Source organism: Macrobrachium nipponense, chromosome 12 (assembly GCF_015104395.2).
Source record: "Macrobrachium nipponense isolate FS-2020 chromosome 12, ASM1510439v2, whole genome shotgun sequence".
In the NCBI taxonomy this organism is placed as follows: Eukaryota; Metazoa; Arthropoda; class Malacostraca; order Decapoda; family Palaemonidae; genus Macrobrachium; species Macrobrachium nipponense.
The window spans coordinates 81,130,064-81,202,152 of record NC_087205.1 but is presented as its reverse complement, the minus strand read 5'-3'; positions in this window follow the sequence as shown (position 1 = coordinate 81,202,152).

The following is a 72,089-nucleotide window of genomic DNA, read 5'->3' as shown; positions in this document are numbered from 1 at the left end:
GGGAAGGCAATAGAGACTTGAAACATATCGAGATAGAAGCAGAAGCAGCCGTTGTAGTTGTAGTCGTAGTGGTGAAAAAAAAAACGACACTTCTTACAGAGTTTTCGAAATTACAGGAGAATAGCATCCTGCATTCCTTATGCAAACTGAAGATATAGCATGAGCTTACATTCCAATAAAAAGGCGACTGACTATATATAGTTAAGAGTCTATGAAAGAAAGTAACTGTGTTCATTCATTCTCTGAACGTTATCGATATAAAAGCTGGATAAAAGCAAGATAAAAAGATAGGGTAATAGACAAGAAAAAAATCGTCAAATTATTTGCCGGGCCGAAACAGGCCAATGAAAACGGAATCTCTTTGACCCAGCAGCTCCATCCAGATCCTAATTATTATTCAGTGATCTTAGGGATGATGCTCGCTAAATTCTCTCCCATTCTCCTGCTCATTCTCTTCATTATCATCGCCATCACCATCACAATCACCATCGCCCCTGCATAGTTTGGGCCCCGCACCAACCCCAAACGGAAACCGAATCCATTCTCGGCCGTATTATCTCCGACAAAGCTTTGTTGTTGTTAGAATACACGAGGGTATTAACTCCCGCCTCAATGGAATTAACAAATGTTCATCGATGAATTAAGAACGAATCATTGGGTTCCTCTGTCGGGGTCTTCCCGGGTCTTTGTCGCATCCGAGAGAGAGAGAGAGAGAGAGAGAGAGAGAGAGAGAGAATTTTCAAAACTGTTATGAGAACTAACTTCGTTCTCTTGGTTATTGCGGCCAAAGTGGAGGTACAGTGTATGGTTCAAACATAACGAGTTTAGCAGGAGTAGCGATATATATCTACAATAACAGTATCACAACAAATCAACCATGATTATTAACAATAATGCATTAAAGTAAAATAAACAATTAAAATATACAGCGTTTTGATAGCAGAAAAAATACGTATCAAATTTCCCAACAGCGAAGCCGGAGAAATCCCTCAACCAAAGTTGTTTGGACTTCAGAAGAGTTCCAACTCCTGCGCGGCTTAAGAGAAAGTACTGGTCTCCGTTAGTGGGGGTAAAAAAAAATCTTCAAAACCTCAAAATACTAAGTCGAATTTCTTCTTAAAAGCGGCGAGTACATGATTATTTTCCCCGTCCCTACTATATATTTATTCTATTACTACATTACGGATCATATATATATATATATATATATATATATATATATATATAATATATATTATATATATATATATGTGTGTGTGTGTGTGTGTGTGTACGTATATATATATATATATATATATATATATATATATATATATATATATATATATATATATATTACATATTTGTTTCTATCCTCTGAAAGCTGACCGCTTACCCAATATTACAACAAATGCCCTTTTCAATTTTACCAGCTCTCGTCAGATGAATGTGTTCATTTGCGTCTACAAAGCGTCAATACAGGACTCCTTTTATTTAAAAGAAAAAAAAACACCAATTAGAGACGTGCACTGATTTTCAGATGTATGGTTAAATGGGTTTATTCACCACATTCATTTACCTCTCCCTCTCCAATTTTACGACGGAACTTTTCCCGACGTCCTCACAGTCATTACGTTACCTACGATAATAATCTGCTTATTGATTCCCATTGAAAATACTCGGCACTCCGCGAGCTCCACCATCACGGCTTTACAATGAAGTTCGTCGCTTATTCGGTGATTTTTCCCGTCTCTTTTTCTCTAAGCGCCAAATCCCCCGTTATTCCGACTGCAGACGATAATTCATTCATATCTCGATCAACAAATAAATCTTGATTATTCATTTGCATGTTAATAACAAAGGGGCCACCGGCAGACTTTTTCCTGTCCTGCAGCCCGAGATTCAATCACCCTTGCAATTCCGCTCTTCCTTTTCGAGGATTCGTTCGTTTGACTCGGATGCAAGTGAAGAATATGCATATATTATGATGCACGACGGCAATAAATGGGCAACTAGGTAATGTCAGAATTGGATATGAGAAAAGGTTTACGAAAGGGATGGATACTCGGTCACAGCTCTTAGACGTCCAGTGAGACCGAGCTTGGTCTGTGTTTCCGCTGAAGCTATAAACACAGCTACAGACATATAAAATATAATCCCAAGATACAAAATGGGAATCAAAATGACAGAAGGATGACATATTTTACAGCTAACCCCTACTCAAGGAAAAGACTAATTGGTGAGCCTCTCTTACACACACACACACACACACACACACACACACACACACACACACACACACACACATATATATATATATATATATATATATATATATATATATATATATATATATATATATATATATATATTATGAATACATACTTGTTGTACATTTATTTCCAAGCACCATAAACCAGCTGAAACGTTACCTGCTTCCAAAAGTGATGAGGATTCAAACTCTACATAATCAAAATAATGAAGGTTTTATATTGCTCGACTATACACCTCTACAGGTGCCATGTAAATGTCCTCAAAACCTTTAGCCCCCTCTAATTACTCTGCAGGCAGGGCATTATGTAACTCTACTAAAAGCTACAAAAGAAACGATTGCCATCAAAGTCTTAGCTTTACAGTACCTAATATATTATAAGAATTGCTGGAAATTTCAAAATGATTTTAAAGGAACTACATAGTAGAGGAGGGATTGCAATTAGGAACACAATTATGGACGAAACAGTTGCCCAAAATCGAACGTTTTTTAACATGAAATACTCAAAACATTATTCGGAAAAAATGGAAAAGACTGGATACACAATGAATGTTACTGAAAGGGGAATGTTTTTGATCTCCCCATGTTTGCATTAATACTTCATCTATAGTAGAGAGATTTTCATATAAAACTCGAAATATGTTTTGAACTACAGAGCGGGATAACACACAGTATTATAATTCGAAAGAAGAAATATTTGTTCAATATTTTGAGGTATTGGTAATAGGTTGTATCACGAGCAATACCCTTCACTGAGAAATCAACAGACTATGCGAGAGATAATAGAGCAACACTGAATAAAAGATGACAAGGAATAAGATTAATAGAATAAATTCTTGTGAAACATCCTTGATAAATGCTCTTCATATCTTATTATATATATCTCTAGGTAGACATATAATCTAATAAGTTACTAACAGAGTAGTTTAATCTCATAAGTTGCACACGCCACACGAAACGACATAATATGACTTACAGCTGCCACTGAGGCAGGACGAATAAAAAACACTATGAAGTCATCCCATTTCTGAACCTGGGAAAACCGAAGTGGATGTCCACAGTGGAACTGAGGGGTGCCACTCGTACAAGAAAATGAATAATCTTAGTGCTCAATTCAACGTATCTTACAGCAATGGAACAAACGGGGTTGTAGATGTCACCACCCTTAATGAATGGATACCGATGCTAATAATTTTCTGATAAAGGACATTTACGCAGATTGTACATACAGAAAGTGGGGAGAATGCAAAATCCCCAAAAACCAATAAGGAAAAATAAAATATGGGTTGATACGAAGCTGTATATATATATAAATTGCCTATTCAGAACGCGGAATTTTTGTGAGCAAAAATAAACACCAATTAAAACAGACGCGTTGTTGGTGAGGGACTGATTGCCGATTTAGACCTTAATCGCAGGAGAAATGACATCAAACTAAAATACACCAGTAGTATGACCGATTTAAATTTGTTCTTCAAATTCCACGTCTTTCTTGAGAACTCATTCTTATTGAATAACTAATAAACTATATGACCATAAACAGACAGGAAAAGATAAACCACTCAATAAAAACTACTTAATTCCATATCAACATAGTAAGTTACATAAATATATCACCATAGTAAGTTACATAAATATACCTCTTTGTTAGTTTCCCAATGAACTAATTCATTAAGTATAACACTGTCAACATTTGTCCAAACAAAAAGCCCAATGAATGAGATTACCATCTGCAATTAAAATAGCCATAAAAATGACCTTGAATGCACAAATAGATCACAGGAAAACAAGTGAACACTCGCAAAAGAGCATTCGAGTGCAGTATTTCACGAACTCATTGAGAAACTATAACTTTAAAAAAGCAAATAACCGAAAATCTATGTTGAATAAAAATAAACTTTATGAAAATCAGATGAAAGCAGTATCTTTAACTCATATCGTCAAAACAATGACTAATTGCGCAAATCAGATTAAATCATCTACACAGCTGCCAAGTGGTTTCCACAATCATCAGAAGATAACGCCAATGTGTAACAGAAATATGTCATTAAAAGATACAACGTTCCATTATTTAAAATAGGAAAAACGTCTAACTCTCGGTGCTAAAGAGACTCCCCCCCCCACACCCCCCACGCATATTTGATATGCTTGACAATATACGCAACCGTCAAAACTTAACGAGACCCACTTCATCTCCAGCACTTCACTTCACACACCGAAACTTTCTCGTAGAGCATTCCCGAACGGAGTGTTGACCTCAAACTCCGGCGACTTTGTTTATTAAGAAAATGAGGTCGGAAGTTTACAATCATTTGTTGTCGTTCCACCTGGCATTAAGCGTAATTGGGTCATTCTTAAACTGTCAAAAGAATGGCCTGACTCTATTTTTGTCTTTGTTTACTTCTATAAATAGTTATATATAGTTTTATATATATTTAGCTTATAAAAGGAAATTCCTTTTCTCTGATCTGACGGTTTAATTCCTTCCCCCCTTCCCCACCAAAATAAATAAATAAATAAATAAATAAATAAATAATCTGGCGAACTATATCTCCTTCAAATATGAATCTTAGAATTCTGATTCACATCTTGCTTATGATTCTATCTGTGGGTATGGATGAACCTATCGCCTTCTCCGATCATTAATGTATGTCATTGCAAGTGCTACTTACGTCGTGCTAGTCCCTGTTCAACAAATGCTTGCAACAACAAACGGGTGAATGTACTATAAGCTCGAGCTAACGATGACAAGTACGCAAACACGTGCATTTACTTCTGACGTCCTTATGGTACCCTTTCTCCCAAAACTTCCCAGTTAATATCTACTATTAAAATACGACACACCCAGTTCAGTTACGTAGTTTTTATCCCTTCTATTATCGTACCAGTTTCGTTTTGCTTTATTCAAGTGCATTTATTTATTTTCAACATATACGTAGTAACTTTAACTATTCGCGTTTTAGCCCACGGACTATTACCCGTACTCGGACTACATAAGGCCATTAATTACTTATTTCATAAACCATTATATAGAAATTTGTTAGTTTACACGCGTAAACAAACAAATCTGGATATTAACTGCATATCATTATGTACTCGTGGGGAAGAAAAACTTATCACAAACCTTTATGTCTTAGTAAGTATTGCAACCTTTGATCAGTTTTACCAACTGGAAAAGCAGCCTGTTTAACACGATCAGTTAATTCTTTATTTCACATATTTTTCTTCCTAATTACTTACTTCACCCATCACTAATTCAGAAAATGTGGTTTTACAAAGGCATTTGCCTTGAATTTTCACAAGCAATTCGAAAGTTTATACAAGATCCTCAAACAAAGGAAAAAATAAACAATACACAGGGCCCAAATTTAAGTCTTTGAAGTGCGTTTTTCAAAAAGTAGTGTCTGTTCTTCTACCTGCTCCCAAAGTGAAGTAACAAGCACCAGACTTCATCCTTACTATGAATTTTGTATCAAGAGCACATTCTGTACTCGACAACCAGTCTCGTTAGTTACCTGGTCATTGACTTTTACTCCTCATCTGACGAGTGTCTTACTCTCTTATTCAGCAGAATGAGGAAAAACATGTGAAAGTATTTCTTGTTCAAGAATTTAATGAGTTTATTCGTCTATGATACTGGCGGTTGCTTTGCATTGTATCTGTTTAAGCGTTTAACAATTTCGAGAGAGTATGTTTTTTACACAAACACATACACACACATATATATACATTGGTTTCGAAATTACAAATTTTAATTAAAAAAACGAAGCATTGAAGCATCACCTCCAAGGCCAGGGAACAACATCCACGCATTGGATGAAATCATTATCCAGTGCTTTTATTGTCGAAAGCAGCGCCCCCATCGTCAGTGTTCCGGAAGAGGAAGGCGCGGCGGAGGATCAGTTCCCCATGAATTAGCCAGCCCCATTCGTATAAATAATCTCGGTTTCCCCCTTCCAGGCCATATTTACTCATAAATTACCTGTCATTTTTTCCCCGATAACTTCCCCCTTTTTCAGGTAATATGGCCGCAAATCTCTCCAAATAGTTCTTTCTTTACCACTTTATTTTTCTCTTATCCCCTCCCCTTTGTCGTGCCAACCCCTCTCCTCCTCCTCCTCCTCCTCCTCCTTACCGTCCTGTCCTCCTTCTCGATATTATCTTCCATCTCCCCCGCACACTTTCCTTCATCATATTTCACAATTTAACCCTTCGCATGCTCCCTTCTATCTCTTGCACTCATGCCTCTTTGACCACTCCCCTCGTCTCTCTCTCTCTCTCTCTCTCTCTCTCTCTCTCTATTTAGAGGGTTTCTCCCTCCCTTCCTTCCTTCAGCGACAGCACCAATGGGTTTAAAGATATTATTAATCACTGGATGTTACCCCTCCACTTCAGGATGCACACACCCACCTACTTGCAGTGCTATTTTGCATCTCTCTCTCTCTCTCTCTCTCTCCTCTCTCTCTCTCTCTCTCTCTCAACCCACCTCCTTGCTGGTGTTATTCATCTCTCTTTCTCTCTTTCTATCGCCACGCATCGTACCGCGCACCAGTTCATTTTTTTAACACTGTAAATTAATATTTGCCGTGCTACTGTCCTTAAATTGCCTCTATCCCCACTAACTTGCAATCATCTCTCTCTCTCTCTCTCTCTCTCTCTCTCTCTCTCTCTCTCTCTCTCTGATGCAAACTCAACTATAATGTTATTTTGGCCCCCGCCCCCTTTCTTCGTCCACTCTCTTTCTCTTTCTCTCCAGCAATTTTCCCAGTTACAGAATCTATTTGCTTTGCGTTTTTCCTGTCTTTACCCAGTCGCCTCATTATCTTCTTTGCTGTGCAGGAGAGCTACGGAGAGCTACCCTTGCGTGATTATTGCTTTTCATTCTGTATCGCCATTTAATTGTCTGCATTGTTTCCAGCGCAGTGGCAGGTAGCAGAGAGCCAATTTATGACGTGATAATGGACTTGGCATTCAATGCTCTCAGTGATGTATGTAAACTCGAATGAAGATGAAATCAATACACAGAATCCCACTGCGACAAAGGTTGGGGCGTCACTCCCATCACAGGAATTTAACATTCATTTTTGATAGCTCATATTTTTTCAACACTTCTGTTTAATCAACCGACAATTTTCTTTGGTATTTCTAGTATAAAACATTATTTTAGATATCCATTTATAACATTCAAGATATAATTTGATAGCCATTTCTTAATAAACTTTTTTCCCCCAAAATTGAATTAACAAAAATTCTATATCCATGTTTAACGTTATCAGCTTTGGCAGTCTTGAATGGTTAATAAGGATTAACAATTTCTCTGACTCCATTTTAATAATCAAATATTCTAATGAATATGATATTCGTTGTCCTCGTTCATTTACATGCACAAACTCGGATCGGTTAGTGCAATGATAGTCTTAATGACCTTCCTTCTTCAGATGGACTGATTTAGGACTCACAGAAACTCAACCACTCCAGTATTTTTTGAATAAGTAATTTGCTCCGTTTCCCTTGGCAAATGTGTCTTTAACTGTGCATGAGTGAGGACATAGGCATAGGAATTAATTCCAGGAATTTATAGGAATTTCGAGGATAAAAGGTTTATGATGACATAATATACATGTACACATGCATATATAGATACATGACTTAGTATATAATGAACATATTATGATACATGAGCAAATAGTTATCAAAGAGTAATAGTGACTGTAATAAATTTCCTTCAATTATAAGTCTATTCTATTTATTAGATAACCTTTCTTATTGATCTTTCGTTTTTTTCTTTTTATCAGGAACAGCTTTGCTGAAAAAAAAGCTGTAGGTTTCCCAATTATGTTAAAAAATTTACAATTTCAATGACGTAAAAGAAATTTTTCCTTTCTTACTGATAGTGGTATAAAATTATAGTTAATTAATTTTTCAAATAGCATTCGTAGAATTAATAAGTTAATGAGATATACCAAATGGCGAAAACTAAACATATATGATTTGAATACGTCATATAATGCACATCAATATGTCTGGGCATATGTTCCATTAAGTTCTATAACAATTTGCAGATATAAATATATCTACAAATAAAAAGCTTAAAACATATAGTACTGTTGTATATTTTATTATCATTTCAACATCTTTTTATATAAGAAAGAAATTTAAACATATCCTTAACACGAATTTAAATTATTTGCAAAGTAATAAAATGGTGCATTATAACGATGTAAGTGCATTCCACAAATTCTCATTCCAGCAACAACTGAACACTTACCGTTTTTAACGTTTATAACTAAATCCCCCCCACACCCCACACCCTACACATTACCGCGTTTAACGTACTAAATCCCACACCCCACCACCAACACTATATATAGTGTATATATGATTAATATATATATATATATATATATATTATATTATAAATATAGTAATATGAATAATATATTTAAATATATATAATTATACTAAGTATATAATAATATACATATATTATTTATTATATTAATATAATAATATTATATAAAAAACATAGCAATATATATATATTATATAATATATAGATATATATAAATATATATAATATATATAATAATATATATATATATATATATATATATATTACACACACATCACATACAGATATTTTTCCTCCATGTATGTGAAGAAACAACGAGACACACGGTCATAAATCTACCAAAAACTAAATGTTTTATCATCCCATATAAAAAACACATTGCATTAACAAAGCAGTCAATGAAAAATAAAAAGCGTGCAACACAAAAAGGATGAACAAGCCGATTACTCGAGTACTATATTGCCCTCGCTTAAGGATACTGCTAAGCTATTATACCACTTCCGCATACCCAGGAAGGTTTTACAGCTATTTCTGGTATAAAATAAATATAACCACTCGTATATTTTTCATTTATATTTTTTATCTGTTTCGCATGACTTCAAGAGAAAAGTAGAATAGTTCGTATCGTACCCAGGGTCATTCCCTATGAATTATTAGCACTGTTGATAATGTGAGTACATACACGTTGTGTTCATTTGGATGTAAGCAAAGGTTACATTACACGCGTTCCAAAGCACGAATGGACAGGTTGACTGCGTCTTTATATTCATTTAAATTTCAGTATACCTCACAAATATACGGTATTTGATAAAAACGTATACACGACATAGCTTCTAATATGCACCCTAATGGTGTTTTCGAAAATATGGAGTCAGACCGTGTCAATGCTGAGATAACTTTAACACGTGAACAAGCAAGAGTCTGAGCCAAAAAAGGTCAAATAAAGCAAGTAGATGAAAATTAAACTGCAGTACCTCTATTATAGTTCAACGGCAAAATGGGTGTGATTTTTCCAGCTTAAAAAAATGACCAGGGAATTTAAGAAAATCATAGAGATTATAATCCTCTGATATATTTCGGTCTCATCTCAAAGTAAATTTATGCTGGTACAAAAGTACAACTTTTGTAATAATCTGACCGCTTTCCAATTAGTGATTTTTCTTAAGAGACAGGAAGGTTAAATTGGGGCGACACAGGAAATTCTTGTGATATTCTGATCGTTTTCCAGTTCATGAAATGTATTTTAATTTAAATATGATATGATATAAAATTTCAAATCTTTGCCTGTTATCATTAATGACATTTTCTTGCAGGAGAACATGGGCCATTTATTCTACCAAGCTTTCATTGCCTAAGATGAATGTAATCCAAAGGGCTTATAAAAATACGTAATACCAATAAAAACTTCAAAAATGTAACAGCTTATAAATACTTACAAAAAATTATCAAAGAAGTATCATTGGTATGGTCATAAAAACCCTGAGAGAGAGAGAGAGAGAGAGAGAGAGAGAGAGAGAGAGAGAGAGAGAGAGAGAGAGAGAGAGAGAGAGAGAGAGAGAGCGTTGCAACTGAAACAAGCCGAGATGAAAAAATAAAACTTTCGTTATTAAGTGTTATGGTGGAATGCTCCTCTCTCTCTCTCTCTCTTCTCTCTCTCTCTCTCTCTCTCTCTCTCTCTCTCTCTCTCTCTCTCTCTCTCTCTCTCTCTCTCTCTCTCTCTCTCTCTCTCTCTCTCGTTGTGACCGTTATGTTATGGACGCCCCCTACTGATAATGGGAAAGTTCTGTTCGAAGCTTCAGGCGCCATAATGACAAAACTTCTACAGACCTATCAAAAGGAATGGCTCAACTTTATTTAGTTAGAAAGTAGTTTTAAATTCTAACCACTTTATGGCCTAAGATTATGACACGGAGTATTACCATAAGTTGCTGAAAGGGGGAAAAAATGTCCACTTATTTATGGTAACCCAATGACAAGAATTTCCCCTATTTCTTAACTCTACTTATTATTTATTGTTTCCTTTGCTGGTATAATTTATGAGGGCACATAAAGTCCCTCAATTTCACCAAGGTAACTTCGGCATCCTAACTAATGGTTTCCAAGAACCACAAGGTCATTTTTATATCAATATGAAACTTTGATGAAAATTATTAGAAGGGGGATAAATTATTTACATTCTCATATTCACACACAACAAGAAAGCCCTACTATACACTCACACATGTACGCACGCGAATAAATAATTACGATAAAACGTATAAATGAAGAGAGATGGGTAAGGAAATTTTCATAGCAGTGCATCAGCAAACGGGTCCCATGTGCCAGCAAATTCTCTAGGAATAAGCTCGCACCTCTCAGCCAATCAGCAATCACCTTGCAACCTCATCCAACCAATGGACGTCTTCGCCAACAATATTGATGGATCATCCGAATCCATCAACGCAGTCTACACTAAACCTCGGCATAAAACCATCTTGGGAAGCACCGCTTGCATGAGTGTAGCGGTATTTCAGGTTATGGAACCATCTCTCTTTCTCACAAAGAAAGTGTGGAAGTACACCCAAATAGGGCATATGAATAAAAAAAAAAACAGAACTTGTTGTGTATGTATAAATATTATATATGTATATGTGTATACATACATACATACATACATACACACACACATATTTATATATATATATATATATATATATATATATATATATATATATATATATATATATATATATATATATATATAGTATATATTAGGGGTTTGCTCGAGGAAGTGAAAGATAACAGCAAGAGTGACAGAATATCATGTAACTTTACAGAAAACAAGGGACACAAGTAGATTAAGTATTGCATGAAACTTTTGAGGAAGAAATATGTGAGAGAAGGGAAAAATCTGCGAGGGGTAAATTTGCTCCCAGAGAAGTCTTTTGACGAAACTAAAATTGATGCAATGAAAGCGATGCCATAGAGATATGTTGTGGCGGTCCAGTATATTAGGTGATTTGTGAAAATCAGATTAATTTTGATATGAAAATAAATAATGCATGTATGGCAATATGTTGAAGGTAGAGTAACTGCATTGATATCAAAGCTGGTCTGACACAAGGGTGAGTTATGCCTCTCTGGCGGTTAATAATTTTGTGTTTGTAAGACAAGGACTGTATCGTGAATGGAATAAACAATGGCAGATATTTGCAAACAATCTTAGTAGGTGATGGTAATAACAGCTCTAACGACCGGTAAAAATGATAGAAAATGTTGAGTTTGAGAGCAAAAGTCTGCAGGACGACTGTTAACTGGGTAAAGCAATAGTTGCTGATATGATTGATTGAGAAATGGAAGTACTTGATTTATACAGCAAATGTAAAGACAAAGGTAGAAGAGAAAGTAAGAGAAGCTAGGAGGCTACCTAAATCCCTGAAAAAGGATTACTATCCATGGAAGCGATGGATGGGATGCATGGAGATATTGTTAAGCCCCATTCTTTATGAAAGTGAAGAGCAATTGTCTAAGGCGAATGAGATCAGAACGCTAATTACTCAAGTGATGGATTGCTGACACGTAGAGTTTACTACGCAGTAGTTTTCACTTTCCGAGCAAAGTTTTCAACTTATTTCTAGACCAAAAAAGATAGCCACTTATATCATTGCCAGCAAATTGGATAAAAACTTTCATTACAAATAAAAGGCAGGGTTCCTTTGACAATACTTTCGAGTGCCGACACTCCCACCAGCCACGAGATTTACCCACCAAGAAAACGCAGGAAATGCAATCACAGTAAAGACGTCAGGGCAATCAATCTCTAAGAATCATGGCAAGAAGACAGATAAAAGATTGAGGAGGAACAGGAGGAGAAGCAAAGGGCGAGAGCGGCACTTAGGCAAATCAGATGCCATATGAAATACACGAAATATACAAAATAATCGATTAGATATTGTTTGGTGTTTTTTGGTTATTCAGAGTAGAGGAGAAATTTGACTCTCTCAATCCAGTCAACTTTAAATCTCCTCATATCTCCTCACAACTCATCGCGGTTACTTACAGTGCTTATAGTTCCAGCTTACCTTATGAAAAATTAGATAGAAAAAAATAGTTTATTGAGGCATGAGAGAAACAAGCCCATTTGAAGGAAAAGCAAGAGGAAAGAAACTAAGTATACGGAAGAATAGGTAATAAGGGAAGAACATGAATAACAACTGCCCTGAGAAAATGGACAGAAGAAAAGAATAAGCTAGGAGAGGGTAAAATAACAGCAAGAGAACACCAACGAAAAAAAGCAAAATCAGTGTTGTATTGTACAAGAAAAAAATTAGACTTTTTGTCACTTAATTTCAGAATCTTTGCATTTTCCAGATTATACTTCCTTTTAATTTAATGAAATAATAAAAGATGCAAACAAATAAGTACGCTTGTCTTATTAATATGGGATTCCTTCACAAATAAATATTTCTCTACTTATGTTCAAACCTGAAATTTATTTTTTATAACCCCCATTTCGCATTCTTAGACAATTATCAAATCTGGCGCTGCCATCACTGAAGCAAGATTCGGAAACAGAACAAAATCTCGGCAACTGTGAAGAATGGTAGCCAACAAATTATCTTGTTTTGTCGTCAGCGAAGCAACAGAGTCAGCCAGTAAAAAACCAACTTCTGCTTTCACGAACAATGATTCAACTATTACCGGTTCAAATCTAGCCCTGTCACCAATGATGCAATACTGGAAACCAATACCAAAGCGTGTCCTGCTCCTGCCATCAATGAAATAACACAAAGAACCTGAACTTAATCTCTTCCTGCTGTCAGTGAAGAAAACCTAAGATCCAGTTAGAAATCTGTTAAAATTGTGTGTGTATGAGAGAGAGAGAGAGAGAGAGAGAGAGAGAGAGAGAGAGAGAGAGAGAGAGAGAGAGAGAGAGAGAGAGAGAGACTTCAACAGCAATTAAACGAATACTCGAAAATAGTAAAATAAAATGTTTATTTACTTTTTGTTTTGTTTCTCTGTATTTAAATAAGTGCCTCGGCTCACACCATGTCATCAATCTGGATGTGTCAGTGGAGATAAAATGGACAAATGTCACGTCGTGAAATGATGTTCCGATTTTAGCGCGCCATAACGCTGTACATAAATATCGCCTTTTTCAATATCAAATGTATTTTTAGTTCAGAACCGACCTTGTACTCTATTGGGTTTACCAACAGGCGTGTTAAAAACAGCGAATACAATAATATCACTAATCTGCCATTCATGCACTTTCGCGCCCCTAGTGCTCATTAAACAAATTTGACGTGTGAGGCACAATAACTCTTCTATTATTCTTTACAAGAGAGAGAGAGAGAGAGAGAGAGAGAGAGAGAGAGAGAGAGAGAGAGAGAGAGAGAGAGAGACTCCATCTGACCTGTCACTTTTGTTCATTTTGATTCAAAGGTTTAAAGGGAGGTCATCATGGAGTGTCAATGGAAGCTTTAGTAGATTAATGGGTTTCGTGTTTTAAACCGCTTTTCGCATGCCTCAATGCGACACAAACAACCTCTTTTTGTTTTTTTTCTTTTTTTTTTGTGGGAGCCTGTGCTTTTATCTCCGGCTTGAATATTTCTAGTCGGCTTAGAGCAAACAAAAGCTAACGCTCTTTTTACGGGCATGGCTGAGTTCCTGATGCGATGATTCAATACAGGAGGCAGATCATTTTAAAAATGTAGGTGTGTGTGTGTGTGTGTATATATATATATATATATATATATATATATATATATATATATATATATATACATACATACATATAACAATCCTATTCTTAGCCACCTTACAAAAGTGAAAAGCGTAACTGCCCTTAACCTAGGAAGAGGATCGTTCGCTATCTCAGGAGCATTTCCTCCCACCAGAAATTCTTTCTAAGAAACCCCAGCGACAGTCACTTCTTAGGTAGCAGTGTCCAATAGTACCTTTACTCACATCGGTATATGGGAATTTTAAAATGACGTGTAGAGTTCCTGTAGTTGGAGATGTGTTTGGAAGTTGATGAAACAAGAAGACAAACAACCTACCCCAAGAACTAAGAAGATTAACAATAATCTATCCAATGATTTAAGAAGATTAGCAAGATGAATCTATTTCAAGACTATTAAGAATACTAACATCAATCTATCATCGAAACCTGATAAGATTAACCATGTTTACTTGGGATCCATTTCCGCAGAAGATAGACACTCCTAATCCAAAATATAATGAATCTCATATGCTCTGATTGCTAGTAACGCAGAAATTCCAGGTTACATATCTAATGGTTCAGTTCACTATTCAAACACGATAGTTTGAAAAGGGATAGAGATATTCCTCGGTATATCAAACTATTTAGTACTCCTTTTCATATATATATATATATATATATATATATATATATATATATATATTCATATATATATATATATATATATATATATATAGATATATATATATATGTATATATACTTTAGACCTAAATCCTACGCTTCACAGTGATACATTAACGTACATCTGAGATCAATATGTACACTGGCACGGTAACAGCGCTGAGCCTGCAATATTCAAATAACCCAGAACCAGAGAAAAGAAAAGTAATCGTTGACCTCACTCTGATAAATTCGCTACGTCTGCCCCTAACATCTGCTCAAATGGAAGTTCTCTCCCAAGCCGTATGCCATTCAATACCAAATCAATTCAGACTAGGTATATGCATATTGCATCTCTCGTCTACCTAAAAGAAAAGAATTTTTGGTGGGGGGTGTAGGGTCGGACATAAAGCTGCAACGAACACAAACCAATGAAAAGATAAGCATTTCTGTTACAAGGTCGTGTCTTTCTAGTTTAAGAACTGGGAAATGACCACAAAGAGAGAGAGAGAGAGAGAGAGAGAGAGAGAGAGAGAGAGAGAGACATAAAAAAAAAGGGAATGATCGACAGATGTGACATAATCTAATATTGAAATCCAACATAATTTCGATCTTTTTATTCAGCAGCAATTGCAATGACGAACAAAGGAAGTGCAATTCAATTCATCCTAAAAGAATTTCAAGTAATCGTTCCATTGAGAGCAAGTTATATGCAGAGAAATCATTTAGCCCTGAACTTCTCTAAAGGGAGATGAAAAATAAAACAAAGAAAAAGGAGAAAATGAAGAGGCGTTCTCTGCAGTGCACAGGAAATGTCTAAAAAGGAATGCAGGCCTGTCCAGATCCAAAGACCTAATTGCATAAAGAAGAGAAGTGGAAGCTAAAGACTACAAAGAGTAAGTAATAAAATGTTTCCCTTTCTCCATCTATATGTATGTGCGTATGTATGTATGTATGTATGGTTGTTTGTATGTAGCGCTATGTATATGTATGCACGTGAGGAGTGTACACACAAATATATATATATATATATATATATATATATATATATATATATATATATATATATATTATGTGTGCGTGTATTCGTTGTTTACATATTATAAATATATATCCATAATATACTCTATATATATAATATATATATAATATATATATATATATATACATACACATATACACACATTATTAACAAACGTCATTTTCTGCGACGAACAAACTCCCTCTCCTTCATTACCGCCAAACGGTATTCACCCATTTCAATTCGCTTTTTCATTAAGGCCTCCTTCAAATCTAATAAAATCATCTCATTGCTTTTTCATTACGTGAACCTGACGCTCAGTGTCACTGCATCGTTCATAATAATTTCGGCGCACAGCGTTTTCTTGTCTGGAACGGAATGCTAATAAATCCTATTTGTCCCTCTGAATGGGCATACTCCGTCTTTTGTCTAATTATTTCTGAGAGGTGGACTTTCAAATGGACGCCAGGTTTGTTCAGACTGGGTTTATTTTCAGATAACGCCTCGGTTGGTTGCACCGGTTGTGAGGTTCACATCAGGCTTTTTATTCCCTTAAACGCCATGTCATACTTGCAAGCCGTCTTTGAATAAATTCTGTGCTAGTCTATGCTGATTTTATCTGAGCCAACTACCAACCTGGCTCTTCCATCTTCTGATTTGTTGAACAGTAATTTTGTTCAGCACGGGTTTCCTCTGGATGAAAAATTTTGATTTTTTTGCCTATAACTAATGCTATTAAAATCTACTCTTTTCCCGTGTTCAGGTTACAGACAGGAAGTACTTGGGGATTATGTGTGTGTGTATATATATATATATATATATATATATATATATATATATATATATATATATATAATATATATGCATATTTATGTATATATATGCATGTATCCTTTATGTATGTATGTATATATATAATATATATTATAATTAATTATATATGATATATATATATATAGATATAATAATATATATATATATATATATATATTATATATATATAATAGTATAAATAATCCCATGCCAACTTTCATTTGTTTTGGAAAATAAAAAAATATATTCAAAACACTACAATTATTCCTAATAAGATATAAATGAACGATAATAATAATCATACGGAGAAATGGCGCATACTTAAAAGGGATTTCACCGACAGAGCCATCAAACATATGAAAAAAATCGAGAACTAAAAGACGAAAATATGTAGTATCAAACTACTAAAAGAAAGAATAAAGACACATTTAGAAGAACACTGAAGAACCAAATGTAACCCAGAAGCTATTATGGTAACGAAAAACATGCTTCAAGTCTACCTCCCCTAACCATCGCCGCACTCACGCAATCCCAGCACTTGCAAAAAAAAAAAAAAAAAAAAAAAAAAAAAAGTATACAAAGATCTTTCTTACAGAGGATGAAGCTGGCACCCGAGTTATCTCTCAGAACAGACGCGGCACTGGATACAGCTCTTAATAGCTTTGGGTTCAGATATTGGGAGCTTAATTCCATCTTTCCGACGGCACTCGACGAACTACGAATACCGCTACTATTACTATTACTATTAAACGAGATTACCGCTAAGTCAGGGTAGGTTTGCTTCGCGTTAAAGTATTTCCCACTTAGGGTTCTAAAAATACAACTACAGTAATATATTTATAACCATTTTCTCATTTATAGTTCTGAAAGTACAGCGTTTCCTAAATTCAAACATCTTAAACGTCATCCTTCCTTCAACCTATTTGCATATCCTCTTTCGACCTCACTTCATAGATTTATTTTAACTTGTTCCTCCGTGGAATAATTATTTTTGAACAGCTAGCTCTTTAATTTCTAATTCAATGTCCCTTAAGTTTTCAAATCTTTTTTGAGTTCTTCGAGCAACTGATACCCTTCGTACCGTGTATTCAATGGTCCTTTTGCCAGTTATTTATTATTTATTTTTTTTTTTTGCAACTTGACCTCATTAATCTATTGTATATTCTCGCACATGTATCTATTTCTGCAGGAGATCTTTTCGTATTCCGGTTTACGTTCTATATAGTAATGTAAGCGAAAAGACATATTTCGTAGTTTATCATTGAAGCATCACATCACCAGTGAATACCGATTGATATAGCAATTTAATGTTATGATTACATACGGCTTTTACAAACAGTTTACATGTTTGCACATTTTAAATATAAAATCATATGGATTAATCAGTATTAACCTAAAATCAGTGCACTTATTCTTGACTTAATAACACAAGTAAAGAGAGAGAGAGAGAGAGAGAGAGAGAGAGAGAGATTGAGAGAGACCAGAGAGAGAGAGAGAGAGAATTTAGGCTTTCGTATTCCAAGAGCTAATAAATCTTTGTGCTCCATTTGAACTTCTGACACTTATGGAGGGGAGGCGGTAGCGGCCATTGATATCCCAAAAAAGGTTGCTGATCGTAATCAAGAATAATACCACTTCCATCTTCAGACAAAAAATACGGAAAAGAAATGAGCATTGGGTTGTGATATCAAGGGTCAAGAGAGGTCATTACAAACCCAAACACACACACACATACTATATATATATAGATATATATATATATATATATATATATATATATATATTATATATTATATACATATATATATATATATATTTATATATATATATATATATATAATATATATATATATTATATATAATTTACTCATAAATTTTACCATCTATAAAATTGTAATAGCCACAATACAGTTTTCAATGCCTTATTCGTAGTTTTGGAAATTCTGAAGTATTTCTTAGTTAATATATGAAATAGAAGTGATTGAAAAGGAGAACAGTAAGGATACAGGAAGAAATGACAAAAAGGTAAGCGGGTAAAAATATGGATCACAATTCATTAGCATGATTATCTTTTTTTGAATAAATAATTTCTTAGTGTGGTGACCTCTTCTGGCATTTCCTTCAGAAAAATGGGTTGCATCTGGAACAGCTAAAAGTCCCCCTGAATAATCACCTCTTTGGAAAACAAGAATTCCATTGGAGTGGTTGTTAGTTCTTCTGTCATTACTAAGACTTCTTAGTAATGATGATGAAAGCTGAAGAACACCCCATATGGTGGGGCTGGGGACCTCTGACGTACCCAGAACTCTAGGATGTTATTTGCCCATCACTTTCAAAAGCAATTATAAAAAATCGTGGCTCTCACCAATATCAAACCTTGGTATCTCATTTGGCCCTTCTGCATGAAAGCTTCCTTTAAAGACTTTACGATTCATTCTTTCATTTTTTAAAAGTTGTACATTTGACGGTCTTGTGATCACTTTTCATATGACCACTAACACCTTTAGGGACCTCTGGAATGGCTGGTAATTTGAGCGCAGCTGCAACCATCTCACGGTTAAAACGCTTCTCTGCTACTTTACCGTCTGTTTACCAAGAAAGATTATACAGTTGTTACTGGTGTGTTGTCGAAAGGGGAGGACACATCTCAAGCTTTCAGTGAGTCCAGCACCCTACAGTCAGCCACTGGAGAGGCAGAAGAACCAACAAACTTTGCTGTTACAATGTCACTAACTTCTGGATTTGCCCCTCGTGCCCACCCCCCCCCTTTTTTTTTTAGTGAGGGGCGCGTTTAGCTGTAAGGTAGCCAGACGATTTTTTTTCAGTCAAAATTTTTTGTCCTGAGAGATCATCTACTTATAAGAGAAGCTATTTAAACCAAAAAGCCAGAATGTTGAGGATATACGGACTCTAACAACGCCACAAATAACTTGTGGTCAAGAACATCCTTCACGCAATACAGCAGTCCATTTCTGTAGAAGCAGGTGAGATGAGCCGAGCAGTGTGTAGTGATCTGATGTCCTCTAGATAAGTCTTCAGTGGGGGTATCTGAAGAGGCTGATACCCCGAAAATTTTTGCCCAGGGGTTCATAGTTTATTCTATTGTTGAAGGTAAGTAAATTTTATATATATATACACACACACACACACACACACACACACACACACATATATATATATATATATATATATATATATATATATATATATATATATATATATATATATATATATATATTATTAAACAAACAATAAAATTTTTCCGATAATCTCACTTGTGTTTCGAGCCACACCACACTATAAATAGCTTGCGAGTTAAGATTCCACCATGGAAGGAAGCTCCTCACCATTTATTTCTCTTTCAGATTCGTAGCTTGCAAAGTGTAAGCGTACCCAAAAGTCTCACGAAATCGAAAAGATAAGAGAACAATGTGGTGCTCCTCTCTCTCTCTCTCTCTCTCTCTCTCTCTCTCTCTCTACACACACACACACACACACACATATATATTATATATATAATTATGTTGAGAGAGAGAGAGAGAGAGAGAGAGAGAGAGAGAGAGAGAGAGAGAGAGAGAGAGAGAGAGAGAGAGAGAGTTTGTTTAGTGGCAACAGCGCAAAATTTAACTCACTTCTGTTTAGAGGAGCCACAATGCAGCGTATTAGGTCCGTTAATGGTCCTTCAGGCAGCCAATCAGGTCTTCGCAGACCCAATCATGCACTGTTTGCGGGGGAGTCTGAACTGCGTGACAGACAGACACAAAGGTACACAGAATTTAAGATTAGTTAGCGAGTAAACGATGGCAAGCTACAAAGCACGATATTGCATAAAAACTGAATTATCAAAATTAATACATATTTATTATAAAATAGGAGATCTGGAACGCGTAGCATTTAAATGTAATAATAAAATTACTGTGTGTGTGTGTGTCTGTGTGTGTGTGTGAGAGAGAGAGAAAGAGAAAGAGAGTTGGATGTAGGTAGAATTGCTAAAGAAATGCAAGTTCAACTGCGTTAAAAGAATTATGGAGAGAGAGAGAGAGAGAGAGAGAGAGAGAGAGAGAGAGAGAGAGAGAGAGAGAGAGAAATGCAAAGTTTAATTGCGTTAAAAGGAATATGGCGAGGAAGGAGAGAGGATGGAGTAGCGAGAGAGAGAGAGAAAGTTTGGACGGAGGTGAGCAAATTGCGTATAGAAATTGCACAAAGTTTTAATTGCGTTCAAAAGAATTATGAGGAGAGAGAGAGAGAGAGAGAGAGAGAGAGAGAGAGAGAGTTGGACGAAGGTAGAATTGCTATGGAAATGCATAGTTTAATTGCGTTAAAAGAATTATGAAGAGAGAGAGAGAGAGAGAGAGAGAGAGAGAGAGAGAGAGAGAGAGAGAGAGAGAGAGAGAGAGGTGAAGAGGACTGAAGGAGAATACGAGAGGGTTGTTGTACCTTAGGCCAGTAGAAGGCAAGTGCTATTGAGTGCCACCGGAGTAGGAAAGACGACCTAAAAAAGATGGGGTCACTGTGGTGAAACTCTTGCTTGTTGTTTTTCGTAATTTTTATAAGTTTTAGTGTTTTATGTTTGTTTTCCAAATTGGGAGATTATAATCACTATTATTTTTGTTTTCAACTTCCAATGTGCGTTGAAGTACAAAGCTCGAAGTAGCTGGCATTTACATATATTTAAAGGTATTATAACAATTAAGACTGGAATGCTTACACAATGGAATCGTGCACCCGTGTATAATAACTTTCTTTTTGTAGATTTTGTTCTACTTATTTTCCCCATAATTAGGAGCTTTGCCGACGCTATCTCTTCAGTTATTAGCACAGTAGAGAAACCTGTCCAGTCTCGTTATTTTTTTATTTATTTAGTTGTTTTTTTCTGCAGTAAAGTATTCTTATTAATAAATCGGGAATCTTCTATTTCTTGTATTATTCGCAGGGTTTGTTCTAAGAGAGTTTTATACCAACCTTTAACATCATTCATACACGTTGTATTTGTGCACTTGCGTGTACATAAACGTGCTCAGTATAGTTAAAAAAAGGCAAAGCAATGCCATTTGTTTATTTGTATTTATTCTCCTGAACGCATCAGTTACTTACATAAAATACTTATATGAAGTAAGTCCTTGCCACTATTACTACACATTTAGCCACTCAACCCTATCAAGCAAGCACTCATTCGCTTTCTAGATTATGGTTCTTGTGTTCAAACATGTTTGGTGCTCCATTGAAAACTTAATACAGAACTTGCTAAATCTCCCCGTGAAACGCCTATAAAAGGAAGATTGTCCGTCTTCAACTGCCATACCTTGCGTCTTGAACTGTTTCATAAGTAGGTATGCTGCCTTTTTGCTATTCTTGGCAGAGTTTAATCAAAAGATCCAGGGAGCCCATCCACGACCAATAAGGCTGTCTATCAAAGGTTACTGCTTGGCTCGTTACCGCGAGAGCTGTTGATCTCGGTGGAACTCACATAAAAGAAGCTCAGTCTCACATTCCCTGGGGTTACGCGTGTAGACCGCGTGTGTCTCTAACCCCCCTGCACGTCTACATTATGGGGTTTTCTGCAGCCTTGTGTCTCAGGAAACTCCAGTGCGGCTGAATTTTGAGAGTTGGGTCTCCTCAAGAGGAACGGCGGCGATGCCCACGCATATTTGCCCTCTCTCGAGGGAGAGAAAGAAAGAGAAAGAGGACGCTAAGATAAGATAAACTACTATTATGAGCGAAATTACCTTTTAACTCTGCCTTTCCTGCAAATTCTAACGGCTTCATACTTCATTCAAGCATACCTTTCTAACATCACAAACTTTCCTTTACCTGTCTTTATCTGGCTATTTTCTTCACTCTACCTACTATAACATTAATACATATCACCTATAACCTACGTTATAGGTGATATGTATTAATGTTATAGTAGGTGATATGCATTTAGGCAAATATTACAATGCACATACAATAGAGTACAAGCATGTACACTCGCATAAACGCACACATACACTATTACATAGTTACTATTTCATTCTGAAGAATACTAATTTTTACCATACACATTCTGCAGTTAAACTCCTGACACACTGATTACCCCACATCCCTTGTATCATCCTATTCCTCTCAAAGGCCCCTTACCCTTTACAGCAATTACCATTTTATATCATAATATTTGTTCTGTGCCGTCAGTTGGCTCTTTATTTTTAGTAATTCCTCATGAATTCAGATGACATGAGAGACAAGGGCATGGGTAGGAGTCATGAAATATTTGTTCATAAAGCAACTAACAGAATTTATTGTTAACTGTTGTATAACCAACTAAGGTTTCATATCAATGAATGTCTCGAATTTATTATTGTGAAAAATCCATCTTTAAATTTTTTGAGTCATTAAATTCAGAGCCAGAAATGCTTTGCATTCCATATTATAAAAATAGTGTTAAAGGTGCCAATAAACCTTTACGAATATTCATATTTTTCCCCGTTTTATTATATATGATTTAATTAATTTAATGCGCTTTCTTCCATTGGCATTAATAACGTGTTGTGTTTTGCTTATGCGTCAGTTTTATATATTTTCTACGTACCCTCAAAAGTTCAGGGATGAGCAAGTAATCTTCAAGACAGGAAAAGTTTCACCCACGACCGCGTGAGCTTAAACGCAGTCTTTTCCATAAGATGCATCACAACAAAGCGCCATTGCTGAGAAATTCAGGGTCAGATCAGGATTCAGACTCAGAAGTAGTGGGTGGTATATCATATGCAAAGAGGCCTTATTTAAATTTTGCTCAAAGGCATCAGAGTTTTCAAAACATGTTTATTATTTTTTTTGTTCGGTATATCATTCTACGTAATTCTCTCTCTCTCTCTCTCTCTCTCTCTCTCTCTCTCTCTCTCTCTCTCTCTCTCTCTCTTTCAGAGCATATTCTTGATCTTTTTTAACGTGACCTAATTCATAACTTTGTCTAGACAAGTATTCCACGGTATGTTTCTAAATTGAGAAATATCATTCACTTTTATTGCAAATTTTATTATATTTGGCAGTCTTTTTCGCTCGGACTTAGTACTTATCTTTATTTTAGCTTTCGAACTAATTTCTATTTAATGAAAAGCAATGTATATCTACGGGTAGGTAATAAACTTTGCGTTTTGACCCTCAGGCCAACAATCTGGAACCAGCACCTCTCATTGCTCGGCCTTATTAAAATATGCAGTCAGAAGGATACCTTGACCTGAGCCTCGGGGCGGTACTTAGCGTCCCTAGGGTCTCTGGAATTGCTTCAATGTTTTTTTACGGTACTAGATACAAATAATCCAATTTTCTTCAAAAGCGTCAGGATCCTCCCTCGCCAAACATTTCTCCTACCATGTTTTTGGTATGCGTTTGTAGGCTGAATATTGATCAGAATTTTCAATACTCCCTTTGCTTCTTTAGTGTGGGGGATTTGGTAACCATTATTTAACACGACACAGCAAAGTAATGTTTTGGAGGTTTTACCACTGTTTTCGTGCATTTAAAATGTAAGATTCCCACATGCGGCCTAACTCTTCATCCGCGGTTTAAATAGCCACTGGCCCAATTTCCAGGTAACACTCGCTGCCCTCCAAGAAGAAAAAGGGGCCTGGAAAGATCAGCTGTATATCTTACACGAGTGAGCAAAACTTTCTCTGCCGAGGTGGAAAATGTGTTTATCTTTCTCGTTTTCCTTTTTCCTCCCTTTTTCCTTTCCAGTGCAAGGAAATATTTCCCGAGAAGGAAAGGAGCAGGAGAGAAGAATCTTTTGATCATTTTTGCCCATTCATATTTCTCATCCGGTTTTTCTTCACACCTTCAGAGAGAAATCTTATTTACACAGTGCGGGTCTTTGCCAGAAGGCGTAATTCAGTCTTGAATCTGAAAACCTTCTCTCAGAAAGTGTCGCTGTCCAACATGGAGATGAATGGGTCCACGTTGTTCAATTCGAATGTAAGTCGAAGCTTTGCTGAATGGGAAAAAACTAAAGAACGGGAGTGGTTTCTGTCCTCTCGATAACAAATGTTGTCTTTTTTTAAGAGATCGGTTTGGAAGTCTTAAAGCGAACTATAAAGAATGGGTTCCTCTGTTTTTTTTTCTTTTTTTTTTCTGAGGTAGCCAGTCCGAAAAATAATTATTTTTCTATTTCAATGACCTGCTTTTTAAAATTACTATTTATATTGCTTGGTTACTACGCTCTGAAAATAATTGTTTCTTGAGAGAGAGTGAGAGAGTAACAATTTACTACGAGGAGGAAACCAAGTCTAAAAATATGTTTTAATACACTGCATATGTACATATCTTTATGTTAACTAATATAAAATGAGAGTTTAAAAGAAGAAGATGAAGACAGGCTCGATAATTAAAATGATAAGGAAGATATTAAAGTGAAAATAACAAAGAGTGACATGTAATTTTAGAAACATGAAAAGTCATAGAGGATTCAAATGAAGATATATTATCTTACTGATTACACTACTAACGTTACTGCTACCTTGACTATTAATTACAATACTTGCATGACCATCAGCAATACATTCTTCTTTCAATGCTTCTTAAACAATTTATCTTCTGATTTTTTCTTTTCCAAACTTCTAACTTCCTAAAATGTTTGGAACAAAAGTACCTCGATCTATCCATATTTTGGAATTTAAAATTAAATAGCATTGTCTTGCAACGATCACACGAAGACCTTGGATAATAGTGCAACCAAGAAATTATGTGATGAGGAGCTTTTCCGGAATTGCTGGTCTACTCTTCCTTCATGGAGAATTCACATATCTTGGAGGTTTTCACACGGTTATTCTCTAGCACCACATGAAGGCACCCAGGCAAAACAGTGACCCAACTCATAAATTCGATATGAATTCCCGTCAATTCCGCGCTTACGTAGCTTCCTGAGACTTTCTCGATAGAAAAAGCTTCCGTGAATAGTAGTTTTAGAATCAGGACTTGCCTTCTCAACCATCTCTTATACTACCGCTCATGGGCACACTAGTTCTCTAAATGGTACATGCTAGGAATTGCTCCCCAAAAGTTCTTTGACTGTATCTGGCACCATTTCCTTTGCCGCACTGTACACGCCAGGTTTCGAAATCTACAAGCACCGAGGGTTGGTTGCTATCTCGAGAGTCAGCAGCCTTTACCAGCTCTCCTTACAATCCCAATCTACAATTTGGAAATCGCCGTTATCCTCTTAGTTCCCCATACCATTTGACCTACCTGAAAATAAAAGTGAAGCCTAACAACATGTCTAGCAGGAACCGAGCTCTGCATGTTCATTAAAGCCAGCCTCGTTCTTCCGCGTAAATGAATCCACCAGATTTTATTTTTTTCTTTATCATGAAACATGTCTCAGAAATGGTTCTCCGAAATGACTAACGTACTTAACAACTGAATTATTGGTCAACATTCCAAGTTTACAATAACTGTGCTAGCGATCTATTTCTTAAAAAAAAAGAAAGAAAACAACCTATTTAGTGGTATGTCCCGTGAGCACATTTCCATCCATAACCTTTACCTATCTCTTCCTCTTGCTGTTTTGATCGTATACTGCATTAATTTTTCTGTTCAACATTAAGGCTGCATACTGCTACTTTTTCTTTATATTTATCTATTATTTTTTTTAAATTTTTCTATTCTTTTATTTTTTAGCCAAGCCACGACATTTCTCTTTCCATTATCCGAGCAGCCACTTCTTTTATTTTCCTTCCCACGCCCCACTAACCAAACACTCCACTCGCCATCGCCACAATGCCATCCACGACAACAACTTATTCCACTTGCACTTCTGACCACCGTCGCAGCGTTGACACAACATTGACACAGTTTCTTTCCTTCTCCGCTCACGGATTGTTTGTTTCTTGTTCCTCTATTTCTCATACTCGTGAAGGGTCTCACGTTATTATCATGCATCTCTTCCCTGAAAGCATATCATCATGATTTATCGTCCTGCTTTGAAGTGCCTATTATGGCACTAATGTATATTATTAGAAAACCAACAAGTTATTTGTAATTTTACTACTTCAGTAACTGCTGCTTCGATGAACCTTGCTATGGTGACGTCAGTCTATTAAACTAAACACCTCATACGTTAACAACACCATTTATTATCTTTATCTAAACATTAAAAGAAAGGGCATCGAAAGTTTAAATCCACTTCGTCCCGCTGGGTTTGATAAAAAAAAAGCAAATAACCTCCTCTAATCCCCCCTCAAAGGTATGCATATGCATTCTTCAAATCCTTTTCTCTTGCCGTTTTATAGTGCTAACAGAACGCTTTCAGTTCTGTCACGCTCTCTGAATTCAAGCCATTGAGTTCAAGAATGTGTTGCAGGGTTGTGGGCACTTTTAATTTTTAGAATGTTTACTTCCTTCCTTTATTTTTGCTTAGTCAACCATTCTATCAAGTTCTTGAACATGAATTTATACTATTGCCATATATCTATCTAACTATATATAAATATGAGTGAATACCACTGGAAATCACAGGCACAAGGTCAGTGCCAAGCGCTTTCTCCTTTATTCAAACATTCGTCGTGGCAAAAGAGAGAGAGAGAGAGAGAGAGAGAGAGAGAGAGAGAGAGAGAGAGAGAGAGAGAGAGAGAGACGAATAAAGGAGGAAACGCTTGGTACTGACTTTCTGCCTATGATCTTCCTATGGTATTCGCTTATAAATGCAGTCGCGTGCACCTCCTGTGATTTTTTAAACCAGTATATATATATATATATATATATATATATATATATATATATATATAATACAAAAGCAACATAACTACTATATATACAGATACCACTTTAATAATCCATCAACGGGGTATCGTCAGTGGAAAATACAAAGCTGTGAAGAAAAAAAATCAAGTGTTAAATATTAAATTTTTATATTAAATGATTATTGCAAGCTAAGGAGCTTTGGCTGCTGTCTGTTCTGTTGACGTTTTGATCAAATTCAAGGACGAAAAAGTGTAAGTCCACCAGCGGAACTACATAGTATAAATTTGCATAAGGTTGCAAAACTAACATTACATTCTATATGACGTAATGATATCCCCAAGACCATTATACTTTGTAACTAGATAAAGAAAATATGTTGCTGTTGAAATCTTAAGTTTTTTTTTTTTTCCTGTTTACTTGTACCTTTGCTGGTTACGATCTCAGCCCATAAAACATCATCTAACTCAGTTTCCCTCTGTCTCGATTAGGTCCAATTTCAGTTGTTCCTAAACAGAACAAGCAAGCAACTGTGTCGCAGCGTACTTTGAATCAGAGGCGCCTACCGGGCCTTCACGTCACTCAGGTTACTGAATGAGGCCCTTGAGGCAGGAATTCAGCCGGAAATAATTGCTGGTTTACGTGATCCAGGTAACGCGGCGTCAGGAGGTAGCGTCAAAGGAACAGTCGCGCGATGGCCATTACGCCAAGGGCCGTACACTAATTAATGATCACTCTGAGCTAATTAAGACGACGATTATCAACGGACGTTAATCAAAGGTTCTCGTCGCTGTCAACATACTTGAGTTTCTTGGGCGGATCACACGTCTGTAGTCTCGTCATTGCTGAATCAAAATAGGTGTTTAATCTTCTGTTAAGTGTGCAGTGACGTTTATATCACCATTACCATTCATGTTTTACGCCAAGTTCTCCTTTACAGGCATTCTGGTAGAAAACCAAATCTTAATCATGAATAGAAGCCTCGTGAAATGCATCGGATGACTAGCCAATTCATACATACGTATATATATATACATACACACACACACACACACACATATATATATATATATACATACATATATTTCTTCTTCTTTTTCAGTTACAAACGTGCATACCCATATACATAAGCAAAGGCAAAACGATGACCCATCAATAAAATCTAAAGTATCAACAAACTTTCCTAGTCTAAAAAGAAAAAGAAAAATTCAAAAGACCTTTTCCTTAAAGTATTGTTGAAAATGCCACCTGAAAAAGGCGCTCGCACGAGTTTTGAACGTCCAGATTCTAGAGCATGAAATATTATGTCGTTGAACAAACATTAAATACTTCAAACAATACCTGAAAGTTTAAGCAGGCTCACGTTGTTACGCGGTAAAAGAGCGGTAACCTTTATAATGACATCTTTAAACGACGGCCATGTCAGGGAGAGAGACAACAGCCATATGGATTGGAGTTAAGCAGTTTAAAAAATCACAGTCTCGTGTAAGGTTGGTTTACTGGTTAAATTTCTCATGCTAAAAATAGAGCTCCACTGTCGGAAGATATAAGTACCATATAGCCCCGCAGAAGTCGATCGTAATAATTTTTTTCGGCTACTAATAACAATGACTAAGGTTCCGGTGGGGTAATAGGCCAGTATCACAACATTGTACTTAGCTTAAATACTTGTAGATTTACCGGGGTTTAAAGATCGCTTTCCAAAAACTATAGACATAGGGTCTAAAAAACGGTGCTTCATTGGTAGCAGGTACATATGGAAAAGAATGCGTAGTTATAATTAGTCTTTGAGCGAACCATAAGGTTAAGAGGAAAAGAATATTAAAGGAAATACAGATGAAAAACTAACGGATCACGTCAAGATTAGCGAACCCACTATTCTTCAAATAGAAGATATATATATATATATATATATATATATATATATATATATATATATATATATATATATATATATATATGTTATGTGTATTTATGTATGTATCTATCTATATATAGATATATATGTATATATAATATATAGAATAAATACTTAATTACTTACGTATTTATATAATATGCATATATATAAAATAAAAGTGGCATAATATTGCCTTGTAAAATAGTAGGTTCGCTAATCTTGACATGAGCCAAATTAACAAAAGTAATATTTTCAGAATATAATACATAGAATATGATATCTCCTGAGGGGAAATGCAAAACTGTGGCTTTAAAAAGGTTAATGAGATTAAAGCAGAAAGGTCTGACGAAAGTAATTACACGTTGTCACCTTTCTCATGTACATCTAATAATGCAATGCTTCAGGATACACGAAAAGACTAAATTAGGAATACATAAAAGGAATAAGAGAAAGAGAATTATGACAAGCTTGTAAAGAAACACAGGTAAGGAATGCCATCACAACCATAAGAGTTTTAATGCATAATAAATTGTCCCCAGAGAATTTGTAGTGAATGAAAAGTAATCCTAAGGATGCAACCTAGGGTTAGAAGCCTCCGCGAATGACGGACGATTCACCAGTGAGGGAAAGGGAGAAAGGAGACCATTTGGATACCACAAAATAAAAGGAGGAAGACTCAATTCTGAAGAACTAGAGGGGTCAGGGAAGGGATGGTGCCGCGCGAATAATTCTTAGTCGCGCAACCATTCCCTGCAACTTTAAGGTAATAAAAAGACACACGGAAGCTCGTGTCCATCAACGGGGGGCTGTCATGCACACTCCCTAGGTTGCATAACTCAAAAGCAATCACAGCATCACAGTCCAGTCGAGACTGGCCTTGGATGAAGAGGGAATATTGAATAGTAAATAGAAGCACTGGTCTCCAACGCCTAAGATGTGGGATTATATTCTAAACTTGCATTAACAAAGGAAAATATTGATAAGGAGTGTGCAGTTAATGCCAATGACTAAAGGAAATGACAGAAAGTCACCTGGGTGAAAAAGAAATAAACCTAAAAGAAAAAAAAAACGATAGTCATAACTCTTTGTAATGACTGCAAAAATATCTATTTAAAGTCATCCACGATAAAAAAAAAAAGTACCGAGGCAGATACGAGCCGAGTAGGATATTGACCTCAGGGATGAAGCGAGCTCTGAACAGGAATCGCCATGGAAAGCCATCAACCATCAAAGGTGTGACCTCAAGTGTCTCTGGATCCCGATAAGGAAAACACAAAGGGGCCCCAACATCAAATAAAACAGCTGTTAACGGCCATAACACATTAACGAGGCGTTGATTGTGATGAAAGATGACAGGCGCTCAAGCAATAATAGAACAATAAACAAAGTAATAAGACATTAAGAAAATGTCGAGGGATCCAGGTGGTAGTAATGGTTATGGATGGGTGAAGGTCCCTCGATGGAAATGAATAAGTAAAAGGAGATTAATAACGGTGAGAAACAAAAGAAATACTAATGCAATAAACGCAGAACGTGATATTCGTTGTTATTGCATTGGAATACTTGTATTCCAAGCGGAAAAATAAGGGGTTTGACATTAAGCAGTACGTCATGAGCATCTTGTAAGTTGCAAAATGAACGAATGACCAGAGAGTCATATTTTAATGTGTCATGCTTCAGCTTTCATGTTTACATGATTCTCTATCTATCACTAAATTTCCGCTTGACTATCTAATTAAATATATATATATATATATATATATATATATATATATATATATATATATATATATATGTGTGTTTATGTGAGTATGCATATATACATACACAACTACATACACACAACATAAATATATTTTATATATATATATATATATATATATTTATAAAATGGAGAGAGAGAGAGAGAGAGAGAGAGAGAGAGAACGCGCGGAGTTGCGTAAAATATAGTACATATTACTGTATGACTGAGCCCTAGTAATAGGAGATGAGACTGGAAAAAAGGGTGTCTAAGGGCTTATAACATTGTGAAAAAACCCGTAAGTTCAAATAGCATCATGTGGCTGCATATTCCTGGTGATTTCTCTTTAACGTTGACACCAATATGCCAAAAATTACTAAAAAGTGCAAGTATCCAATGCAAAGGATGAAGTTAAATTCCAATAAGCTTTCTCAAGGGTCTCAAAACCTTTGAACTTCCTCTTATTTTGACCTTTCTTTCTTTTACCTTTTATAGGATTATATACAAAAAGGTCATCTCGTTTATCAACAAAAGATATGAAAATTATGTAGGTTTTAGTTCCCAGTATAGGATTACCTTGTCAATATGAAACTTCAACACGCAAAATTAAACAGTTCGATATAGTCATCAATTTAAGTACTTTCAAGTCTCTTTATACTCTTTGAGTATTAAGCTCATCATCCACACCAAAGTAAAAGAAACCAATAAATAAAGAAATAGGGCCAACGGTGAGCATAAAATGACAGCAAAAACTTCATATTATTAAGACCGATTGATTTATTGTTACTAAAACTGTCATATTATTAAGAGATTTTAAAAATCGTATAACTGAAGGATTAAATTTGAAAAGGTTCACTACTACTCTAAAGATTAAAACACAGGTATCCATAAACGAAACGTGAATACCCTGGTCTTTAGAAAAATACAGAGCACACATATGACTTACCTAATTCAAAGTGGAAATGCACCCGGCCACGCGTGGTAAAAATGACTGAACAAATAATTTTACCGGAAACAGCAATAATACCGTAACTTAAATATTTAAGTTTAACAATGCACGAATAACAGAATTCCTCTCAATTTATGATAAGCAGTTCTCAAAAATCCGTTGTGAAGTCATATCAAAATGATGATAATATATTCACAGTGTTTCAGACACTTAAAAAAATAAATATCCTTTTTCACTTCATGCAGTCTTCTCCTACACATAATCAGATACGTGCTTCTCAAAAGCTTATACAAACACCACACCAGCATTAAAAATGAAAATTACATGAAGGTTTATAATAGCAGAATCTCTATCACCGATAAGTGTCAGTGACCAAATAAATAGAAAATGAGTACTGGTGCAAATTGCAAGACACATCCACTTAGGGATTAAGTATTTATGCAATAGCACTGCCAAGTTCAACAGTAAAATGCATTGATATAAAAGATTCCAAAATTATACGAGAATAGTAGCACACAAATTCTCACAAGATTGCAAATGGCATAGGATATTACGCTCAGAAGCAACAAAAATGCGACACCAAAAAAGAAATATAATTTTTTGGAACAGCAAGGCAAGTGAATGATTCATTACTTTATCGTGAATAATGTGGCAGACTGATACTAGGCGTCAGTTATAACGACAAGTTTCTCGTAAATGACAATACCAGCAAATCCATGAAAACCAAATGAACTTTTACACAGCACCCAAGAGGACATCGAATAAGAAATGATGGAGTTTAGTACTTAAGGGAATTTCAACACTTTGTGTGTAAGGAACACAGGGATTCAAGGTTTTCCTCAACTGACTTTGTCCGCATCTCAAAATTAACGCAATTCAACAAACTGCCAAACAGTCGAAGATTGTAATCCCAGGTTATAAATCAATTTACTAACTTCCACTTGAAACAACTTACTCGTCTGTCGTGTCAGTCTATAAAGCGGGTTTTTGAACTATGTAAATTAGGCAGTTTTCATATCTCATTCATAAAATCGTAACGTTTCACTCAGCATATAGAACTCCTTTTGATTAACAACTTAGCTAACCCCTAAAGTGGCTTATTCGTTGAACAGTTGTGGCGGTGAAAAAGTAGTGGAAGAATGAACATTTGTATAGCGGCTGGACACAAATGATAAGAGATAAGATTGGTGGAATGCGAGAGTAAAATTTGGAAAGGAGTTCATGCTGTTGGAAAATTAAATTTTAACAATTTGCAAAGTCGCAGGTGAGCATTTCATCCCTCTCAAACCTCGAACCCTAAAGATGATCAGATATAACATTTAAAAGAATCAGCTATTATTCTTAAGCTCCTGCCATGGCTATGAGGCCGCCTTCGGTCCAACTGTCTCGCAATATTAGAGCCTGGAGGTCAAAGACTAGCTAAGCATCTACTTTCCCAAATGGAAGAGGTGGTTATAATAATCCCAAAATAAGTACGAAGTTCTTCAAAATGGCAATTTCCCAAAGAACCGTGGAATGATTTCGATAGGATTCATAATAATATGCCGCGCACAAATGACATAAAAGGCTTCCTTAACGCAATCCAAAGCGTCGTTACCAATATGGGTCCCTCAATCTTGGTAACGTAATGCCGCTCTGAAGGAAGAAGAAATTTTAAAGTAGTTGTGTAATGCTGAGACTGAAAGACATATAAAAATGTGATATAAATGACAAACGTCAGAGGCAAGTCCTTCAATACAATACCGAGCAGAAACTCCTATTTTAACGAAGCATCGAATATAATTTACATTTTAAATATATATATATATATCTCTCTCTCTCTCTCTCTCTCTCTCTCTCTCTCTCTCTCCCCCCGCGGAAAATGTGTTCCACAAGGGAAATATTTTTCCAAAATTTCTTTCCTGTAAATTTGTTATGTGGCAAAATTTTCTACAGAAAAAGGAAGAGTTTAAGGCCCACTGATATGATACCCAGGATCCTTTGAACTTCCCGTCACTGATATAAAATCCACTGAACACACTTACTCAAAATTATTCTAAAGAGAAAAGACTGGATACAAAAATAGCGAGAAGTCGATCCTTATCATTTTATTAACTCGGCTTCCAGATTTGCCACGAAAGAAGCCTCATTTATTACCTAGTGTTAGTCATTATGTTGTCCAATTCCGTATACGTAATACTTATATTAATATATATATTATTATATAATATATTATATTATATTAATATATATAATAATATATATATATATATATGTATATATAAATCTAGACTAGACAGATCACCTTACCTGTTAAAATTGCCTTTGAATGCAAGGTATGCTCGGGGAATGGTGAACTCGATATTATAGTATATGATTAATATTCGCAATCATAAAAAAAATTCTCAACTCAGCTTTTCTTGGCGTAGTCGAGGTCTGGGCAAACGAATGTTTTACAGCCATTGCTTTCTTATCCATCGCTTTGTAAAGGTTAATATTCCTGTTTAATCTTAAATTTCGTTAATTTTAATGTCATCTTGTAAATAATTTTATTTTAGTTTTAGTTCTTAACAACTAGTTTTTATGAATAACTTTAGTTTTTATGTATTCCTTTTTAAATTAGCAAGTAAACTTTAATTTTATATTTCAAAAATGTGAATCATTTTTACATTACAGACTGATGATGCGTTATGATAGCACGAAACTTATCTTAATAAGCTCTTCTGAGTTTCGGTAACCCTACTGATGACTACATATACATATACATATATATATATATACTATATATTATATTATATATTAATATATATATAAATATTATATATATATATATATATATATATAGATATATTATATATGACTGAAAATATATATATTCTGTTATAACAGAAATAAGCACAATGAATATCTCAAAGGGTGCCTGGGATGCAAATATAGATAAAATCTTTTTCTCCAACCAGCGATTAAAAAGATTAAAGAGAAATCGTCAACCGGGGTGACTTAACGGCTGACCTGTGATCTCTTGATATAATTACCTGTTTTTCGGTCACTTTTTCTCATTCATCCCTACCTGAAGAGAGAGACAGTTTGGTCTCTGAAACATAAGTATTTACTTTCTATATCTTAGCGCTTTTATGGGCTCTTTTCATTATATATATAGATATATATATATATATATATATATATATATATATATATATATATATGGTATATATAGTATATATATATATATATATATATATGTGTGTGTGTGTGTGTGTGTGTGTGTGTGTCTGTGTGTGTGTGTGTGTGTATGAATGTATGTATGTAAGTATGTATGTATGTATGTATGTATGCATATGCGTATATATGTGAGTGTTAAGCTGCCTTGATATTTTTTTTAATTTTCTTCCCAAAGTATTTTCATCCTTGATTTATCGATTCGTTAAAGCGACGAATAGCTGGACTATGTCAATATCTTTCTTCACTAAAGTCTTTATTCCTCCAGCAGATTAGGAATTTTTATGGGGCTATGCATACATGAAGTTGTTCGGAAGTAAATACAAATTATATCAATCGCAGAAATAAAACTGAATTAACAATAACCTTATTTTATATTTTGCCAAAGAATTTTCAGTTACAGCGTAAAATTATTACCGTTTTGAAGGAATGGAGTTGCCTTCTTTCTTTTTATTTTCTTACACTAATATTTGGTCTGTGTCTGATAAGGATATTTTAGTTTAAAAAAATATGAAATCGGTAACAATTATTGTCATGTGTCCCCAAATGACTCAGATATATTCAGCTTTTCACTTGAAATATGTTTTGTACCACGATTCATATGGGGAAAAATCGATGACAATACAGCTGCACTTTTAACTTCCCACTACATTATCCTCTTGTTAAATGGTCACAGGCGTCATAATGCTACAAATCATCCTAAATTTAAGCGTGTACAGAGAAGCTTTCATTAAGTACAGGATACCCGCCTTAAACCGTTTTCCTTCAGCTGCTTTGATACAATTTCCTAAACAGGATCAGGTTGCATTTCATTATCCTCAAATCGATCCGTTTCACCGAAGGCATCTGACCATGAAACTCCTATCTTGATAGTGGCGTGTTGCGAGAGAATACACCCACAAGAACAATCTCCCCTGTTAAGCCACAAGATTATATGGAAATTAATTTCTGTAGTTGATCAAAGCGATCACGCTCGAATGAATTAGATCAGGCCAATGGTTTATCTCATCCTATTATAGACATATATTGCATCTGTCTTGTGTTGAATACGAAACCAACGCAGAGATTTACTCTAACACTAAGGCCGTCATCAACACAATAAAACAGAAACAACATATTAATACACAAAATGATATGTGAAACGAAAACTTTGAGAACAAACACACACACACACACACACACACACACACACACACACACACACACATATATATATATATATATATTATATATATATATATGTATATATATATACATATATAATTGTGTAACTAGACTCATGCAGCTCTAGACTTGGTTGTTGCTTACTTTTTATTAGTCAAAATACACACAAGGATCCTATTTTGGCACTCTTGAGATATATATTCGCGCGCTCTCTCTCACACACAAGGATCTCATTCTTGCACTTTTGAGATATATATTCTCTCTCTCTCTCTTCTCTCTCTCTCTCTCTCTCTCTCTCTCTCTCTGATAACAGTCACTGTCACTGTAATTAAATATATCCAGAAAAAAGACTAAGAAAACACAGATGGCGTCAAGAATATAGTGTACACGTGAATAAAAACTTCTTGTTCTTAAGGTTGAAGTGTCCTTTTTACAGTCGCTGCACTCAGTGACATTGCTCCCCAGTTAGAGCCCCTTAAGAGTTAAAAAAAGGGGAAAAAAGTAATATTAAACAATCCTTTTTGAATACCACACAAGATGTCCGAAAGAGCCCGCCACGTGCTGGAGATGCCTTTCGTCACACGAGGCATTGTTTGTTTCTCCAGATATTTTTGTCCCCATAGCGTCCATTCTGGAAACAATGGAAGAATGAGAAAGCCACGCCGTATTATTCTGCCTTTAAACATCCACAAGTGGTAACGACAATAACAGTTTGCAGGCATGTACTTACCCCGCCTTTATTTTCTTGGTAAAGTACGCGTATAATTGTGTATAATAATAATGTACGTATGTTTAGGGATTGTTATGAATTCAAATCTCTCTCTCTCTCTCTCTCTCTCTCTCTCTCTCTCTCTCTCTCTCTCTCTCTCTCCATGCTGATAATGAGCCATGCTCGCAAGTTACGAAGACTACTCACGCTCGCATAATTATGCATATGCATTTATGCAAGTAGAATTCTACATCCATTTATGAGTTCACTCACAAACCAAATCATTAGGAGCAGCAACGAGGCGCACTCCACCGCGACCTAAAGAACCAAACAAGTGAAGACCGAACAAGTGAAGACCGACAACCACTCGGGATTGCAATTAAGGCAAAGTGAAGAACAGATGAAGGGAGAATCTCTAGCTGAAAATAAACCTTGTAACACAGTCACTCCTGACATCAAAGAGATCTTCTGAAAAGTGGGAGAAGAGGCCTAGGATATAAAGACAATAAAGCGAAAGGGTGGAGGGTCTGTTAAACATTCCCTTGGAGAGCTTGAAATATGTCGAGGGTGAAGCTAGCTACTCGACTCAGCCGCCGCGGAGGCAGGATTGGACGCGACAGTTCTATCTACGAGGAGCGTGGCGATGATAGTGATTATGGTGATGATGGTGACGCTGATGTGAATATAATGGACTCTGGTAGTCACAATGATGATGAAGATGATGATGACGTATTCTGTTGTGCCTATCTAAGGAAAAAGATGGGAAAATACTGGTCGTTGGTGGTGATGATAATGATGATATTGTGGTCATGTGTAATGTTTTGAGAATGATAAGGAAGATGATGAGGGGTACATAAGAATACCTTTCTGGCGATGAATGTGGTTAATCTTATATACTAAGCCACCATTATCTGCACTGACTTAATTACAGGTTTCCAAGGATAATGAAATAAAGCCAGCACCAACTGTAATTACTAATAACGACAGAAATAATGAACACTTAGTTGTCATTGTAAAGATGATATAAGCCCCATTTTCTCTTATATTATGCTAATGGTGTTCATAGTAGTTGAGGAAATTATAAAAATGATTATGGTAATAATGATGACCCAATACAAACCCATCACAGTTCGCTGTAGCATTTGCATGATAACGGTCACAGTTTTCGATCATGCTGATAATCATTAATGGAATTTTTTTTCGTTAGCTACTAATGACGACGATGAAGTAAAAACCATGTCGATGTTTGTGTTGATAACGGACGGTGGGAGTAATGCCATTCCTCTAACAAAGCTAATGACAACGGCAAAAATAAAAGTAGCTGTTATGGTGGAAGGATGATGACGGAATTATGATGTCAATGGCCCGAAACCTTTACTGCTATAATGAGGGTACTTTAGAGGAAATGAAAGAGAATCGAAATTAATAACGTTACTTTCCATTACACGATGGCCATCCATGTATAGTTCATGTAGGAGAGAAAGAGAGAGAGAGAGAGAGAGAGAGAGAGAATGAGCAAAACTGTGTAATGAGGAAGAAGAATGGCAGAAAACAAATCTAAAGAATAATAGAATTGATAATTAATAAACAATAACTAAGTGTTCGTTTATCTATCTGTTTTGGGGTCTCACACTCGCAAAATTGAGAGAACTTTTATTATTTCAAGACAAGACGAAAATTGACCAAACCACTAAAATACGAAGGTAATAAACTCCAATATGTACAGAAACGAAGAAAGAAGCGAGTGAGGAGTAATGATTTGAAAACTAGTAATCTCCACAAAAAAGGTAAATAAGTTATCAAATAAAAATCTTGTCTGACTGAACAAGTTTGAGGACATGGAAATGAAATCCAACTTGACCTGTAAAGAAGTTTAAAGATTGTTTACGATGCTGATTGGAATATATTTACTGAAACTTGAATGTTATGTGTAATTAAAAAAAATTTATTCAACAGAAACTCAAATGAATGAAAAAATACAAAGGGTCAATCGCCAACAGAAACAAATAAAAACTCACCGCAAATTCGGCAAAGGAAACAGAAAAACATATTGTGAAAAGGTAATCAGAAAAATAATGACAAAAAGTACAAAATAAAAAAAAAATGGGAAAGGCAACTCCTGGAATGTTTACAGTAGAGAAAGAATCGGATTAGAACAAGACTGAAGAGGATACTTTAAGAGCGGAAGGGGGGATGGGGGGAGGGGGGGGTTGCCCATTCGCCTCGCCAGGTATGTGGGGCTTGGGGGTTCGGGGTGGGGGTTAAGAGGAAGGGCAGTTCCTGAAAATATTAAAGTTGAAGAGACACAGAGGTTTAGGTGGGCGATGAAAGTGCTATTGATTGTTGTCCGTCAGGGTAAAAAAAAAAAAAAAATGTCATTTTACGTGCAATGGCAGATTCAATTTGCAGTTTTAGGACAACGGAAGTTATTCGAATCCCTGCCGTGTTTGACTGGGTAACTATGCTTTGTATATCTGAGGGAATCGACTCATTTTGCATGGTACGTTGATCACAATCCGCAATCACAGAACATATATGTTCGGGGGCATCTCTCTCTCTCTCTCTCTCTCTCTCTCTCTCTCTCTGGGTTAAATCTACACGATGCTTTTTTTGTAGCTAGAAACAGTCTTTTTTTTTTATTTTAACTCAAAGAAATCCTTGTGGCATTTGAAGGGATTTCTTGAAAAATGTTGCTAATTATCTCTTACTTCAGCAATGTCTTAGGTAGTGGAGTGATTTTTCCTTAACCATGTCTGACATCCAATGAGCGTTCACCGCATTTACAATATTTGAATAATCTCGAACTCTACCTATAAATTCATTAAATACAATGAGGTTTAAGAAATCAAGTACTATTCACGGGGCCTAATAAAAACAAACGATGCTCAAGTTTAACCTATGGTCTCATATCTCCTTTTCGCATCTTAACATAGTTTTAGAAAATGTTTCTGTTCCAGAGGCTCTCGAACTATTTCTGTAATTATCATAAGCAACTCATTTAACTCATTTTAAGGACACTGAAATCTAACAATTATAACAAATGAAATACTTTACTTTCTACAGGTATTTCATTCCAGACAGCTTCTGTTTTTCTTAATATTTCTTAGCTCTGAGCAGGAATTTGTATGGGCTCCTGTTCCTACCCCCTTACGGAAAGGTTCTTTTTAGATTGTTCGTTTATGCGAAAAGAATAAGAGGTTGGTGAGAAATGTAAAAATTATGAAAGTAAGTTATGAAAGTAAGAGGGGAAAAGAACACAAGACCTTTAAAGCACTGGATGGGTGGAATAAGATAGAAAACAGAAGGGCAAGAGTGAATGGAAGATGCCTGTCAGTGGTGCAGCGTACAGCAACGCGACGGTGCTCTGACTCTCTGTTGGTGAGTTTTCGTATAAGGATTATGAAGCGCCTTACTTTATGGAAGTTTTCTTAATGTGGCCTCATCCAAAATATGAATGAAGCAATGATCGACATGCCGTTATGATTTCTTCTTCGGAGCCATCATCATCATCCGTATGGGGGAAATGGTTGTTATATATATATATATATATATATATATATATATATATATAGTATATATATATATATATATATTATATACACAATTGTACACACACAAACACACATATATAAACATATATAAAGTGTGTGTACAGATATACACGCTTGGGGAAAGCTTTGCTAAACGCACATCAACAGCACTGCAAAAACTGCTGTCATCCCCGTAAGAATATAAATTCTTTAATAGAATCAATGAAAGCGTCGCATTTTTAGAACACATTACTGATACAAAAGGAACTATTTCAAGAATAATGACTTTACCGATATTTGTGCAATGAAGTATCTAATAGCCTTTATGAAAAAGCAATGTTGCTTGAAGGGATAAAAAGACATTGATTTCAATGCAGATACCAGCACCCACACTCACACTTAGAGAGAGAGAGAGAGAGAGAGAGAGAGAGAGAGAGAGAGAGAGAGAGAGAGAGAGAGAGAGAGAGTTTTATTATTATTCAATAACATATTTCTGCTCTATCTAACATACATCCACATATATGTAAGTATTCCATCACTGTGATGAAAGTAGTAGACACTTATACGAAACAAAATTAAAAGTCCATTGAAAAATATTAATTTAAATCAAACGCAGTCACTTCGAATGCCACAAAGGCAACCTCTCACGACATCTTGAGAGTCAAGATGTTCTTCAAGAGATAATCCTTCCTCTCCGTGGTTCCACGAGAACACACCCACAAGAGAAGGCTTTTACCTTTACGTCTGAAAGAAGGCAGGAATGGTGGACGATGATATTCCGGCTTGGAAGTCTTATACAAATACTGGAGTACACTGTCGGTAAACTGACTCGTGTCTATTTATGTCCATTTCCCAGTGTGATTCCGATGTACTTTGTTAGGATGGACGCTTGATTTTATGGTATTCTGAGCCAAATTCCTGGCGCTAGGACAGGGAAAGCCATTCACTGGCGTAATGCTTGATTAAAACCTGGACATTTGGAACATCCCGTTCAAACTAGCTGAACAATAATCTTTCATGTATGAAAATTACAGCAAATTCCAAATGTTTCCGTTTTCTGATAATGACAGTAAATTGTAAATGCTACTGTATTCTGACAGTAATAAACACATTGTCTGTAAAATTACATTAAATTGCATATGTCACTGTATTCTGGCAATAATGAACACATTGTCTATAAAATTACAGTAAATTATAAATGTTACTGTATTCTGACAGTAATGAACACATTGTCTATAAAATTACAGTAAATTATAAATGTTAATGTATCCTGACAATAATGAACACATTGGCTATATCTTTATTGGTCTAAAAGAAACGAAATAAAATACTTTAACTGGATGCAAACTGGACCATTTTGCATCGCCCTTACACTATGGGTTAGCTACTTGCCGCAACAGCTTGTTGGTTAAGGACAGGTTATGCTACATAGTACGCGGCTTATACGGCTGGCAGATGACGTTTCGAGAAAAATTAAGCTTTATGCTATTGATTTATGGGTAGATGAAGTAAATGTATATGGCATTATGCACATCAAAATTACCAGCAATGCGGTGCAAATGATAAAGTTTATGAGAAAAAGAAAAAATGTAAGCTTCGAATCATGGATCACTCTAAATGAAGACAAAACCGAAGTTACATTCATTATAAACAGCAAACTACAATACATAAATGCAAACGAATAATTGAAGAATATTTGCCAAAATTACAAAAATAAATTTCATTTGATTAAATGACTGAAAGATTTATTTCTAGACATGCGCACACGGTAGCTTAAAAATCATCACAAACTAGTAATGGAAAAAATGTTTAAATAGTGCATTTTTTTTTTTTTTTGTATTTCATTTATCCAACCGAAAACGTCAACACTGAAGTGGTAATGTGACAAAATATTTCATATGAATTCTGCGTTCAATCATCTTCTCCATGAAAAGGTAGACCACACTTAAGATTCTGGGACTTGAAGACCAGGGGATACATCGTGGAAAGAGCAATCCAATAAAGCCTTTACCTTGACACATGCATCCATGGAGAAGATACGTTTGAGAATCCGTTCATCTTCAATCCTATTTGACTTTGCAACTGTCTTCGAAGGTCATATTTTTGCCACGAAAAAATTTACGATATGATACGTTCCATATTAAAAAGAGAACATGCACCAAATAAAAAAAATATCACCTGCCATTCTCTCTCTCTCTCTCTCTCGCTTTATCCATAACATAACTTGCAACTTATCTTCCATGACTTATCACAGGAAATATCGTTTTATCTAGGCACCCTCACTAAAAATAGCGCGATAAAAAGCGGAAATGCCAAAGCGATCCCTTGGGCGCTTGTTAACACGCTGTATTTTCGCTATTTTTCGCTATTTTCGCTCACTTGGCCGCAAACGGATGCACAACACGCTTCGGTAACTGCGAAATGGATGTTAGTGGTCTTCTGACACGTTCCGATCATGTATTACCGCGTGGATCGCGGCAAAATACGGATGATACAAACTTGTTATCGGCGAATCCGAGCTTATCTCCTTATTATGCCGACGTACGAGGGACAGCTTACAACATTTTTAAAGAAGAGCCATCTTTAATAACAACCACAAGAGGCCATTCCGTCTCAAAGTTTATCCACTAAATTTCCCATCGTAGGCGGCGCGAAGATAAACCTCAAACTCTACGAACCACGAAAATTTTTAAGCAAGATTACGGATGCTACTTGTACTATTCATACATACATACATACATATAAACAGTATTCATACATAGCTAAATACCCACAAACAACTCGATTACATTTTCTGCAAGAGTAATAAAATGGGGATTTCTCCTCTCTCATAAACGTTAATAGTTCTGGTACAGTCAAGTCTAGAGCGTGTTTATTATATGTGTGTGTGTGTGTGTCTACGTGTCATTTAAAGCCATATTCCTTCTCCTTTCAGAGCAGCTCTGTCAGGATGAGGTTAAAAATTGAAAAGCATCGTGGACCGGCCAGCACAGCCCAAGACCAGTTCCATTAGTCAAGACAACATCAAACTGAGGAAAAAATATAACGAATAAGACGTATATACTCTTCTTCATAGAGGTATATGAATTGTGCTAAAAATATTACATTTTGGAGTAACCACTTCTACTGCGAAAATCCAACACAAAACGAGGGGGACCTTACCTTACAGACCTTACATCTTGTTCGGGTTGCCCCAGGTCCCTCAGTGTGAGGCACCTCTAATGTCTACCAGAGAGTTGCTAGTACATCTTCCGGTATATTTTGCATCTTCCAATCTTGGATGGTCTGGGATGCAGTTTAGATATTTGTCGAGCTTATTCTTAAACACATCTACGCTCACTCCTGATATATTCCTCAGATGAGCTGGCAACGCATTGAATAGACGCTGCATTATCGATGCTGGTGCGTAGTGGATTAATGTCCTGTGTGCTTTCCTTATTTTTCCTGGTATAGTTTTGGGCACTATTAATCTACCTCTGCTTGCTCTTTCTGATATTTTTAGTTCCATGATATTTTCTGCTATTCCTTCTATCTGTTTCCATGCCTGAATTATCATGTAGCGTTCTCTTCTCCTTTCTAGACTATATAATTTTAAGATTGTAGTCTTTCCCAGTAGTCTAGGTCCTTAACTTCTTCTATTCTAGCTGTAAAGGATCCTTTGTACACTCTCTATTTGTGCAATATCCTTTTGATAGTGTGGGTACCATATCATATTGCAATATTCAAGTGGACTACGAACATATGTTTTATAAAGCATAATCATGTGTTCAGCTTTTCTTGTTTTGAAGTGCCGTAACAACATTCCCATTTTGCTTTACATTTTGCCAACAGAGTTGCTATTTGATCATTGCATAACATGTTCCTTTCATCATCACACCAAGGTCTTTAACTGCTTCCTTATTTGTGATGGTCTCATTATTAGGTCCCTTATATGCATATAGCTTTCTTTCTCTGTCTCCATAATTTATTGATTCAAATTTATCAGAGTTAAATACCATCCTATTTACCTCTGCCCAATCATATACTTTGTTAAGGTCTCTTTGTAGAGCGTTCCTATCTTCATCACAAGTAATTTCTCTACTTATTCTTGTGTCATCTGCGAAACTACTCACTACCGAATCCTTAACATTATTGTCTATGTCTTCAATCATAATAACAAACAGTATTGCAGCTAACACCGTACCTTGCGGCCACACCGGATATTACCTTGGCTTCATCCGATTTCTCGTCGTTTGCAATAACTATCTGTTTTCTGTTGTGTAAAAATTCTTCTTTTAACCATCTTCCTACTTTATCCACGATATTGTGTTTTTCTAATTTTCTTCGCTAATATATTATGGTCTACTTTATCAAAAGCTTTTGCAAAGTCTAAATAAACCACATCTGTTTTCATTTCCGCCGCTTTTCATATTTTTTGAATATGTTCTCACGTGGACTAACAGTTGGGTTTGTGTACTTTTTCCGGGTACGAAACCATGTTGTCCTTTATTAAACAAATTATTTTTTTATTAAAGTTTCATAATATTTTTCTTCATTACCCTTTCATACACTTTATAATATGTGATGTTAGACTCACAGGCCTATTAATTACTTGCCTCTAGTCTTGATCCACTTTTGAAAGTAGGGGTAATATATGCTAATTTGTGCTCATCATATATCTTGCTGTATCTACACTTTGTCTTAATAATATTGCAAGTGGCTTTGCGATAGAATGAACTACTTTCTTTAACAAAATAGCAGGAATTCCATCAGCCCTGCAGCAGCTCCATTTTTAATTTCATTAATAGCCTGCACAATATCAGCTTCATTAATATCTATGTCGGCTAAATATTCACTATTTTCATCCTATTACTTCTATTTCATTATCTTCATTATCTATTCTAGGGGTGAATTCTCTCTTATATCGTTCTGCCAGTATGTTGCAAATTTCCTTTTTTTCATTCGTTAATCTCCCTTCAATTCTCAGAGGGCCTATTTCTATTCTTCTTTTATTCATCTTCTTCGCATATGAGTATAATAGTTTGGGGTTTTTGCTTGATATTTAATAGGGTTTTTTCTTCCAAGTCCCGTTTTTTCATTTTCTTTTGATTGTATAATCTTTTGTTCTGCATTTTCTATCTTACTTTTTAGTTCTATAACTTTCCATGCATTTTTTTCTTTTGCAAGACCTTTTTTTCCACTTTCTGATTTTCGGGAACAAGATCCTTCTGTCTCTTGGTATGCATGAATGATGTTTACTTTTCTTCTTCGGTATATATTTTTCCACTATTTTCTCCAATATTTTATATAATATCTCCGTATTTACCCTTATGTCATCACTTACGAAAATGTTATCCAATCTTTGTTTAATTCTTCATTAATTTCTGACCATTTTATATTTTTACTGTAGAAGTTGTATTTTCCATATCCTTCCCACTTTTTCATTTCTTGCTTATCTCTATTTTCACTTGCTTTGGAATGAACTGTTAATTCTATGACATTATGGTCTGAAATACTCGCATTATAAACTATTATTTCTTTAACATAATTCATCTCGTTCACAAATATTAGGTCTAAAGTATTTTCCTTTCTTGTTGGCATGTGATTTATTTGTTGAATGTTGTATTCTAGTAGCATATCTAATAGCTTTTCAAATTGCCTCTTATCTTCTGCACTACTATTACTCTCTTTTTTATATGTATAAGTACAACCACAATCTCCTATTCGTTCTTTACCATTCTACGAAAGGAAAGTTGAAGTCACCAGATAGGAGAATAGTCCAGTCCTTGTGATTTCTACATATATCATCCAATTTTTTCAATTATTAAGTCAAACTCTTTAGTATTAGGAGGTCTATATTATTACTATGTTCATCAATTTTTCAGATTCAAATTCTACGCTATTAGTTCACATTCTGAGTTACTATATTTCTCATATATTTTTCCTTGTTTTTTTGTCTTTCCCATATATTGCGGTTCCCCCTTGATTCCATTTTTTCTATCTGATCTATAAGTTTGGAACCCTTTTATTTGATCATCAATTTCAGTCTCTTGGGAATACCAGGTTTCACTTATATTCATTATATCTATTTTCTTTTCATTTTGGGTTAGTTCTTCTAAGTACTCTATTTTCTTTTTGAGTTACTCGTAACTAAACCCTGCGCATTCATCACTATGATGGTTTGCGTGTTTTCTCCTTCATTTAATACTGGTAGTAATAAGGATTTTCCCATGTCTCTTTCCTGTTCTGGTATGTTGTTCTTTTTTTTCATTTCCAGAAATTCTGACATTAAAAAATCCAACTTTTTTTTCCATAATATTTGATCTTCCTTCATCATAATTATTCATTTTGTGTCTGAATCTGCAATTTTCTCCGTTTCTGCAATATCCTCTTGCATAATAAATACAGTTATTATCTCTTGAGTAGAATTTCGGAGCTGATGCTTTGAAATTTTTTGCTGACACCTCTGCATATCTCATTGGTGGTTTGCTTTTCTCTTTTACCTGATATTCTTGATTTCTCTCTTTATTTGTTTCTTTCTTATTTTGGATTTTATTACTTGGTTGGTTATTTATTTGATTATGATTCATGGCTACAGGGTGCATATATTTGCATTTTTTGTCGAACTTACATCCTTTTCCTTCTTTTAGGTTTTTACATATTTTTGGATGCAGATCTCTGCAATCATCCCCATATCCATCTAAGTATGCACATTTACCATATATTTCATAGTTTTGACATATCTTAGGATGTTTTGTAGTAACATCTTTCTCCAAATCTGCAATTCCCTCTTTTCAAAAGGTTGCAGATTTTGTCTTTCTTGTCTATTTTTTCCTCTTTCCCGTCATTGTATAGATCTGGGTAGAGCCTCTTCGGGATTTGCTTTTCTGTTGTCATATCGTAATTTATTTCTTCATAGGTATGCTGCTTTATTGCCTCATATGTAGTATCAATGAGTATCTCTGCATCCATACTTTTATCTTGTTTTTCTTTGTTTTCCTTATTTTTTTCTGTCATTTCATTTTTGTTTACTTCTCTTCCGTTTTCCTCTTCTTCTTTTTCTTCTTCTTCTTCCTCTCTCTTCTTCTTCATCCTCAACTATTTGTACATTCAATCTTGATTTAATAACATTGTCTATCCATGATAGACATGTTGAACAAAAAATTCTTGTATCTTTTCTCAAATCTTGTATTACCTCAGCACACTGTGGATGGGTCGGAATGTTGCATGCAGCACATTTTCTGATTAGGTTTTGTGGATTGACTATGCTATACCAAACCTTACACAGTTTGCATGCTTTTGGCATTCTTTTTCTCTACCTGCATCAATTAGGATATTCACAAGATTCACCTTATTCATTTTTCTTTGTCGGAATATGTTGGTTTATGTATATTTTCTTTATGAGTCTCTTGACCACTTGGATTTTATTTGGAACTTCTTCAATTATTTTTAAGATGTTTTCATTAGATTTGTTCCAGTTTGAAGGATTATATCCTTCTAATATATCTATGAATGCTTTTGTATCTTTTTGGTTAGGACTGTTGCTGATTTCATAGATGAGAAATGCCAGTTCCCTTCCTGCTACCTCATCGTATTGCGAATTTGCTAAACACGCCAAATTACGCCACCTCTTCCCGCAGTTGGAACTTACTGCCATCTTGTTCTGATTTATAGTATTACACTTGATAAACTAACTTAGAAGACGCTTTATCCTACTATTTTCACACTAATCTTATCACCGATAGTTCACGAACACTTCTAGATATTTCTCAAATTCTAGTCGTATGTTAAACTTGTGATATCTGTTGATTATTGTGACTTCACGCGGGTACGTCTCACCAGGCAAGATGGCTACTTACGAGAGGATGGTCAGAAGAAAAAGGGGTAAAAATAACTGGCCCTTCATCTTTCAAAAGCCAATAAAGGCATGATACAATTATGCAGAAACTTCTCACCCACAGCATTAATTTCACGTACCTTTCCAAAAGGCTTATTAAGAGCAACACCTACACAGCATTGGCCACTCACCTCAGTCTTGCAAGGAGCGTCTCTGTCTCTGTCTCCATCTCCCAGTCCTCCTTCCAACCAAACCTAATTCCTACGGCCATTTAAATAATCTTATTTCTTCCATTCATTCGCATGGCAAATCATCTCAAATTACTGATCCACCAGTTAACTTATGCTGACATTTTAACCCCTTCTTCATTGAATCTTCATATTTTTACCCTTTCAGACCTCATCATAATGTATATAATTGTCAAACATGGATCCAGAGTACGAAGAAGAGAAAACTTTATCAAGGTTATTCTCTCAATCTTATTCAACATCGATCTTTTCTACTTGTAGAGGACAAAATAAAATCCATTTATTTTTAAATATTAAATGAAAAGACCTCAGAAATGTGTGTACGTATAAATAAATATTCATTTCTACACACACACATATTTATACATATACATATACATATATATATATATATATATATATATATAATATAAGATATATATATATATATATATATATATTATGAATAACTTGATCACGAAATATATAAAATGTGATGCTATGTATAAATAAACGGTAATGCCTCATTTAAAGGGCCGTGCACACCGACAGATCTCGGAATTCCTCGTCTTTTAATTTTTCCTCCGAGGCAATACCTCTTTTTATATATATATATATATATATATATATATATATTATATATATATATATATATATTGCAAAGTCCTGCGCTTTAGATTAAAACTGGACATACGATTTCGTAGACTTCCATTTTCTGTATCCTATTTTTCCGTCGATTTGATATATGCCCATACAGCAGAGATTAAAGTTTACAGGTACGTTTGCATTTGCAAAGCCTGCGTATTGCAATATTCAATGTGACTGGGCTTGTACATACAGACCCAACCTCACCATTCCATCTATCCGCTGAAATTCAACCTTTGCAACTGCATGTTGTCCTTCTCTCTGGGCAATCCATCCAAGTCATTAATTTCCTATCATGTACCGCATAGGTCCCTAACTCCCCAATCCCCCCCCCCCCCTCTCTTCCCTAACCTAGTCATTGCCATTCTGCATCTCTAGATGATTACTGCCGAATCCCTTTCGATTACTCAACGGGATTACCAGCGTGGGGATTACTAGCAGAGATATATGGTGGGAGATGCGACCAAATATACCTCTCGAATTTCGGTTCCAGAAGTCATGAATCCAACTGTCGTCGGATTATAGTAAACACAAGCATCTTCCCCATTTACGGGAATAGTCAGGCCTAATCACCTATTTCGCCTGATTTCTTGGATATTCATCAATTCATCGTAAATTCCAAGGGAAAAAACCCCGTTCATCAATTTGGGAAAAACTACGAAACTCATAATGTTGAATGACGATGCCCTCACTTGCAACTCCTTAGCTTGTCATCTTCCAAGAAGCAAATGATTAAACATCGTCCGCTTTGTTCATTACCTTTATGATGTATGGCATGAAATTAACAAATCTCCATTTACAGCAAAAGAACAGTCAATCACCTGATAAATATAAATCAAGAAACCTAATTAGCCCTCATAAAAGATTTAAAAAAAAAAAACAATCAGGATGCAGGAGAGAGAAATTTTGATAATAAGTGAGAAGTGACATCCTTTAAATTCCTCTTTAATAAGCTTCAATCACATAATAAATTTGCCTTCGCTGTCTTATCTTATAATACAGTATACACATTTTGTGAGAGGAAGGGGAAGGGTGGGAGGATGCCTGAAGGAGGAGGAGGAGGTGAAGGGAGAGGAAAAAGATGGAGGAATAGGAGAAGGCATGCGAGTTGGTCTATTGTTTGAAGTGAAGGAAAAATTCAGTGCTTGCACATTTCAAGCACTACCCGACGAAGGATACTGGAAAGACAAATAGAAAATGTGCCCCGTTATTCATGAAGTTCTCATTCTGTGCACAATGCAGCGTGATGAGAAAGAATTGAGAGAGAATTTCCATCAGGAACCGACGCACATTACATGAGGGAAAACGACTCTGAACAGGTCAATCAGAGAAAAATGGGGCTCGAGTTTTATTCGATATTTTGGATAAAACAACTTTCTGTGACGGAGGTAAAAATTGGAGTTAGTTAAAGGAAGTTAAAATCTAAAAAGATTTTGTGAAATTCAGCGTAATATATCGCAAATAAAGGTAATGGCATTACCTTTATCTGTACATAGCATCACGTCTTATATATTATTCACACACACACACACACGCACATATGTATGTATGTATATATATATATATATATATATATATATATATATATATATATATATATATATATACATACATATATATATAAAGAGAGAGAGAGAGAGAGAGATTTCTAACTGGATGTTGTTACCAGGGAAAAAACGGAAACAATAGTAACTATTACATTCATACTACAAATGCTGAATGATGGATGAGTATTCTGTGCAATAAAACCTCCAAAAGACTATCTTCGTCATTCACCAATGCAAAAACTAATCAGCAGTGCGTTGAACCTTTCACACGAATGCCTTTCCTCTCTAATGACCCTTTCTCCACCTCTATCCAACCCTTTCTAGCTATTTCTCCCTTCCTTCATCAACGCTTCTGAAGTGTACAATGTTTTACCAAACTATCTCCGTCCATTCTTTCTATATGACCGAACCATCTAGAAATACTATGCTGTATCCATATCAAACCCTTACCTTGCTACCACATTTTCTATATATCTCCAGAATTCTTGCCTCATCAATACATGCTATGTATCCTGTACTATGGGATATTTATCTCCAAAGCTTCAACTTTTTTTTCTTTTATTGAAGAGCAGCCAGTATCCTCACTTCGCTTTTATAATAATGAGTTGGTTCAAAAATCACCTCATATATTCACACTTTGCCTTCCTTGGGTAAGTCAAGTCTTGTGTGTATGAGAGAGAGAGAGAGAGAGAGAGAGAGAGAGAGAGAGAGAGAGAGAGACTTACACAAACCCAGCAAATAACCAAGTCACTACTTATTCCGGATGGCATACCAAACTGCATCCCAAACGTCATTTCCCCTTCCACAGCCGATTAAAACGAGCCATTCTTCACAGCGTTTAATATATCCGCATAAAAAAATATTCCTTTTGTGCGGCACATAATTCATTTTGGCCATCGCATTCATCATGCAGTAATTCGATAGCAAAGCAAATTTTCCATCGTTCAATGGCAAGCCATCACATTTTACAAATTATTAAAATAACACCTTCGCAATGAAAAGGGAAAATTTTTATGAAGTCATTTTGTAGTTACTATCTGGCTGTAATATTTCAAGAGAATGTGGATGGACACATAATGTGACGAATTTTACGGTTTAAAAGTGATAGCTATAATAGCTATGATAACATCAATAATAAAACATGAAAGATATTGCAAACAAAAACTGTCATTAATCATCCAAGTCCATAACACCAGGGAATTCCCAAATATCTATCATGTCGCAATTCAAATTTTGGCGTTCTCTCTCTCTCTCTCTCTCTCTCTCTCTCTCTCTCTCTCTCTCTCTACTGTATATAAATAAGTCCTGCCATGAGCATCTAAATGACCAGGATTGTTAATCTTTGTTTATTTGATTAAGGGTCTTTCAGAAAAGAAAAGCGATAGCCAAGAGTATTTCTGAATGGTAAAATGTACGATATAACAGTCAACTATAAGATATAACATATTATTTAATACTTTTTTACTTGTGTGATTTACCCATCAGAGATTTCTCAAAAGTTATTAAGAATATATCAGACTTTATTGTGAAGTTTCTTTTACATGATATTTTGGAATAACACTGAAGTGTGAATCTTGCTGTGAGATTTATGATGCAAAGCGATTCCAGTTTCATTGACTGCTTGACTGATTAAAAATGCATAAACAGGAGATAAGTGAAGTGAAAATGCATAAGCTACAAATGAAGTGCATTTCTGTGCGGACGAGGTACACACTTCTGTTTTTAAATGTATAAGCGGAAGGCATGACAACTTAAAAATCCATCCGTGTCAAATGAAAATACAGCAGCATACGCGGGAGGAAGACCAAAATAAAAATCAAAAGGAATAATATGGAAGTCGAAAATACGCAGAGTGAAAAGTGTAAAAGTTTCACACGAAGCGCAATTGCGTGTATAAATGTCATACGAAAAAATGCGTGAATATAACATACACGAAGTAAGATATATACGCACGTAGAAGCAACGCCCAATTGTGAATGACAAAAAAAAGCAAATATGCAAAAGCACATACACAAAAAGGCAAAAATAAATTAAATCACAAACAGAAAAGCACAAGAAGTCGAAGACAAGGGAAGACGAAGACGGGGGTAAAGGTAAAACGCACAAAATTAAATATCCGCAATTCTCCCTAAGACGATAATCTCTTAAAGCGTCAAGCACCGTTTGCTGTAATCGCAGTGATTCCTCGAATGGCTCATATCGCCCAAGAGCTAAAAGCAAACCTTGATAGGCGAGAGATTAGAAGGCGAAGAGATGTGCATAAATCCTGGAATTTCATAGTTAATTCGTTCAAAATCCTCATTCTTCAAGGTTTCAGTCAATATTTAAAATTAAACTGATTCATAGATAAATATTGCTATTGCTTGATTTACCAAACATTTAGTAATTGTAGGGATCGTAGAATTAAGCTCTAAATTTCAGAGGGGCATTTCAGTTACTTAAGCATATCAAGTAATCATATGATCATCATTTCAAAAAGGTAACTGCATTATTTGATTTTCATGTCAAATTTCATAAGTACTAAACACAGAAACTTTAGCTGACCTAGCGTGTTCGTAAAACTGTGACTTTGGCATAACATCTAAATAGGCGAAAAATGAAAACAAATACACAGAAAATTACCTATACCAAGTCAAAATCTAAACGACGAAGAAATACCCTAAAAAAAAAAAATATATATATATATATATATATCTCGAGCGGTTAGTTTATTGGAACTCAGTTACGTCGTCATCGTCGTCGTCGAGAGAGAGAGAGAGAGAGAGAGCTGCGTTCTGTTTTTTCTGCCTTGTGTTCGTACTTCTTATTTCGTGCCACATTTAAGTGTGGGCGTTTGTCCTCGTGTTGACCAAGTTCTGTGTCAACATCATCTTGTGTGCAAACCTTCCTTGGTTCCTCGCTTAGGGCTTTTGTCTCCCTTGGAGAGAGACGGGGAAGCGGAAGAACAAGAAGTACTCGAGGGAAGGAAAATGAGAGAGAGAGAGAGAGAGAGAGAGAGAGAGAGAGAGAGAGAGAGAGAGAGAGAGTTTGGTGGAGATATGATAACTAACCACTATGTAAAAGGAAAAGATAAAAAAAAAAAAAAAAAATCGATGCCAGCAAAAATAACTGATGGACTTCCCCATTTCAGCTATGGGATTAAACGACTTATACGGAGAGACAGAGAGACAGAGAGAGAGAGAAGAGAGAGGAGAGAGAGAGAGAGAGAGAGAGAGGTTCTAACAGCATTTCCTGTTATGGGTAATGGCAATTAAAACAAGGGGCAAAGTTTTCTGTACAGCGTATAACGCTGTATGAAACCTTAAGCCACGGACAATGAAACTTTCAGCTATGGCCTGGTGGTGCCCTGTGTTGTTGGCACTTTTAGCGGTACCAGACGTACGATTATGGCTAACTTTAACCTTAAATAAAATAAAAACTACTGAGGATAGAGGATTGCAATCTGGTATGTTTGCTGATTGGAGGGTGGATGAGCAACATAATAATTTGCAGCCCTCTAGCCTCAGTAGGTTCTATGATCTGAGGACGGACAGACAAATAGGTATCTCAATAGTTCTTTCGCAGAAAACTAATAAAAAGTAACAAGACTACTATATGGTGCAGGGAGGGTTTATAGCTGAAGTAGATCACCTCTCAATCATATTTCTCTTGCGGAGATGGAAATGAGAAACTTATATACTTCAGCCACACATGCGACCAAACTTCTCGTAATTGCAAACAAGAAACATTGATTAACAGCCAAGGGGCTCTGAGGGGAGGCAAATGATTCATCAGTAGAAAAGTTTACTTGACGTACAGCTAATAAAGTCTTTTAGATGATATTTCCATTGCTTGACGATGTTTACAAGCATAAACAAAATAGTAATTGAAAAGAGATCACACTTTTGTCGTCTGTTATAAACCACATTGGAAACAACTATGACTAATCAGTGTTAACTGATTCCTGGACCACAAAATAATCATTTATGTGCATAACCTTGATGATTAGTTGGGAGCTAAGTTAGACAGTGAACAATTTTAAGAAAAATTAAAACTTCATTTATAACTGCATTTAAATTTAAAATGTACTTCTCAATTTAAATATACATCTACACACACATACACATATAGATATGTGTGTAGATAAGTACATTTTAAATTTAAATGCAGTTTATAATACATACGCCCACACATGCGCGTGTGTGTGTGTGTGTGTGCGCGAGCATGCGCGTACGTCAGTTGCTAGATTTATTGATGTGTGTCAAGAAAGTAAAACTACTACATCACTTCTATTATTCACCGCTTTTCACAAGGCTTGTGACTACCTATAGCTGGAATGTGTGACTGACATTTTCTAGCTCTTAAAAGAGAGGGAATACATTTCGGACTAAATAAAAAGGACGAATTTTCACCCAAGTTATTTGGAAACTTTAGTTCCGTCTGTCAGACAGTTCAAAGGTGAATTACAAAAGGAGCTAGATACGATGGGCAGTAAGTGACGTGAGCGGCTCATACGATACTGAAAATGCGATCGACATGGAAATTGAAGGGGAGAGAGAGAGAGAGAGAGAGAGAGAGAGAGAGAGAGAGAGAGAGAGAGAGAGAGCTAAGTTTCAGTACAGAAATAAAATCCTTATTCTATTAGTCACATAATTTGAATTATATGCTTAAATAAATAATAACATCAATCAATCGTAAGTGAACTGTAAAGACATGGATGTTCACTTAAGACACTTAGACAGAGATAACAAAGCCATTCTAAAAGTATATAGGGAATAAACAAATTAGCATTCTCAATACAAAGGCAAATCTTTCACTTACGCTGGGGTAGAAGACAGGTCCAATCTGTCAAACGTGATTAATTCTGATATGAGTAAGACGTCAAAATAACGCTTAAAACACTTTTATAATTTTTGGTCAATGCTAATAATCTGGGCCACATTTGCTCGCTGATTCTATAACAATTCTAAAAAAAAAAAAACAAAAAAAAAACCGTAAACTAATTTCGTTATAGGTAGTCAAATTGCCGCAACTAGTGTTTGTAAGCCGTTTTTTTTATAATGAACATTACTGAAGAGTGGTTAAGCTTTTTACTTGCTTTTCTTCGACTTTGACATGGTTCACATTGAGGCAAAACTAGTTCAAAAGTTATCAAGACAACAGGAACCGACTGTGTCATAAAGGAGTGGTCATTCAGCATGAAAAATCATCCAAAGCAAACGTGGGTGACTCTTACTTCACTCTGGCGGAATCGTTGGGTTTTGGTAGTTTTAAGGCCCTGAATGATCTCTCTTTGTCTAGATTCAGTCTTGATGACTCACCGATACTAGGGTATGAACTGTTTCTAAAATTTTGTTTTTGTTATGCCTTTGTTGTGACAAGTCACTGTTGAGCCAGGGCCAACTGTATTCACAATTACAGGGAATAAAAGGTGGGGTTAATTCATTACATTACAGTTGAAAATATTCTTTGACCGTCTGGTAAGGGTCGTGGCTAAATCACGAAGGTCTCACTATCATTTTGAGTTGGAACTTTTGTGAAATTCGACTGAAACTTGATCATAGTTCGTCTGTAAGTCTCCCCTAAGTCGGTCAGTTGGAAAAGACTGGGATTATGTAGAGCTCTGTTTTGCTTAATCAGGATAACTCAGGCAAATCAAATATCATATGAGTGCACCAAGACCATATTTTCTTTCGGACATAACAGTAACTTGTCACGAAAAGCAAATCGCAGCGATACAAAAAGCTGATTCATGAAAGAATGCATGTGAGTCAAAACAGCCACACCCATGCAATGCAAGATCATTCACATGCAACACAGGAGTTAAAGGGAACCGCAACAAGACCGAAATATGACAATTTGCTCGGAGTTAGTTGTGTCGAGTTCGGCTAAGTTTCATGTTCAGTGACCGTGACCTAATGTCAAGCTCGTTCATGACTGATTTGCCCCTGTGTAAAGTTACAGTTATCAGTGAAAAGATTCTTAACTTGGTTCTGTCACTTCTTTGTCAAAGTTATCCCTACTGAGATGAAAATACCATACATAAACAAGGAAAGCTGCCCGAAACAACGACCCCACATAGAAGTGGGAAAAGATGCAGAGAATGAAGAAACCAGTCCATTACCGACGAAATCATGAAAGACTTACGACTAAAATACGATCAAATCACGACTGACAAAACATGTATAAAATGACCGTGAAACTTTCACGATTCAGGCAGACCAACAAAGATGTACACTGAAGTACCATGACCCTAAACCGATATTCCAATTGCAGTTTCGACTTACCACGGCCTTTATTTGAATACGCACTGAGTACAATGTAGACTTAAAGTAGTACGACAGGAGCACTGCATCACTGCGTGTCCTACCTCACAGCTTAAGACAGGCTTCGCATTAAGTGCTTTATTGGAACTTTGTCTTCGTGAGTTGATATTTAACAGTACCTACCTGTTTTATTCTCAATTCTATCAGAATTCTGAAATCCTCTGTACCTCTTAGTTTTACGACGACTTACAATCTGTTTGTATTTCTGGTAGCACAGCTTCAACAACTATAATATGAACAGTTTATACAAAAGTAGCCAAAAAAAAAAAAAACACAGATTGCGCGTACAGATAACATAGAGAAACACTACCAGAATTTACTTCATGAAAATGAAAACGCTCCCAGTAGCAGAAACTATTAGCGTAAGGCCAATGGCAACAGCAGCTGCGGTAGCAGAAGATACATTTGTTATAACTGCCAATAACCAGGTCGGTACTGGCAGCTATCACAGAGGTACACACCATCGTCGCTAGATGAAACGCAGGAGGTGGCAATCACGAGCAGCTAGATAGACTTCTGCTACAGTAACACACGGAGCAAAAGCTCTCTCTCCTCTCTCTCTCTCTCTCTCTCTCAACTAGGGGGCCATGACTTAAGCCTATTTCATGTGTGCTAAACTGGATGGTAATGGTAAAAACGCAATGGAAAAATTCTTCCATTTCCATATCAGTCTCAGGGGACCCCCCAAAGAGCCACTACTTCTTCCATACTCACGTTCTTAAAACACGAGAGAGAGAGAGAGAGAGAGAGAGAGAGAGAGAGAGAGAGAGAGAGAATCACTCTTGATCTAATTCAGCAAAAAATCTCCCTTTAGTAATGATTACAAATAAACAGAAAAAATCAGCAATGCACAATAAAGATTTTATTCCGGAGGATTTATTTCAGAATGAAAGTTTGTTTTTCTGCCGCAAATGATGTTTTCGCAATTTTCACCGAGAGCGCATCACATTAAACTAATTGAAACGGGTATATGCATCCGCCCAGAGACCTTTCGAGGTATTCTCCAAACGACGATTAACACAACTGCAGCCATTTGATAAATATAATACTTTTAACTAAAAACATCTTAAAATATCTGTTTTGATATGTAATAACAAGAAAAGATGCATATTTGAAGACACCATGAAAACTACTAACAAGATGATGTAACTAAGAATGAAAAAAAAAGTTTGTATGATGATAAGTCAGCTTCAGTTTTATCTTGGAGCCTAATTGTCAATAAAACTCATAATAAATAATAACAATCAGGGAATAATACCAGTCACAAAAATTTTTCTCTAATCGAATATAAGAGATGAAATTTCTGAATTCTATGTTTAATATGTGCTCAAAATACATCTTGAAAGAAAATAAAGTTATTGTATCATCCTGAACATTAAAAACCGCTATGAAAAACATGCAGCATGTGGTAAAGGAGTCTTACATCTGTCAGATAGAAGTTTTTATCAATTGAATAAATAACCATCATACAGTTTCCCTTCTGTATTTCCCAACAAAACTTAGTAAACATTAAATCCTATCCAAACACAGGCAAACAAACATGCCTACACTGACGTAAATAAACAAGCAGAATAAACATGAGGCTAGGGAGAAAATCTACGCACTGAAACCTCTGACGCTGGAGCCAATTCCTTTCTATATAAAAACAAATTGCGCCCCCACACTCCACATACTTATTTATAAAAAAGGAAAGAGAAAAAGAAGGTCGGAATGTCTATTTTATATGCCACGCCGTTCTCCCGGTTTCTAATTTAGAACTGGGTAAGAGACGCGACTCCGGGAGAAACGGGTACTTCGGGGGTGTCCCAAATCACGGTCATACTTCCAGCAATTCCAGCCATTCTGGAAGACTGGAACATCTAAATTTGTCATTTTTTTCCCCCCGAGATGGGCGCGGCAAGAATTGGCGCTTTTGTCATTCTCCTTCTATGGTTTCCACTGCTTTTCGTTCCGAGCTCAACCACGGCTCCGAAAAACAAAATGCTGTTAAAATGCAATGTTTAGTCTTCGTAAGTGATGGCTTTAGCAGCTGAAGGCAAAAACTGTGAGAGCAAAACGCACACACCCGCACATCCTTACAAACACACACACACACACACCCACACACACACACACACACATATATATATTATATATAATATATATATATATATATATATATATATATATATTATATAGATTTTCTGTGTGTGTGCGTTCAACATAACAAAATATAAGTATATTCAAAGTATGATATCATAACATTAATATCTAAATAATTTCCTACTGCACAGAATTATTAATATTATTATTACCTTACGTAATAAGCGCATACCTAGACGGAATTCAAATGTAGATATCAAGTAAACTGAGCAACATGAGCATGATATATAATATAGTACTGCAGTTTTCCTCAAAGCTACGACCACCAACATTCATAACACTATCAGCAAGACAGACTCGTGGATGCGACTTTAAGGAGGATATCTTGAGGCGATGGTTTTAATCACAATTACTGTTGTTGAGAAAAAGAAAGTACACTTCGAACGACTCTGTTTTACAAAAACAGGAATTTGTAATGCTGGTTTCGTCCAGAATGACGGTAAGAATATGACAAGAAACGCTCCTTGAAAATAAGGAGATAGCTTGTCCTACGGAAAATTTAATTTTCTCTCCACGTTCAACGACTGTATTGACAAAATGAATTTTTATTTTAAATCTGGTAAAAATAAGTTGACAAAAAATATCAATTTATGAGCTTGTTTGGTACTGAGATATATTAACAACAAACCTATGGAATCTTCATATTCTGCTTTTCTGCCTTTATTTGCATGGTTACTTCATTCACAACAAGTGTTTCATCACAGAAGACGATGTTGCCTTAACAAAATCAGTGAAGCTTTTCCTCTTATACCAGCCCATAAAACTGGCATTGACGACCTCCACTGATGCAAAACAGTTTATTACAATATACAATTTATTAGACATACTGAATCATACTGGATTAAACTTTTTCGACCATTTCTTACAACACAATTTTACTCAAGCATTGTTTTTATTTGACTGGAGTCGTTCAAGCATTTAATACCTCTGAGAAACTACACTAGGAATTTCTCAAGCAACAATTCCTTGTGGTCGAAGCCGCATCTGGGGGCAGATAGCTATTCGACGTCTAAAATTAATTTAATCTCCGAGTAGCCTTTGAATATATACATATAATTCAATTACTCAGCCGCTTCTATTGATATGAACTCAATGAAATATTTTTCTCTTGGAACTCCATGGTGACATCGAATAGAATCTGAAAAAAAACCATTGTCGAATACTTTTTTACATTCATGTTAATATTTTTAATTATTCTTAGTTCTGAGACAAAAATATTCTACACAACAATTACTGAAACATTTTCCTTCATTAAATCGTCAATAACGGAATTAGAACCCAATAATGAACAGATTACGAGACCACGAACGAAAAAGAGAAAAGACCAGTTTTCCTCCTCCCCACCAGTGCACATGACCTTGACATATACCATAAACAAGATGACCTCCAGACAGTTGTGCAGCCAGCCACCCACAATTCCCCCAGTGTAACGTATCTGCAGAGCCATAAACACCGCGGCAGCAATGCAACTGTAATCAAAACAGTTATGTAATTTTCACTTAATTACGGGAATTTGTCAATACTAGGCGTCAGGCACACAGCTTTATTGACTTTTATGTCACAATCTACGAAACTATGAAGCTGGTCGAGATTACATCTCAAATTGAAAATGGAATTGTGAGTCTCTCTCTCTCTCTCTCTCTCTCTCTCTCTCTCTCTCTCTCTCTCTCTCTCTCTCTCTCTCTCTCTCTCTCTCCTATACGCACACAAACACGCTTTAAAGAACATAGTTTACATTGGCGTACTGCTATAAGTATCTATTCATATCTCGTAGATTTGATATAACCGTACTTTCTCTCTCTCTCTCTCTCTCTCTCTCTCTCTCTCTCTCTCTCTCTCTCTCTCTCTCTCATTATAAAAATAGTAGAGTAGTAGATCCCAAATCTCTTTTAATACCACAAATTTCCAATGAATGAATAAACATGTACAGAAAGATAGGAAAATTAAACGCCAGATAATGACAAGGGTAGACACCCCCTAAAACCAAATTGGATATGAAATAAATACAAGTAAAAATACCAGAAAGGACCCAAAAAAAGCGCACTGCCAGAGGAATGCATGTAAGTCAAGCAAACAGAAAAAAAAAACTAGCCCACCAAAAGCATAAAACAAAAATCCCAACGGCAACAGAATATTCCCCTAAGCGCTCCTCCTCCGAAAACAATGACAATTAACTTCAAAGAGCGACCAATTTCCTACGTGGTAAGACTCTGCCAGGATGCTAAAGTACAGTTCTCTGATTGCCTGCGCCGCGGAGTTGAAGGGCTTCTTACCTCTTGGCAGGATGGAAGTAAAGTAGAAACGGTTTCTGCATGGGTTGAAGTAGGAGAGCCAAAGAAGATGAGAGGTTTTAGAGGCGCATAAAGTCGAAGGGGTTGCTAGGAGTGGTAAACCACGAGGTTGGAAGAAGGTAACGGTTTTAGAGAAAGGGGTCCTGTCGGATGGGGTTCCAGGAACGATACGGGGATAAGAGTGTCTGGAAAGGGGAAAATAGGTCTGTTACTAAAGGGGTAAACAGAAAAGTACAATTTGTAGCGGGTAGGGGGAAAGGAGTTTTGGAGGGCCATAGGTGCAATGATAATCAGGTTGTGTAATAATATGGGTGGGAAAAGGTTTTAAGATTTCTTAAAGCATAAGGGGGAAGAATTTCTGGAAATAGTAAGCAAGGGAGTTCCGGTAAGAAGTACAAAATGATTATGCAACTATGAAAAGTGAGGTTATTTCCCTGAAGGCTGAACAGGGGAAAGGAAATGGTTCTGAAACGGAAGAGCGAAATGGATTGATGCAGGTAGTGAAGGAGAACGGGATTCTGGAAGAATAAAGAAGGGATGCCTTCTGGAAGTAAGGTGGTTTCTAATGAGACTATAATAGGAAGGGTAGAAATGAATTAATTTGTGAAAAAGTAAGGAAGAATGATACCATGTAAGGTGACTTTGGTTGGGCAAGTACGAAAGTTATGGATGATTAAACGAAGAATGGTTTCGGAAAGGATAAGTACAAATAATTTCTGAAAAGGACATACGAGTACAAAGCAGTCTAACCTATTATGAAAAATAAGTAGGAGTCTGGAAAAGAGCAAAATAACAATAAAATAAAGAAAATTTTCTGCAAAAAATAAAATAAACTGTTTATCTGGGGTGGGGGGAGGGGGAATGGGGCCTCTAAGAAAGTAGTGAACCGATGAGGATTTTTTTTTATATTATGGTTTGGAGGGAATATCAAAGCATAGAAACTCCTTTAAAAAGGATAACGGGGCATGAATTTTTATAAAATACTACTCTGGTACTCTGTATCAGAAAAGGAATATGACGTGCTAAATCACATCTATCTGATAAATATCTATAAAAGAAATTTATGAAAGAAATATCAAAGAGAGTATCGATCACATAAACACATCCAGTGATACGAGATATGACCGTTTCGTATCAGAATATCTTTCACTAAAGCTGGCAATATCAGCAAAGGTCTGAAAACTATTGTGAAATTTCGTATTATTTTTCTCACAATTGGCAGGATCTAAAAATAGAGGAATAAAATAAAACATAAGTTTCCATATGATTTTAGCTGGATACTAAACAACTACAAAACATAGATAGTAGATGGCGCCTCTGTCTGAAAGCCAATTGAAGGTACTTACAGATATATCGGTATGTACAATTGCAAGAAGAAGCATAAGTGCGTAAATTTGACCTTGAACACGATTGTGTAATGTAAACGGAAGAAACCTTCCTTTTTCCTTCACCTAAAATACGAGTAATTTTCGATGGAGAGAAAAAAAGAAGGAACGAACTTCAGAACTACAGACATTACGTAGCCGGTTTCCATAAAAAATAACATCATCTATTGAGTAAATGGAAAGTCCATCCAGAGCCATTTATCTAACAGCCTCTCTTTATTATTAGGACGCCGGAAAATTCCTTAGAGAGTGACTCCTACTTATCTTTGGTATTTTGGTCTAACTCCTGGAGTTATAGTATAAAATACGAGGAAAAGGCTCTACAGTCGTATGTGAGAGAATTCAAGATGAGATCTATTCACTGAGGAATTATCCAAGTTTTTACAACAGTAAATGAAGAAGAGGTATTTTTGGAGACCAGTGATAAGAACAGATGCAGTAGTTAGTGATAATATGATGATGACGATGATACCAAAGATGATGAACTTGGCGACGATTATAACGAGAACGAGAAAAAAAAACATCATAATGGAAAGTCATTCACAAGCGAAAGCAACCACAGAGTCTGTAACCACAAATATTCAAGAATAAAATAAGCGGACCTCAGATACTCAAACACAGGGAAGACCTCGTCTTCTTTATAAGGTCTACGGTAAACAACAACCACTTTAAAACATACACACGCACACATAGTACACACACCGTCCTCTAGGAAACCAGGGAAAACCCAGGGATAATCTTATTTTGGAAAGCTCTACCGAGATCGCATAACTTGTGTGAAAGAATGCGACGTGTATATGTGTACAAGAATAAACTCCAGTGAAAGAACTCTCTTGATTTTCAATTAACAATGTAAAGGGAAAGATCTGAATGCATTTATTCAATGGCTTTATGTGAACTCAGGGACATTACTTGACTGCAAATTATAAGTTTTAGTCTTTCGGAACTATATTAACTTCTTTTGTCAGACATCTACATTCATAATCTTTCAAAAGACCTTTCTACGCACGAGTAATCTACAGCTAGTCACCTCTCGCATACAGGCACATCCAATGTTATTTCCACATGTTAAAGGAATGGCCAATAATAGACGCTGAATCTCTTTTTTTTCGTTTTTCAAGATATTTCCCTGTTAGCCCTTCAACATATAAGATAAAAAACGGTTGGCTGCACCTGTGCACTTACATATACACAATTTACCAATTTGTCTCTTTTCTACGCAGGCAAGAACAACAACATATATTTCGGTGACAAATGATTGCAACAAGAGATGAGTCACCCGGACTCTTTAATTTTATATTTTTCCAATGCCAACAACAAGACTCTATCGAATATTATATGAAAGGAAGCCTATGAACTTCATATGTATCCTTACAACTTTTATTCAATCCTACACCAAGTACATGTTATAAATCTTGATGTATAGTACTGTGATTTGATTATGCATACACTAAATATCGATATAAGCTATTTTATTAACGAAAGGTTAAGAGTGGTTAAAAATAATAATATTCATTTCATTCAATGTGATCATATTTCTGTTAGAAAGTGAAATACACAAACAAAATACTGACCCTCTATAAATTTGAATCTGGTGAAATAATGACCAGTATAGTAGTTTTTAGTGATGCTAATTCAGGTGTTCCTCAAGGTAGTGTGCTTGGACACTTACAATTTACTATCTGTACTAGTGACATGTGGCGAGGCCTGGAAAACAAAATGATTGAATGCACCGATGACGCTGCTCTTCTAGCTGTTGTTTATTCTCCACGGCTGCGGGAGTCTGAAGCTGCAGAATCCTTGAATAGGGATCTAGCACGTATTCATGAGTGAAGTAGGCTTGGGGTTCGTAGCCTAAAGGTGCGTCCACACGGTCAAACAATGTCCGACGGACAAAAATTCTTACCAATTAACAATTGTCTGCCGATCTTTGCCTTGTGGCTAGAGAGTAAAAACACTGGTATACAACCTCAACTGGTACCACTGTTTGTTGCCAGATCTGCGTTCATCGTTTCAACGCTTATGACGTCATCCTGCTTCGCCTATTTTATGGTAACAATGTTTGTCCGTCGGACATTGTTCGACCGTGTGTACGCACCTTTACTCTTCAGAACACTTGCCTCTTCATCCCGATTTACATCTAAATGGTACGGTTTCAAATGTCAGTGACTTTTAAAATCTTAGGTGTAATTTTTGATAAGAAATTAACCTTTGAGAACCATATACGTGATACTGCTTCCTCTGTTTGTCATAAAAGTTTATAGCTTGTGGAGATATTTTAGAATGTTTCCAAAAGAAGCTATTAAGCTATGATATCTTAGATTCTCCCCTGTTTGGAGTACTGTTCTCGAGTTTGGTCTTCTGGTGCTGACTCCCATCTCAAATTCTTGGATAGAGTTGAGTCACCTGTGGCACATACGTAAAGTGAGGTCATGTTCGTAAAATAAAATGTACTATAACGACAAACATCCTCTACATTCTTCTTTACGTGACCTTGCTGTTTCTGCTCGCAACATCAGGCACGCGGCTGCTGCAGTGTGACGTCTTCTAGCATCAGGCTGAATACTACTCAGTTTGTCAGGAGTTTTAACTTGGCTACCACTAAAATGTGGAATCGTTTACATAGTGCAGTTGTGGAATCCTTGATCCGCGAGCATTTAAAAGAGAACCCAATTCGTTTCTGCTTTCTGCTCTCATCGCCTGAATCTCAGGTATACCGGTTTTAATTTCTGTTCCCTCGCATCTATTCTTTAATCACCATTCTGCACATCGTCCTCATTCGTGGAATATACAAATGAAGTCTATTTCATAAAGTTCAAAAGTTATGGATTTTGTCCTTATCAGTCTTATACTTGGATCTTACTTGTCACTCTCTTGGATAGTAGAAAACTGTGGCTCCTTGATCCTTGCATTTCCCAAATAAATGGCCGTGTCTCCATCATCCAGTGAAAAAAATTATATTAATATCACATTGCTTTCAACTTAAAAGGGGGCGGACGTTTGGGTATAATGAGGGCTGGGCAGACGGACAAACAAATAAGTGACCGCATGGTAAGAATGAAGAAAAAAGTCATAGGAGAAAATGGATAAAGTGGGAGCTAGGGTTAAATACACTGGTAAAAGAAGCACACGCATTTCTAAAATGCCATAATGGGTATAGGGGCAGTGGGGAGCGTTTATCAATATAGACTAGAGTTGATTGCAATAATAATGAAAAAAAGGGTTATAAGATGAGGAAATTGAATACTCAATGAAGGAAAATAAGATATTATCTATGTTGCACCTGTATAACAAAAGTGAAGATCAGTTTGCAAGTACACTGATTGGTGGGTAGGGTAGCCATGAGAAAAGCGACAGAAAAAGACGGAGAGAGAGAGAGAGAGAGAGAGAGAGAGAGAGAGAGAGAGAGAGAGAGAGAATGTTATTCAAAACAGAATACGTCCGATCTTTTCATATATATGAATATGTGTAAATATATATAAATACATACACACACACACACACACACACACACACACACACACACATATATATTATTATATATATATATATATATATATATATATATATATATATATATATATATATATATAGATATATTTATATATAATATATTAATATATATATATATATAGTGTGTGTGTGTAAGTGCGTGCGTGTGCGTAGTAAGCCATAACCTGAGGGAGACATCAATTACAATTTACGTTTGAACGTTTTTTGACGCATTAAGGCTAATAAATGGTTAATACTCCATTTTTCGTTAACAAGCACTGCACCCCAGTGAGAAATATAAGTGAATTAGGCAAAATGCTGGGTATGCTCGGGCAATTACATTCATTGTTAAATAATGAATTCAATGGCAAATGCGGTTGATTGCTGGATATTTTCCGTGATATAATTTTTTTCCTCCGACTTCTTTTTCGTGGTCGAATCCGACGACCATATTTTCCAATATTCACGCGCGAGAAACTGTCGCAAAAAATGTTCGGTAATAAGCACTTGTTTTGCGAGAGAATCCGTCGAAAAAAAAAACAACAACTGTGAAATATTTTCATTACCAAATAATGCGTCGCGACTTGAATATGTTAGCGTTCATCAACACAACTACGAATCCTTCCTCGCGTATTGGCATACATTCCAATCTTTCGTTCAATGGAGCGATTTAATGAGATAACCCGCATTTCAATACAGTTTCGCATGTTCATGAATACTTAAAATGCACCGTGTTTGCAATTATTGACAGGCAAATAAACTTGCAGTTAATTAGAAATCGCTCAAATACACTAATTCCCTGCATCCTGTATATATCAAACATGGAGAGAATGATGAATGGCGCCCGCGAGCGCGCGCGCGTTTGTGTGTGTGTGTGTGTGTGTGTGTGTGTGTGTGAGAGAGAGAGAGAGAGAGAGAGAGAGAGAGAGAGAGAGAGAGAGAGAGATTTATCCCAGAACTTACCATAATCAGCAATTAAATCTGCCAATCAAAAACGTCGGGATGAAGCTTTTCACAGTTACTACCCAGTACAAGTACTTATAACATAACGACACCCTATTTCCCCCGAAACATTAATAATGCTAATATTCAAAACCAATAATAGACGAAACCCATTTTTTGTTACTAATTGAAATAATGTTGGATCCATTTCGGGGCGAATACAAAGGGAATTAATAATCAGAAAGGAATATATTCATCGGATGGGATCAAAGTGAATATTGTTGTTATTATTATTAGTCCACCAGAGACCATTTTATTAAACCTGTTATTGGCAGAATATCGCTCTCCAATCAATAACGATTACGGAACGGCCGTTTGTAGAGTAGACTTGAAACCAGTCCCGTAACAAACGCACCCCCCCCCCTCCCCCAACAACCCCTTTTCTCCCAGGCTCCGGCCCTGTTCTCCCCACTGATTAATATACTCGGATTTTCATTTATGATTTCTATTGTCATTTCAGTTTATTACCAAACAACACACACACGTATATTATATATATATATATATATATATACTATATATATATATATAGGATATATATATATAGATAGATATCATATATATATATATACATATATATTATATTAGACTATATATATATGATACAAAATTTTGTATAACATTTCTTTCTCTCTCTTAAAGCACTGTGGGGTCAAAATGTCCATACTTCCATGACGTATATAATTTACCCAAACTAGCGAATAATGAATCAGAAACCACCGATTCATTTTCACTGGTAATATTTACTTGAAAGTGCGTTGGCGCTTTTGTTTATGCGTAAATAACGGGTGAGTATACGAAGTCAATTTTTCACTAAATAAGTTCCATTACCAAAATTATGTCTTTAATATATAAAACGACAGAGAAAAAAAATTATGACTGCAACCCGATTCACATCATACAAATCACAATATCTTTTGTTTTATATGTGAAATCCTACCGTGTACTGCAAGCTGTTGGCCCTTTTTATAACCAACAATGATAAAAAACTCTTCAATCTCGCAGTTTTGTACTGTTTAAGAAATTAAATAAAATAAAATAGATGACTACAAGATTCACTGCCTTACCACCGACCATGATTTGCATTCAGAATAAATCAGAGGTCAAACGCGGAACCTAAAAAGTTTAAGCCTGACATTCAGCGGAGAATATAACATTTCGTAAAATACGGAAGGTCAGTCGAGGCTCTACACATGTTTATATTACGGCAGAATTTAAAAGCGCAGGCAGCTCACTTCAACTATTTTTTTTTTAAGGGGGGGAGGGGGTGGGCGCTTCCTCAATAAGTCAAATTTTAAGTCGGGATTCTGAGCTGAACCACTTAAGAATGGAGGAAGTCATTCCTGCCGCGGCTTATGGTACTGGGTAATGCTCGTCCGCTGAACCACGGCACGATACCGTGTGCGAAGGTTACGTAAGGAGATTGATTCTGACGTAGGATTTCATACTTCCATGCATGCCGGTTCCAAGCCGGGATAAAAGAGAATGGGTGATCACAGGGCTAAGCGACTTGGAACTGACATTACAGAGATCCAACAGAGCCTATGAACCGTCGGAATAACTAATAGAATAGCTATTCACCTTTGGGAAAGTGGAAATTAAAAATTCTCTCTCTCTCTCTCTCTCTCTCTCTCTCTCTCTCTCTCTCTCTCTCTCTCTATGATTTTTTCTCGGTTTCGCTCCTTTTATAGTAAAACTTGCCCTGCGTAAACAAGGTCGCTGAATATAATAAACGAAGGCAAGGTAAATATTAGTAAAACGAACGAAAGGCAAGGTAAATATTGGTAAAAAAACAGAGAGAGAGAGAGAGAGAGAGAGAGAGAGAGAGAGAGAGCTAAAATAATAATGAGATAAGCAGATGCCTCATAAATAAAATATCTATTAACACACAACAGCTACAGAAATACAGAAATAACCAAAGCAGAATGAAGAACATATAAAAACAGGAAGAAGAGGAATTTGAAGAGTCTGAGTCTACCATTAAAAACAGCGAATGACCCATAAAACAGAAGGAAAGAAAAAATAAAGCTTTGGTTGTTGCGGTTCAAAAATAATGTTGCAGGTTAGGCTAAATATGTCCCTAAGGGGAACAAGAGAAGCTACTCAGAAGAAAAGTAGCGCATTTAAAAGGAGCTCCTAACTTTCTATAAAGGTTCTTTTAAAACTTCATAAAAGACTAAGAAAAATGATGGGAGGCTGAATTACGGTGCTTGGAGAAATTGTGTTAGTCGCAGACGAAAGGTCAGGGTATAAAAATATCTAGTAACTAGTAACACAGGGAGGAACCTTCCGCTGTTTTGTAAATGAGAGTAGAAATACACACACACACAAATAAAAACAGGAAATACTGGCGAAATAAAGCAATGACCACAAAAGGAAAGAAAAGGAAAGTGGAAATAACTTATCCTAAAATCTCCAGAGCCCTCTGAGTATATACAGGTAATGAAGAAAATGGGCAAACATTTTTCATAGTTTTCCTTGATACAGCTAGATGCAATGGTAAGGGTATAAAACTAAAGAAATATAATTCTGATAGTATTAAATTGCACAACATCTGAACTTCTGTTCAATTCATCAAATCCAACTTGAATTAAATATAAGGGACTTCCAAAGCATAAGGAAAGCTCTATAGACATGGTACCTTGACGTTCTCACCAGAATGGGAATGACAACGATATTAACATGATTGAAGTATTCATAAATAATCTCACACACAACTGGATACTCAAAAGCCATAATAAAGTTTTACATAATGCAATCCGTCAACGATCTCATTATTTATGAAGTACCGAAAACAAAAACCAGCTCACATCATTAACCAAAGATGAAAGCTGTTCATTATTCAGTAACAGGAGGAGGTAATGGTGAAAAAAGAAACTATATAAAAAAGCAAAAATATTACTAACTGATGGATAGATTTTAAAAGATGACTATATCTGTGTATGAATTGCAGGGACAGGCTGCGTTAGACTCTCGTATATATTTACATAATCTCTCTGATTACCGCACAAGCTTCAGACAAAAACTGCTTGATAAGCAAAAACTTAGGCAAGGGGGGAAAATAACGAATATGTGTGTGTGTGTGTGTGTGTGTGGAGAGAGAGAGAGAGAGAGAGAGAGAGAGAGAGAGAGAGAGAGAGGATTTTCTAGCGTACATATTAAAATTCATGATACTCTTCCAGCAAAATAGCCCAATGTCATCAAGATCTCGTCTCAAAAATGTTGTTAAAACAGACTCATGAAAGAGGATCTTGTGTAAATAATTATGAATGTTTTGATAAATTTAATCTCATCAATAATTAAATATTCAGATGCCAAATATTTTATCTTAAATAAAGGAAACCCGACAGAGAAACATAGCCTTCGTAGTCGGCCTTTATGTAAATGATACCGACCACAGCAGAGAAGATGGTCCTAGAAAAAAACAAATGCCAAATTCGGTAGCGAGTCCACAGCTTTAAACTCTAAACAGAATCTCGTACTGCGCGGGTAACAGGGCCCAATATGAGGAATGAACCATCATTTATCAAAATATTTTGTCACCTCGTAAAACTAGCTCACGATAAAGTACAAAAAAAAGGGAAAGCTGAAGGGTGGCCATTGTACAACATTGGTGCCGTATAAAATATAACAATCGATAAGTAAAAGGTTGCCTTCAAATAATAAGTAAAAGGTTGCCTTCAAATAAAAGGCACAGAGAACAATGCCATTCTCAGAAATACTCTTCGAAGGACACTAGAGCGTTTGCAAAGCGCCACAATCGTCATGCGACTGGCACGGACGAAGTCCATCGACAAATTACACAACCGAGAGCAGAGGGGCACTGTGGCGCACAGGTGAATATACACGGCCTCATTGGGAGCCCACAAATGTGAGCCAAACTGACACTTCTGGATCCTGGCGAAGATAAATTTACAGAACGTGAAATTCACAAATTCCTAGCCTCGAAAGCCTTACAACTCCTGTCGCACCTAAATCCTCCGGGTGAATTGTTACTTATTCAAACCAAGCGCGAGGGCTTTGGCTTGCAGTAAATATGCGCAGACCAAAAATGAAATTGTATTTACTCTCAGATGTTGAGACGCAATTCGGTTCCTACTGTTACTTACTAGACCAAGTGGAAATGGACGCGATGGACGGAGGGAACATGCTGAAAACTTAATCATAAAGATTTACGTAACGTGACTAACATAGTAATCAAACACAAATGGACAAGCTAATATATAAACACACACATATTATATATATATATATATATATATATATATATATATATATATATATATATATATAAAGAAATCCAAACACGTGTAACAATGATTCAAAATAATCTATTTGTCGTAACTCCAATAACTCTCTACTCTGGTTGTGGAATTAGGGCTTTAGCTGGAACAACGCAGTCATTTAAGTAACTTAGCGCATTTGTTTCTTGCGCGATCTAACTATTTAGTAACATATCCAAACTCTGTATCGATCATAAACACAAAAAGATAAAAGATAGTGAAATATTAAAATAAGATCATGTCATCTCCAAGCA